Below are 72,089 nucleotides of genomic sequence, written 5' to 3'. Positions count from 1 at the left end.
ACTAATGGGCTAGGGAGGGTTATACTTTTTTGAGTATGAGATCACATTATCAGATTTTTCACGCACGGTGAAGTAAGCGATTATAACTAAACAAAAAATACTTAATTTTAGTTATTTAAAAATTTTCGAGGATGGCGCCGGCATCAACAACCAAAGTTGTAAGAAATATTAAACTTCAATAACTTGACACCTGTATTTGCACGCTTCTATTGTAAAATATAAATTTATTTGTTTTATTTATTCTTCTAATAACCCAATTTACAGGTAAAAAAAACAAGCAAAGTGTATAAAACTAATAGTTTATACCATTAGTCTGAAGTTTGTACCATTTGTCAAAAGTTATGACCATACAAAGTTTACATTCCCGCCCCTCGTTTTTAGGGGTCTGAAAATTGGCATGGTCATAACTTTTGTAATTTTCAATAATTTTTTAGGAAATTTAAAATCTGTCGATAAATTTTAATTTAGTTTACAATAGTAAAGTTGAAAATCCTACTACATTAGTGCCCTCACGTTTGGGCAGGGGTGTTAGCATTTTAGGTTTTTTTTGTGCCCAGGCCTCCGCCATCCCAAATATTTGCAAAGTCTCATTTGGCATAGGTACAAACAATACACTTATTTTTAAAATTATTATTTTTCTTTTCATACAAAAAATAAACTTAATTAAAATTAACTAAATTAATTGACTTGTGGCAAAACTAGTTATTGAATATTGTATTGTCATCAAGCAAGAGTATGTATGCAAAATTTGAAGAAAATCTATAATTAGGATATGGCTCAAAAATCGATTCAAGATTTGATATTAACAGAGACGAGGAGTTAATAAAAGCATTGGGTAAAAAAAAACACTTTTATTAAGGAACAGCGCATAAAAATTTTTATTAGTTCAGAATTTTAATGAGCCAAAAAAGCTAAGAAAAATAACAAAGTTTTATTTTCCTAATTAAACAAATACAAAAATGCAGTTATAAATTAAAAAAATGACGTGTACTTCGTTTTAGAAACATGTATATATTTTTACGTTTCATCCAGAAAATTGTTATTAAAAAAAAATTATAAAGTCTTACTTTCAGTTTAAAATAAATAGTCCTTAGAGTTTTTAAATAGTCCTTAGAGATTTTAATTCTTCAATCATTAATACATAAATTATCTAAAACACATAAAGCTACGTAACTTGTAATAAACAAATGTTTACTTTTTTTTTTTTAGAGGAATATAAGTTTGAAGTTTTTGTTATATTTTTGTTACCATTTTATTGAGTTATGTCGTATTTCATTCAATATTTTTGATATAGTTAAACTTGTAACTGTTTCCAATTGTTATTCGTACAGCACATGGCGCCGGAATTAACAATTAAAATTTTAAGTAAAGTTTCAAAATTGCATGCTTAGTTTGTCCCAATATAAAAGGAATATCTATTCGAGATTGTGAAATAAACAACTTCAGCGTAAATAATGTTAATTAGTAAAACTTAAAAAAGTACAACTAAAATTTCATTAAAATGTTTAAATCCTCCTCAAGCAAAAATCAGCAAAATATTATCCAGACGCTAAAATATTTTTAAATTGTATTAACTTCACCGAGCTGGAAGCAACTCTAGAGTCGCTGCTGTTTTATGATATTTCATTGTATGGAACGCCTGAAGCTATTCAATTCTAAACGGATTAACTGTCGATAAAAATTAAATTCTATGCTTTAAGGTGGTCAACCCCATTTCAAACGAATTTCTTTAATAATTATTATTTTAAAATTAGTCTACTTATGTTGTATTTTACTAGTAAGAAGCATTAAAAAAAAAAAAAAGAGTAAAAACTTGCCTCAGTTATTCAACATTTCTTCTGTTTTAGCATGTTGTTTAGAAAAAGGATTTTTCAAATACCCATTTTTAATGCCCTTTGGTATTTCAGCTATTTATATGTTAACTTAGGTACCCTAGCAGTTTTATCCATTTTACTGGTATATTTCCAAAGTTATACCCATTTCCATAATAGTTTCTAATTTTACCAGGTAGGTCTTGTTGGGTGATGACAAAAATCAAAACTTATAATCAAGCAAAAATATTTATTTTGCTACCAGTCCTCTTCCAATGTAATTTGAACCAATTGAGAAAATTTCAAAGAAAAAGAATATACCTTTACTAACTGGTTCTATTTCTGCTTATTTATCCAAAAATCATATTTTTTAATTCCTCTCAGCTTCTGGCTCCTTATTTGCTTTTGTTGGTAGATATATACTTTGCTTTTGATATATGCAACACTTCTTCAAACATTATTTACTTCTTGAAAACCATAATTGAATGGATTAATAGTAGAAATCAATAAAAATTTAAAGACCTTTTACCAATATATATATATATATATATATATATATATATATATATATATATATATATATATATATATATATATATATATATATATATATATATATATATCCTTAGGACAACTTTTCCAAATAACACCATTTGAGCTTTCATTACCTTTCTGTATTTTACTGCAAAGACACTTTTTCAGTAAATCTTGATTATATATAACTCATTAGCCATTCACAAAATTTTACAACTTTGTGAATGGCTAATGAAAGGCCTAATTTTGTTTTGTATTTAAATAAGTTTGTTAGTTTAAAAATGTCACAAACAGAATTTGATGTTGGACAAAACTTGGTGGCATATTTATAAATGCTGTTAAAGTACAAAGAGATTTATAACATTTTCTATGTTCTCTAAAAGCCACAATAGCATTAGAATTTACAGCAGCAACAGGTTTTCCAAGAGAGGTTAAAAATGGTTTAAGGCTTGAAAGACATGTATCAAACTTTGCCAAGAACTTACACATATGACATGATAATTGTAACTCATACGAGAACACTTTTTTTTTTGTAAATTATCTTTTAGTAATAACTTTCCACCATTTAATGAACAACATTCACTACATTTACAACCATTAAACATTGTCTTTACAACTTTAAAGTTTATAGTTGTTATAGTTTATAGTTTATTGTAATTATCCTCTGTAATTTATCCTTTAAGTTTTTTTTCTACACTACGAAACTCAGCATTATCTTCCAATTTTTTTGACTTGCACTTCCTTTTTTGTTTAAAGCAGAGGTTTGATTAAAACTGTTTATACTTTAATTGGTAACATATTGGTTTTCTCTAAATACTTTTTTTTATATATATATTTGGTAAATCTTAGCGTTTTAATCAAAAATATTTTACTTTTATATTAATTTATCATGGATAAATGAACATATAACTTAAAAAGTTTACACTGCTGTGTTTATTAGACCAATTTATGTACAAATTTGACAAATGTAAGTACTCTAATTTTGTTCTACAATGATTGAAATAAATGAAAATCAATTTTTATAAAATCTCGAAAAAAAAATTTTTTAATACGTTTTGAATTGGGGTTGACCACCTTAGAGACGAAATCCCATTGTAATTAAAAAACTATATTTTTATAATGTTTGAAGTTTGTTATAAATAATAATAACCTTAAATAATGATAACAACAATAATAATAATTATAATAAACTCCAACTCACTGGCTAAAAACTATAAAAAGAATAAAACAATAGTAATTATATAGTAACTGATCAAAACTTATAAAATTTAGAATAAATGAGAATATATATGTATGTATCTTTTTATTCTTTATTAAAAATGTTTAAAAAAAAAAAAGAACGTTATTTACAGTATTAGTTCATATACCAAATACATCTTGCATGGTTATATTGAATTATAAAACTCAAACTGTTCTATAGGGGAAATAAATTTTGGGAGTTTTAATAAATCTCTCCATGACCTCGTCTGGTTTTCCAGTTCGTAAAGTTTCCTCAAGTAACTCAATGCAACAATGAGTGGCTCTTAACAGCTTAAGTTTAGTGGGGTTTTTTTCCTTCATACCAGGTATTCGATTTTTTAAAGATTCCATTGCGCAATTAATTAAATGTACCCGATTTCGCTCTCTTCTCGCATTTGCATCCAATCTTTTATTATGATATTCTGGTTTATCAGGGGAACTTTCAGAGTTACTTTCAATGTTCATAATGTTATGGTAAGAGAAATAATAAAATGTAAAAGCCAGCATAAAAAGTTGTCTAGAGAAACACGATTTACAAGTTTATAATAAAATATTACGCCAAACATACTTTCTTACATCATAAAGACATACAACACTCGTCTTAAACATTTTTAAGCAAAAAATTTAATGATTAACTAACTAAAAGACCATTTTAATTTTATTAAAACAGTCCTTCAATTAGTTGGTTTTACGGTTGAATAAAATAAAGCAATTGCTCTTTCTATTCACGCAATCCATTGAGTTAAACGTGTTAAAGAGATAGCTTAGAGATTGTGGATAGACCGGTTATTTAAGAAACTCAACAATTAAGGAAACTCTATCCTCCATTACGGATTCAAAAGTTTCAGTGTGCGTTTTTTTCCGTAAAAATAATACAGTTTTTCGAAAAACAATTATTTTTTAAATAAATTTTAAACCTTTAAATTTTTTTGCGCGTATGCGCGCGTTAAAGGTGACGTACGAGTACAAAGAATTTTTTTTTTTAAGTTTTAGAGCCTTCAAGACAAACACATTATCTTGATATATTACTCTACTTGATATTTAAAAAAAACTGGTTTTTAAAGGATGTTGATACATAAAGAAAAATAACTGTATTTTATTACATTTATTTTATTAATTACATTACAATTAATTTAATAATTTCATCTGGTAACAGTTTTCCTCGATAGCTCTTATGTTTTCTAAAAGATATGCTTGATACTTTTGGATCTGATCTTACTAGAAGGTAGTGCATCTGATTCATCATTGTGTTTAACCTTGATATTTTTGCAGTGTGCTTAAGTCTAGAATTTCTTATCTGTTTATTTAAACTCTCCGATGCGTCTTCGAATAAACCCCAATTGGCAAAGGTAACTTATATGATATAGAAGAACTATGCAGTAGCAGTTTATGTACAGTAGGAGGCATAACATACCAATTGTACAAAATCACTATACGTTTAGCTGTTTTAGTGCAGTATAAATCTTATTCATTGACATTAATAGGATATCCACAAGATATGGTTATGAGAATATTATGCAATTTTTCAATTATATCGCAATCAACTTTCGTAATTTCAGAAAAAACTTCACTATTTTTAAATGCTCTTCTGGCAGTATTGCCGTCATTGGTATTTCCAGACCCAGCTTTAGGCATGTCATCATATAGGCTTAACCGTATTCTAAGAAGTACCTAAATTTAAAAGTCTACAGATAATTTTTCCTCAATTGTTTTGCCTTATACTGTTTAGTTTCAATTTTAAAACTCAAATGAAGAATAAATTCCAAGCATTTTATCCAGCAATGCTCAGTTTTCACTTTTAATTAATCAATATTGTTCATTTCGTTGGGTTTAGCATTGCACACATTGCAAGATTGACTGGTTTTTGTCTCTGTAAGTGCGTTAACTACTTTATTATCAAACATTGTAAGATCAACTCTATAGCTGATATTAAAGTACACCTTTCTTCCTGCAATATCAATAACTTTGCAAAACGTCTTACAGCTATTTATTTGATTTTTTAGATCTGATTCTTCTTGTCTGGATAAAATTGGGCTCTCTTTTTTATACTGTAGATGAAGAGGTCTACAAAAGTGACAACTTGAAGGATTTCCATTTTTCCAAATTTCGCCATATAAAAAGCAATAGAGCCACAAAAGCTGTACTAAAAAGATTTTCTTCACTTTTAAGTTCTATACTTGTGTTGCTTGTCTCGTATTTCTGTTTATAAATACTTTGGCTTGATGCTCCATCAAAACCAATCTTTCCATATAAATTTCAAATATTTTGTTATCTTGACCACAATTAGGCATATCAATCATTTCAGTTATTCTACTCACAGTGTGATGAAACATGCTTTGAAGACTACACTTTGCAGAAATTTCAGAAAAGTGTATATTCTCAGGATAGCATTTCAATTTTTCCACGAAAATATTGTGGTAGGATAAATATGTACATTGTGTAGGATAAATATGTACATTGTGTACAAGAGCTGAGTTTTTGATCATTTGATACTGTTTATCGCTGAGATCAGTGTTCATTTTTAACGCAAGAGCTTCCTCTATACTCTACTAATGGGAAATGTTTTACCCAAAGCTTCATCAACTTTTTTTATTTCTAAGACATTAGAAATATTGTTTTTTAAAACATAAGCTTTTTTTTTCTCCAGTAGCATTTGCACTTTTTGCAGAAGCTTAAAATGGAGCTTCATGATGTTCAGTGGCTAGTTCTGTTTTTTTTTTCTTTTGCTTTGCTCTCCAAGAACACTCCATTGTTTATGGGGCCTTCCAGAACCAAAATGGCTATTTTTATTGTTCGTAAGATTTTTTTGAGACCAAAGATTTTTTTTTTGTATAAATGTATCATAATTTCGTCCACATTGTTTTAGTTTTTTCTTCCCCTTTGAAATAAATATAACTAAAGCAACCTTCACTTTATTTAAGTTTTCTTTGCGAATTTCTTCAGTATTTTTTACTTCATTAAGTAAATCCTTCCTTAATCCTAATTTATCCACTCCTAATTCACGTATATTTGGAATAAGATCTAATCTTTTCATTGTTATTGTTTTTAAGAACCATCAAGATAATAAAACTAATATATCAGAAACATTTTAAATTACATTATATATTTTTTTACTTTACAATGTTTAAAATTTTATCTTGTTATGGATTTACAAGGCCCTAGACAACTTTTTTTGATGTTTGAGGTAAGCCACTTAAAACCCAAAAACTTATAAAGTTTACACCGCCCTCAAATTGAGGGGGTTGTAAACTTTATAAAGTCATAAAAACCGATCAACACGAGGTTATTGAATCAAATTTAAAATTTGTCAATGAATATAAATTAAGTTTAAGATTGAAAAAAAAAATTCAAATTTGACTTTTTGCCCTCCTATTTGGGGCTAGGGGGCTAACGCTTTGGGGTTTTTGTTGTTCCCAGTCTCCAATCACCGAAATTTTTTGCATAGCATCCTCATTCCTCATATATATGAACATACTCAAATATGGAGTTTTCTTTATGTTTCAAAGTTGCTTAGCTCAAACATCAAAAAAAGTTGTCTACGGCCTTGCTTTAACAATTGTCACATTGTTACATCCTGTCAGTGGCGGATCAAGGAAAGGGGGGGGGGGCTAGGGGCTATAGCCCCGGGCCCCACAATTTTAGGGGCCCCGATTCAAAGTAAATAATTTTTTATTAACTCTGAAAATTAAATCTTTTATTAACTTAAAAGAGCCAAAGTTAAATTTACTAAATTGTCTGAAAACAAAAGCACAAAAATAAAATAACTGTCAACAAAAACGTTGCATTATATATTTTTCCCAGTCTTTGACAACGAAGAAGCGCAACTACTTCTACAAAAAAAAAAATTACTATATTGGTAGCAGCGCCTTATAGCAATAATTGAATGTAACATTTGTACAAATTGCTACTAAAACAATTCCCTTCGGAAAATTATTAATGACTTGAATAATTATATATAATTATTGAAAATTGAATAACTATTGAAAATGCATTAACGATTGCAATTCTACAATTCTTTTGTACTTCCGCACGAAAGAGTTCTTGTGTGAATGCATTTATTAGCTGAAGCGCTAAATTCGTGAAAGAGAAAAAAAGAACAGTTTAACACTTTCCAGGTTATACAGTTATAATTAAAATGCTAAGAAAATATGAAAGTGGAGCTTCTAAAAGAAGATTGAAGAAAGAGAGAGAGAGGAAATGGTAGCTAAACTTCCGAAAATGACAAATTTTTTTTCATCAAACCTAACTAATATGCAATGTCCACAAACTGTAGATAATAATAAAAACAATGAAAGAAAAGATGAAAACAATAACACGGAAAATGAGGTACCCTGCTAAGGTCCTTCAAATGGAATTCAATAAGTTAAAATTGTTGAATCTACAATGCATAATAATGAGCTTGACTCAGGTACTCCAAATTTTACTATCTTTAATGACACCTCGAACATCTGCTAAACAAACAATTTACTTTTTAGGCAGTTAATATTTTTATTCTATAAATTGTCACTTATTATTTTTTTATTAGGCTTATTTATCATGATTTTTTTTCCTAGATACCATTCTACGCGAAGACCCTGCTTTATGGCCATTACAATTAAAGGAAAATGAACATATGAAGTATTTAAACAGGGTGTATGCTTTTTTTCAAAATCAAGACTCTAATTTCGAATCTTCGAAGCGGATGTTCAAAAACCAGCACAGATATTATTCGGTTAAATATTTTCAAAAAGTGATGAATAATGGCGAAAAGTGTGACCGAAAATGGTTAATGTTTTCTGAATTACCTGGATGTGTATTTTGTTATGTTTGCAAGTTGTTTTCAACCGATTACGACAACGTATTTGTCAAAAGTGGCTTTTACAATTGGAAAAAAGCTAAACAAACTATTTTCGGCCACAAAAACAGCAAGGAACATGTTCAATGTATGATTAAGTGGATAGAATTCATAAAACAAAATACTCATGTTGATGAATATATGGTAAGCCAGATTAAAAGTGAATTTAATTATTGGTTTCTCCTAAATAGAATAGTAGCGGTTATTCGTTCTTTAGCCGAAAGAGGTTTAGCATTTCGAGGCCATTTATGAAGTTATAGGATCGTCAAATAGCGAAAATTACTTAGGCATGTTAGAACTGTTGACTCAATTTGATCCAGTTTTAAGCAACACATTGACACTTTTGCAAATAAAGGCAAAGGTAATGTAAATTATTTGTCTAAAACTATTTGTGAAGAGCTAATTGATATTATGTCTCAAAAGGTTTGAACGCACATTATTACCGAAATAAAAAAAGCAAAATACTGGGGAATTATCGTAAATTCGACTCCTGATATTTCTCACGTGGATCAACTTTCTGTGATATTTCGTTATTATCTAAATGGCCACGTGTATGAACGATTTTTTTGTTTTCTACAAATTAAAAGCCACGACGGTAAATCTTTGATTACTGACATTTTAGATCTACTGGAAAGATATGATATTGATATAACCAATTGTCGGGGACAGGCATACGATAATGCAAGCAATATGTCTGGTAAATATTCTGGATTACAAGCACGTTTAAAAGAGCCGAGTGAATTAGCTTTTTATATCCCCTGCGCTGGACATTCTTTAAATTTATTAGGGCAGTGCAGCGTCAGTGAGTGAATCAATTCTAACAACTATTTTGGCGTTCTCCAGAGTTTGTATTCATTTTTTGTAGCTTCAACACATAGATTGGATTTATTGAAAGAAAATCACGCTACACTTAAGTGCCTATCAGATACACGATGGTTATGTAGGTCAGATGCTTCAAAAAGTTTAGTAGAAAATTTTGATGGGATTCATGCAGCGCTATGTCATATAGCTGAGGATACAGAAAAAAAATCTGATACTCGTCATGAAGCTTTGTGTTTATTAAATAAGATCTTTAAGCTAGAGTTTGCATTCATGGCTGTACTTTGGCATCACATACTTAAGAGGTTTAATGCAGTTAGCAAATTTCTTTAAAAAGTTGAATTAGATTTGCATACAGCAAGAAGTATGTTACTTTCACTAATCGACTTTGTAAAAAACTTACAAACGACTTTACGAGATTTGAGAATGAATCGAAAAAACTTAGCTCGTTTATTGAAAAAGACTATTCGGATAAGAACAAAAGAAAGGTAATTAAAAAATTGAGCAACGGAGAAAACCAAGCTGATTCTATAAGCGTATCCGACAAGTTTCGAGTGAATACATTTTTTTTCATTATTGACAAACTTGTGACACAATTAACTATAAGAAGTGATGGTTACAACCACGTAAATAAGTTATTTGAATTTCTATCGAAGCTGTTAACTATTAGTACCATGGAATTGCAAGTTAGCGCGAAAAAAATTGTAGAAGTGTACTCAAATGATTTAGAAGATAGTTTCACATTTGAAATAGAATAATTTGTAACATTATTAAAGCCTCCGGGTTTTTTCGCATAAAAAAGATAAATCTGAGACTGAAAACACATTGGTTCCTCTGCATGTTGTGAATTGGATTGTTGAAACCGATATTATTGATGTATTTCCAAATGTTTATATAGCATATCGCTTGTTTCTAACTATTCCCATAACAAATTGCGAGGCTGAGAGATAATTCTCTACTCTTAAAAGAGTTAAGAACATGCACCGATCAACAATGGTCCATAGTCGTTTAAGTAATATAGCAGGATTAACTATTGAGTCAAAATTATTAGAAACTTTGGATTTCAGCGATGTGATTGCAGAGTTTGCGGGGAAGAAAAAAGCAGAAAAAAATCACTCAACTTAATTCAATAAAATAAATATAAAATTTGTATATAAATAAATATCAGTGATAGCGTTTTCAAGAAAGTCTTTGTGTTACTCATTTTTGTCGTTGTTAGTGGAACGGGGCCTCCTACTTTTAAATAGCCCCGGGCCCCAAAAAATCTCAATCCGCCACTGCATCCTGTTAAAACACTGTATTACTAAGTTAACTTTATATTACAGGAAATAATAAAGTTGTTCAGTTAAGCTTTTTCAAACATGTTGTACTTATCGAATAATAAATCGTTCTTTAAAATTGTCAATAAATATTTTAACAAACTTTTAAATAGTGTATAATGACAAAAGCGCGTTTTTTAAAACTATATTTAATATTTATGATTTAAAAACTATATTAGAGCAAGTAATTCAAGTAAAAAATTAAAATTTAAGTTTCCCGCCATTTTCATTTGTTTTGACTATAACAAAATACTTTCAAAAATGACGGAAAACAAGGTTTTTAAGTGTTTAACAACATTTGTATTTCTTTATAACTTCCAATACCGCAGGAGATCACAGTAATCCCTTTATATTTTAAAAGTAGAAATATTAATTAACTAGAAAAAATATATATTTTTTTGAAACTCGGTGGAACATTTTTTTTGGCTGATATATAAACCAAAAAAATACAATTACTGCTTTTTTTTTCAAAAAGTCTGTAAACTTAAACAAAAAAATCGGACTTTTTTTTTCTTTTGAGTAAATTTGAAATATATAGAGCCAAAAGATTATCTTCAAAATAAATATATACTTTTATTTAAATTAAAATTACTCTTTTTTAGTTAAATAAAAATCTCACATTTTTCAGATTTTTTTGAAAATGATAACAAACTTTTTCACTTCTTTTTACTATAAAATACAAAATAAAAGTTTTATTAAAAAATTATTTATACTTTTGAAATAAAAAATTATTGCAATTTAATATTATTTAAAAAAGGGCACTTAATTTAGAGAAAAGTTGCGAGGGGTTTATTACCATTTTTTTGTTGTTTTGAGAGTGTACGTCGGTGCGATATATATGTGGCTATAATGCTTATACCAATGAAAACCACACTACTTAAGAACGAAAGCCGCACAATATATTTTTTAGAAAGCTTCACGAGGGAAAAACAATTACAAACAAGTTATAATAATTGATTGGATTATAGATATATAATTACAATATCTTAGAAAACTTACAAAAAAATCATGCATCTGAACTTAATAGTAGTTGCATTGTTTCGTTTAAATCAAACTGTGAAACAACGTCTCAAAGTTCAGATAAAAATATCATTTTTTTTTTTTTTTTTTTTTTTAAGTTTACAATATTAGTCGTGTTACATAATACATAAAAAAAGATTTAATGTATTTACATTATGCAAAGACACAACACATTTTAATATATAATAAGCTGAAGATTTAGCAAATACATTTTACATATATTTTTAGTAGAATTTTAGAATGTCGTCCATAGAAAGAATGAATTTTTTTAATTTAATTTTAAAAACAGGAAGAATAATAGAAGGATCAAAGTTTGGTAATACTATTTTATTCCAAAGATGGGGTGCACGATATGAAATACAAAATTGATTGAACTTAGTTCTACAAAAGGTTCATTTAAAAAACTATAATTTCTTAATGCGTATTTATTTATTGGTTTAAAAAAAAAAGTCATTAAAAACAAATAAAGATAAATCGTTTTTCCTTATAAAAGTAAACATAAGACATTAAGTACGTTCAGTTTATAAACATCTAGAACCTTCATATAATCATAAAAATATTTTGAATGTGAAAAGCGATCTGCATAATTAACTATGCGGATTGCATGTTTCTGACGGCGATAAAGATGTTGTAATTTACTTTTATCCGTACTTGCATAACGGCGATGAATGCATAATTTATATAATGTGTATAAATGAATAATAGAGTTGGGTTAGGTTTTTTTGTTTAGATAATTTCGGGCTTTGTATAAAATGCCAATGTTTTTAGAAATTTTAGTGCTTATATGATCAATATGTTTTCTCCAAGTAATATTCTCATCAAGATAAACACCTAAGAATTTTATAACAGCATCTCTTTTTATTATCGTTTCATTAATATGAATTTGAGGCATATTATTTGGTAAAAAACGTTTTTTTGCGCAGGAGTGAAAAGTAATCCATTTTGTTTTGTTAATATTTAAAGCTAATCTATTTGCCGAATATGTTTGAGTGTCTGCCGAATATGTTTGAGTATCTATACGTTTGAATATCTGCCGAATATGTTTGAGTGATGATGATGAGTTGATTGTGCCATGTAGTTGCTCTGGATCAGCACGATATGTTCATGCCCAATGTTTAATCACGTGGCTGAAAAAAACTTTAAAAAATCAATGCGAACTTTGCTTGGGCGATGTGAAGATAAGAAAAATAAATCGTTGATTTGCCTTGTTGAAGAAACCCGAAGATCATCCTGTATCATTAGTATGGTTCTCAGTATTTTTTTTCTGTTTGTTTCTTAATTTTTATTCAATTTACCTTAACTCATCCGAAAATTGCAAATCTACCGTGTGTCTAATTTTGTTTGTTTTAGATGGATTTAACATTCCATTTAACGTTGGATTTTTATATATATATATATTTTTTAATTGTCGTCATTATTGGAAGAAATGTTGTGCTTTAAACCAAGACTATTATAGACGATTTAAAAGATGACGTCGATTATGATGTCTATGACCATCCAGTGTAATAGATGTAAAGAACTTAATTTAGTAAATATTGCCTTAATATAACTTTTGTAATTTAATCTTTAGTTCTTCAACTTTGCGTTTGTATTTTATTAGAGTAATATACCTCTTTGTTGTTTGTTGCGTTTTATTATTTTCTTTTTAAATTATTTTTTTATAAAAAAAAAAAATATATTATTATTTAAATACTGCTTGTCTATATATACATAAGCCTATATTATCAGGTCATTATTCAAAAATTAATAAACAATTGTTAATTGCTCATTTTATAGTCTAATGCAATAAGTAGGACGGGTGGATAAAAAAAAGCAATTCCTTTTACGTTTTTGGAGTAATTGTTCAGCTTTACGTGAATAAAAATTTGAGCAAAAATCGCTCAAAATTTTATTCACGTAAAGTTAAGGTGTAGTACAGTAATTAAAATCGAAAAAATTCATTTTTTTAAAAATTTAATTTTTGGCTAGTATAATTATTCTAAATTCCGTTTTTTTCTTGGTTAACAAAAAAAACCATGATATCCACTTCTAGTATTTGTTTTAAATGATTCGATATCAATTTTTATCCATAGCAACGCTTTGTTTATTCCGCTACTACGCGTTTTTACAATAAAAGTTATTCCACAAAAAGCAATAAACCCATCTCGCCATCAACTGTACAAAAGGAATATTGTTATTCAGTTACTGCTTCTTGTTTATTGACTCGATTTATGCGCAATGTATGCGCATAAATCAGTTTTAATACTATTTTGCTCTTGACAAGCTTGCTTTTTTCTATATACTGCAGTCAATTTTTGTAATATCTTATTCAAATAAAGGTGTTATGGGTGTACCGAAAAAAAAAAAAAAAGAATAAAAATAAAAAATAAAAAATCAAAGTTTCATGGAAACAGATGTAAAAAAAATTGCAATTTTAATGAAACTACTGCTATACCTTCAGTTGATCAACTTCAGTTGTCAATTGACAACATTCCATGTTCATCATCCTTTAAGAAGTTGTTTAACAAAGAGATTATACAGGATCCTCAAAATATAAGTGAAGACTTTAACTTTATTATGAATTTTATTTTACTGAAAAATGCAAAAATGCTTCTCAAATGTCCAGAATGTGAAGAGTTAGTTAACTTGCAGTTAGATTCTTCAAAAAAATATGGCTTAAGTATTAGACTAAAAATTTGTTGCAATGGTTGTGAATGGGAAACTGCTTTTTTTTCGTCTTCTTCTATTGAAAAAAAGAACTGTAATGCAAAACAAAATTATCTAGTTAAAAATAAATGTGTTAGGCGTAAACCGTTTGACATAAACACTCGTGTAATAGTTGCATTTCGTGAAATGGGTAAAGGATTGTCAGCTATAGAAAACTTTTGTGGAATTATGAATATGCAACCGCCAATGAATAAAAACAGTTATAATAATACATTGCATATACTGTTGGATGTGTATCAAAGTTTAGTTGATAAAAGCCTGAAAAATGAAGCCGATGAATTACGACCCATCAGAGAAACATCTAAAGATATTATATGTGGGTTTGATGGATCATGGCAGAAACGTGGATATACATATATACATCGAACAAGGGAGTAGTAACAGCTGTTGCTGTAGAAAATGGTAAATGTATTGACTTTGAAATTGAAACTAAAACTTAAAAGTTGTGTTCGATATGGGAGTTAAAAAAATACACACATCCTGTTGAATACACTGAGTTTCATTATTTACATCATCAAAAGTGTCAAATCAGTCACACTGGTTCAGCTTCTTCTATGGAATCAAGTGGTGTAATAAAAATTTTTTTGCGTTCCGAAAAAAAAACAATTTAAGATTTACAACATTTCTAGGTGATGGAGATAGCAGTTCCTATGTTAGTGTTGTTGCTGTTAAGCCTTATGGAGATACTACAGAAATTAAAAAAGCGGAGTGCATTGGGCATATTCAACAACGTGTTGGTACTCGCTTAAGAAATTTAAAAAAAAATAGTAAAGAAATTTTATGTGATGGCAAAAAGTTAGGAGAAGCTGGTCACTTAACAGATAATGTGATAAATACATTGCAAAACTATTATGGCAAGGCAATAAGGCAGAACATTGGAAATTTATATGGAATGAAAAAGAGTGTTGCAGCTGTACTTTTTCACTATTCTGAAAATTGTGATGGTGAAACACGCCATCAGTATTGTTTGCGCACCAAAGATTCGTGGTGCAAATTTCAGACTAATAAACTGACTGGAAAAGTGACATATAAAGAAAATATTTGTATTCCTGCTTCTGTATGTGATGCTATCAAACCAATAATTATGGACCTTGGTTCCGATAAACTTCTTGAAAAATGTTTACACGGTAAAACGCAGAATCCCAATGAGTCGTTAAATCAATTGATAATGCCTAAGCATGCTATGCCTAATGCATGATATGCATGATAATGCCTAAGCAAGCTATGAGCAATGCCTAAAAGATATATTTATTGAAAGAACTGCTCTAAGTATTGGACTGGCATCAGCTGTGCTAAATTTTAATGATGGTCAATAATTTTTAAACAAGTTGTTTAATGAACTTGGAATGATATTTGGTATAAATGCGCAAAATTATGCAATGCATAAGGACACTAAACGAATATCTAAAGCAGAAAAGCAATGTACCCCTTAAGTAAAATCTAGAAGAAAAAAATTAAGAGCAATGCGAAAAGGCTTTGTGATCAAAATAAAACATTGGAAGGTGTGACGTATAAAAGTGGAGAATTTTGAACTAATGTTTTTTACTTTTTTTTTTTAAATTGCGTTTTTCTCAAAGTCATGTTTTTTGGGCTGGCGACAAAAATATTTTCAAAACTAATAATCAAAATTACTTGAAATTTGGCACACCTATTTACTATATTAGTACCTACAACATACACTAGAATAATCTTGAGTGCTTTTTTGGTTTGGTAATTTTCAAAGTATTTGTGCCGTCATTTACCCCCAAATTTACCTTAATTCACATAAATGCAAATATTTTGTTATTTTTTAGATCTAATTTAAATCTTTTAGTCCACGACACAATGCCACATGAAATATATCACCAGCTAAAATTTCAAATAAAAAAATATATCGGTTACTGAAAAATTTATGTCGCCCTCTACCCCATTTTTGGGCCTTTAGCAATTAATAAGTTAAAAATTATTTTTTATTTATTTTTTTGTATAATTTTTTTTATCTGTCTAATGGTGTATTAAACATTGTAGAAAAAAAAAATGTAAAAGTTGAATATATATATATATTTTTTCTCTCATTACTGTACTACCACCTTAAGCAATTTACTCCAAAAAAGTTGAGTAATTGCTCAGCTTTACGTGAACAAAAATTTGTGCAAATTCCCTGAAGTTATATTCTCGTAAAACTGACCAATTACTTAGTAAAAGCAATTGCTTATTTTTATTCACCAGGCCTATTTAGTCTAATTGCACTTGCAATTTAGTCTAATTGCACTTGCAATTTAGTCTAATTGCACTATTTTGTCTAATTGCACTAATTCATTCAACGCCGCGAGCCGCTGTCACCGGCTCGGCTTTTGCTTTTAATAACCGGCAAGCCGGTGGTAACGGCTTTTAGAAAAACAATCATTAAAACCATTTTTAGATTCAAGCAAGGTGAAAATTTCCACTGATTCATGCTTATGTTTAATAAATAACCTAATTTGATTAGTTTTACCTTTGAAGAAGCTTTGCTTTCAAAATTTATTGAAAAAAATTTTTTTTTTTTTTTTTTTAATGTATTTTTTGTTCCATAGTATACATTTTCGTGATTACATAATAAAGATTCATTAAGATTGAATATACATATAAATACAAAAAAAAAAAAAAATCACAAACATAAATAATAAACAAACTTCTGTAATACGAACTGTAAGAAGAACGCGGGAAACTTGCAGAAGACCAAAAGGTCTTATCATCAAGAACCGCTTTACATTGTCATACATATATATATACGTATAGAAAAATTAAAATATTTACAAAATTTTTACGTTAAATTGTTACATTATAATTGTATTAAAGTGTAAGATAACAATTATACAAACATGTATTGTTACTTTTTCTTAATATTACCACGTTTATCGCTAACGCAATGTTTGAAATATATATTAAAGTATATTAAAAAATAAGAGTTTATGTAAGAAGCTAGCAGTGAACTAATTTAGAAAAAATCAGTAAGTAAATTTTTATACTTTAAAATACTCTTTTTAATAGTTTTTTTAAAGCCATTTAAGTTTTCAAGGTTAATAATATTTTGATTAAGTAATAAATACTTATTCCAGATATGAGGTGCACGATAAGTAATTTTAAATTGCACAAGCTTAGTTTTGCATGAAGGCTCAAAAAGGGTACTATTTGTGCGCAACAGGTATTTATACTCGGGCTTTTGTTTATAAAGACTATAGAATATTGTAGGAGTTTTTTGCATTTAACTATTATACATAAGACTTAGAACATTATATATATTTAGTTCAAACAATGTTAGTAAAGACATCTGTTTAAAAAGAGGCTTTGTGTGTTCGTTTTTATTTTTAAAATTAATTACTCGTATAGCATGCTTCTGTTTACGATAGAGAGGTTCTAGTTTGCTTTTATAGGTACTTCCCCATGCTGTATTACCGTAATTTAAATAACTTTGAACAAAGCTATAGTAGATTTGTTTGAGTAGCGGCTTTTTCAATAAATGGCGTGATCGGTATATTATTCCGATACTTTTAGATATTTTACTACTTAAATAGGCGATATGTTTATTCCAATTTAGATTTTCGTCAATAAAAACACCTAAAAATTTAGTAACATTATCCCTACTTATTTCTCTATTTTCAATAAACAATTTTGGACGAGAAGATTCAACTTCTTTTTTTTTATAAGAAGGATGAAATAAAGAAAACTTCGTTTTACTTAAGTTAATAGAAAGTTTATTTGCCCTAAACCATCCAGAAATTTTTTCTAATTCTTGATTCATTTCTACGCACAGTTCGTTTATAATTTTTCCGGAGATAAAAAAGTTGCTATCATCAGCAAACATTATAGTTGAAATTCTTTTTGATGCCCGATAGAGATCGTTAACGTAGATTAAAAAAAGCAAAGGCCCAAGTATTGAACTCTGAGGAACACCACACTTTAATATGGAAGGATTAGAGAGTTTATTATCTCCATAGTATATAGATTGCACACGTTTATCTAAGTAGCTTTCTATCCATTTGTTCGTTCTACCCCTTATGCCATACATGTTAAGCTTTGATAATAATGTTTTGTGGTCGACTGTATCAAAAGCCTTAGAGAGATCTATGAATACACCTAATGTAACTTCTCCGTTTGTAAAAGAGTTTTTTATTTCATCAACTAGGTGAAGGATTGCGTGTTCAGCTGATGTATTTTTTTGAAAGCCGAATTGTTTGGAGTAAATAAAATTATTTTCTTTAAAAAAAGTATATACTCTATTGTGCATAATTCTCTCAAGTATCTTAGAGAATGTAGAAAGTATTTGATATTGGTCTGTAATTGCCTAGTTCACTTGTATCTCCTGATTTAAAAATAGGTTTTACTTTCGGAGTTTTCAGTTTTTCAGGAAAGATACCTTCCTTTAAGGAGTGTTTAAATATTTTAAATAAAGGAACTTTAAGCTCGTTTTGGCAATTAATTATAATGTCGCTATTGATGTCGTCGATTCCGGTTGCTTTGTTTTTTTTTAGGCTTTTAAAAGCATTGTTAAATTCTAACATGGTTAGTTTTTCGTTATTCAATTCATTTTTATTACGATCTAAATTTTTATCAAAAGATTTATTTGCACTAGGAACTTGGGAAGCAAGTTTAGATTCTATATTAACAAAGAAGTTGTTTAACTCATTTGCAATGACGTTTTCATCATGAATTGCTTTGTGGTTGATTTTTATAGTTTTAGGAAAGCACGGTTTGTTAATATTTGGTTTACCAAAAATTTCCTTTAATAATTGCCATGTTTTCCTAGAATCTGTTTGACACTTATCAAGTAGTTTATTATAATAATTAGCTTTAGCGGTTTTTTTAATTTTCTCAAAGAGACTTGCATAACTCTTGTATTCCGATTTTGTTTTATCGCATTTTTTTTTAAGGTACTTTATATATAATCGTTGTTTCCGCTTAGATGATTTTTTAAGACCTTTACTCAACCAAGATGAATTTATGTCTTTAAATTTAATTGTTTTTACTACTTTGGGGAAGTGTTTATCATAAAGAAATACAAAAATATCTATAAACGTGTTATACATTAAATTGGTATCATTTGAGGATTCTAAATTTGACCAATCAATATTGCCTAACTCACTTTTAAAGTTAACCTGGCTATCCAAAGAAAAATGTCGCCTTGTGATTGTTTTTTTTTTCATTTATTTTAATTTTATTTGAGGTACTTATTGAAATAAATATCGGAAAGTGATCCGATATAGATGTTTTAATTACTCCTTTTTTTAAGAAGATTTCAAATAAAGAATTCGTTAGTATATTATCTATTAGTGTTGCCGAATTTTTTGTAATTCGGGTTGGTTTATTTATAAGAGGAATTACACCAAATTGAAATAAATTATTGTAAAAACATTGTGTTTCCATATTATTTTCATAATTTAGAGCATTAAGATTAAAATCTCCTACGATAAATAATTTTTTTTTTCTTGTAAGCTTTTCAAAATAATATTTTGAAGATGATTTGAGAATATTTCTGTTGATGTTTGTGGCGGTTTATAACAGCATGATATTAAGGTATTTTTAGAGTCATTGTTAATGATTTCAATAGAAACAAATTCCCTGTCGCAAACTATTTTTGATGTAAATTACAACACCCCCGCCTCTTTTTTGCGATTTCCTCTGCGAATGCACTCCTTCATATTTATTTAATTGAAAAAGCGTGCTTTCGTTATCCAATTCGAAACCGAATGTCAAATGACCCAGTGGGCACAGGACGTAAAAAAGACGTCTTTTGAACGTCTTTTAAACGTTGTGGACGTCTTTTGAACGTTCAAAAGACGTCTATTTTTAGTCCCGTGTCCAATGGGGAGGTTGCTGTCAAAAATATTATAAATTGGCTTGAGAAAGATAATACAGTTTTTGATTCTGATGAAGAATTTAGTGAAAGTGAGGACATCGAGGATTATGAATCTGATGATCAATCTAGTGATACAGTAATAGTAACAACATTAACTTATTTCAGTTTAAGATTTCTTAATATCTTTTAATAAGATAATATTTTGAAAATCTGATTATTAATCTTTATAGAAACTATTTTTATCTTTCTAACGATATATTACATGGGTATACAAATGTAATATACGATAAGTAATTGTAGCTTATTTAAACAGACTGATATATAATTTTTCTTTATTTTTTGTTCTGCCGGTTATTCTAGAATTTACCGTGTCGCTGAAAGAGTTAACATCTAGTGCAGTGTAGTGTCACGGAAAAAAAAACATACTGAAAGTCTTTAGTCCCTGTGTTAGTTCGCGTGCATTAATTAGGTGACCGAATTAACAGCATGTATTGCACCTTCTAACATCCAAGGGCGGATTCATAGGAGGGAGGGGCAATAGGGGCAATTGTCCCCCCTTAAAAAGTTTTGAATTTTTTTTATTTTTGTTAGTTTATATATTAAACACAACAAGTTGTTTGAAAACGGAAATATTATACTTAGGCTATCTTATTAAAATCACATATTTAATAAAGTTATGTAGTGCAAATTCAAAATTGTGTGATTGCTTGCTAACAAATCATTAAATCTAAAAATCACTTCCCCCCCCCCCTCCTCTACTAGATCGTCTGCATTCCGCAAATCGAAAAACATTTAAAATCTCCCCCCTTACGACATGGTCTGGATCCGCTCTTGCTAACATCGTGTGCAACTTCGGTCCGCTTTCTCTATATGCTATCTTTTTAACACGACTAATTCTGTTTTTCACTCTAATATATCTTCGTTCTTCCCATACTTGGTTCTTAGAGCGGGTTATGACGCTCCTTAAGAAGCTGAACTTGTCTTCGCGGGCCTTGGTGATGTGGCCTCCGTATGGCAATTAGCTGGAGGAGGATAAACCAGAATACCAAAAAATTTTAAAAAGTCCAACTTAAAATTTTATTAAAATGTTTAAACCTCCTTAAAAATAACATCTAAAACTCAGGTGTTAAATAAAACGAAATTTATGAAAGTTTAATTTTGTACATATAAAATTTAAAACACAAGTAATTAAAGTGTTGTAAAATAATTTGGTTGTTAATTTTTTTTTTTTAGATTTTTTAATTTTTCTTGAAGACTTTTTTAATAAGTTTTTTACAAACATTTTGTTCAAATGCTTGTTTAAGTCTTTTTATTTATTACTTATTATTAGTTTGTTATTTTTAACTGTATTAACTTGGAGGGGAGGGGGGGGGGGAGGAGAAGAGGGTGTAAAATTCAATCTTTTTTTTAACCAGTTATACTTAATTTTTTTAAGAAAAGTTTAAAAAACAATTCAGTTTTTGCTATTTTTTTAGTGTCGACCTTCTATTTTTGACATTTTAAAAATATTAAAAAACTAGAAATCTTTACTCTCTGTGTGAAAGTCAAAGTTATCCCATATAGATGATAACATTGACAGTTGCATGCTAACAAAAAAATCAATTATCTATCAATAATGTTACATGGCTAATTTAATTTTCAATCAGTTGGCAGCAATATCATCGGTAATCGCCTGAAAATATTTCACATTAAAATAATTTCTTCACATCGAGAGAAAAAATATTGTAACAATTAGTTTTAATAATTACTTTTTTTACGAGACTAAGTGAGAAGCTCGGGTTAATACTTTCTTAAGAACCTCGTATTAACTATATAATATATCCGTAACAAAACCCTTTTTGAATTCTACGAATCAAAAGTTCTAGATAAACCGGTAATATAATAACAAAAAGCCGTAATAAATCATAACACTTTTTACATACACCCCTAGGTTGACTTGGTCAACTAATAATATAAATCTTTTAAACGCCGCAAATTTTCACCTGCGCTTGCTGCCTGTCTGGTCGGCCGCTTACTATTTGACCTGCACGTTTCATTGGTGGCAATCACACCTGGTTCATCTTCCATTACTTTATTATTTTTATTTTCGATCATTTCGTTTGGCTTGTTGTTGCTAATTTCGAAAGGTATTAAATTTTGAATAGGTCGAAAACAGGTTGTTCGAATTCCTTCTTTGGATAAAATTTGTAGATGCGCGCCTCGTACTTTTCCATCAGTTACTCTAATAAGTTTTAAAACTTTTCCCATACGCCATTGACTTCTAGGGATCTTGGTATCGTCTCGTATAAGAACTACATCATTCGCTACTAGTTGTTCGGTATATGAATTTTTATCTTTAACATATAAATGGTGTTGTTTAAGTTCATTAAGATACAAAGATGCAAATCTTTTCCAAAAATTAAATATTGCTGTTTTTAAAAATACTGTTCTTTTTGAAACATCCTCAGGTAGTTTATAAATTTCATTCAATTTATTATGAATATTTCGACCAAACATTAAATGGTATGGTGTTAAAGCTTCTGGAGTATCATCCTCGCTTATGTAATATAAAGGGCAACTGTTTATCACAGATTCAATTTCGCATAGTATTGTTTCTAATTCTTCGTAAGATAGAAGAGCCTTTCCAATCGTTTTCTTCAATGTAATTTTAACAGATCTAACTAAACGCTCGTAAAACCCATCAGGGAGAAGCTGGTAGAATAAACTTCTGTTTTACATCGTTCTTTGTCATAAATAATTTAACTTCTTTAGATTTAAAGGTTTTAAAATTATCAGAAATAATAAGTTTAGGATGACCTCTTCGTGCTGTAAAACGCTTAAAAGCTCTAATGAAGGTTGGAATTTTTATGTCAGGTGTGATTTCGAGATGGATCGCTCGACTAGACGCGCAAGTCAATAGCAAAACATAGACCTTACAGACAACGTCCTTAATAATTGTTTTAATAAATAAAGGTTCTGCGTAATCCAAACCAGATGATTGAAACGAATATAAATTATTAGCTCGAAAATCAGGTAAATTTGGGCTGCTAGGTGGTAACAATGTTCTTCCTTGGAATTTCTTGCATATTACACATTGTCTAATAATACTTTTTATCATTGATCGTTCTTTTATTATCCAGAACTGGGAACGTACTTTATTCAGCGTTGATTCGATTCCATGATGCAAAACTTTTTCATGACAGTTACGAATGAGTAATATCGTGAACCAACTTTCTTTGCCTCGTAATATTAAAGGGTGCTTTGCTGTAAAGTTTGAGTTAGCTTTTTCAAATCTTCCTCGTAATCGTAGAAGTTTATCTTCATTATCGAATAACTTAAGTGAACTTCTTAACTTATCAAATCTTCTGTCGTTTCGTAAAATTCTTTGTTCGTCTTTAATCCATTCATTGAGTGCATATTTGTACTCGTCTGAAGTCAAAAGTACTTGTTTGTTTAACGGTAGCTTTTTCATTGTTTTTACCAAATTGTTAATAAATCGAAAAACATATGCAGTAGTTATAATTAATTTTTCAAATGAACTAAATCTACCTGCATCAATAACACTACTCAAACCTGGCGATGATTCCAAAACAACATTACAAACAACTACATTTCCCCCTCGTTTACATTCAGACATAATATCAACATTTAACTCGTTATCAACTGTAAATTCTTTAATCTTTTCATTCATATTTAACAAAAAATCTGGCCCTATTAACCAACATCCTAAATCAACAAAATTACTTATGCAAGTAGGAAAATCAGCTGGGTTCAATTCTCCATTAATGTGATTCCATTTTTGTCTATCAACAATTTTTCTAATGGCATTCACTCTATTCTCTACCCATGGTTTCCACGTTTTCTCTTTTCCCTTAATCCAATACAATGCTACCTCTGAGTCACACCAACAAATTACGTTATCAAATTTCAATCTTTTACTCAAAACTCTTAACACTTCCTCTATAAGTCTGCTCAGCAACACACAACCTAATAGCTCTAGTCTAGGTATACTTATTTCTTTTAAGGGCGGAACACGTGACTTTGAAACTAAAAACTTTCTATTCACTCCAAAACATGTTTCTATAACTAGATAAATAACAGCACAATAAATAAACTTAGAGCTGTCACAGAATCCATGTAATTGAACACTCTTACTATCTTCATTAACTCTCTCAAACACAAATCTTGGAATTCTAACTGAACTTAACAACTCAAGGTCTTTTAAAAATTCTATCCATGCTAATTCTATTCTTCCTGCTACTATTTCATCCCATTCACTCTTATCTTTACAAATCAATTGAAAAATAGTTTTTACTCTTGAAGTTATCGGTGTTATAAAACCAAAGGGATCAAAGAAAGACGCAGCCATTTTTAAAATATTTCTTTAAGTAGTTTTGATTGCTTTAGCCTTTTTAACAAAATATTTAAATTCAAAAACAAATTCATCTTTCACTACGTTCCACTCAATTCCTAAAATCTTTATCAATTATTGTTATTATATTTATTTTTCATAATTTCACTTTCAAAATGTTTTAATTCATCAACTATTAGATTGCATTCTGGGTTTTCATTTTTCATAGTTTCCTTTTTATTAAAATAATTTTGTAATTCCTGATCATTTGTTACCCACTTTCTTAATTCAAACCCTGCATCTAAAAATATACTTTTGGATTTTTTATAAAACATTTTTCCATCTAAAACTGTTTCACAGCCAGAGGCTATGTCATCTACATAGAGATTTATTAACCTTTCAATAAATATTTTATCATCTTTTAAATACTTATTCAGATGGTATTTTAAAGTGGCATTTAAAAGAAAAGGACTGCTAGTTAAACCATAAACAATTCTAAGAAATCTATATACAATTAATTTATCCTCCTTATCAGATATTCTCTCGTACCACAAGAATCTCAAGTAGTCTCTGTCTTCATAAGAGATTTCAATGTTCAAGAATGCTTGTTTTATGTCAGCAATTATTCCTATAGCATTGAACCTAAATTTTAGTAAAATATCAAATATTTTAGATAATAAATTTGGACCTGAATACAAGCAATCATTTAAAGACAGTCCCGTCGTAGAGCATGATGCATCGAAAACAGCTCTAATTTTAGTTGTATCTTTATCTCTTCGAATGACAGGCCTGTGAGGCAAATAATGTACACACCCTGGTTCTTTAAATATATCATACTCACTAACTCTTTCTATTATATTATTATTTTCATATTCTACGAAAATTTGATTATATTCAGCGACATATTCAGTTTTTTATCGTTTAACCTATTTCTTAAATTAGCCAGACGATTTTACAAATATTGTAGTTATCAAGTAGAAGGTCATGTTCAGTTTTGAAAGGTAACTTGGTTATATATCGTTCTCCATTATGTGTGATATCCCTTTCAAACTGATGCATAACACAACTCTCAGGAGATTCTACAGTCTCAACAGACCAAAATCTATTTAGGTCTTGCCTAAGCTCATCTATTTCACTCTCTACCTCACAGTGCATAGAATGACTCATAAAATATGACTCTGTGGCCTTTTGAGTATTATTTTTCTGTGGGATAGGACCACTCCCTAAAACTGTATCACTAGCTACTAAACTACCCCTTGAACTTCTAATGATTCTTCCAGACATAAAACTATGATAAAAATCTATACCTACTAAAATATCCACATGAAAATTTAGAGACCCGTCATCATGATCAGCTAATGAGAGTTTAGCTATTTATTTAAATTGACTACCAGCTAATGACACATTTTGCCTTTGAAAAGGGCTACAAATAATGGGCACACATAATGCTTCCATATAAACACAATGATCTGAATATTTATGTTTGACCTTAAGCTGAACGACATTTAACAATTGTAATGTTTGTTCATTATCTTTCCCAAATGTTTTAATTGTAATCTTTTCTTTTCTAATAATCTTTAAGTTTAATCTTTTTTGAATATTCTCGCTTATATAAGACCGTTGGCTACCACTATTAAATAGGATTCTTGCCTTTAAGGATTTATTTCCAGATACTGCACTTATGTTTGCTCTAGCTGTTTGCAACAAAATAGTTGAAAAATGTTGTGTCGCATGCCCAACAAAACTGTTTTCTTGTTCACACAAGGAAATGTGATGCTTTCCTTTGCACTTACTACAAATATAATTTGCCTGACCATTCTTGAATATTTGATTCGTTTTAAGACAATTAAAACATCTACCTTGCTTTTCTAAAATTTCTCTTCTAGTTGAAAAATTTGTTATATTTTTGCATTCCCAAGGACTATGATTTTCTGAACAGTATACACAAGGTTAATTAAACTTTTTTTTTATTTGATTATCTTTTTCAAATGAATTTGCATAAGCTTTTTTTTTATTATTTTTAAAGTTATGATTAATATTCTGTGAATATAATCCTGCAGTTGTGAAAGGCTGACTATTTACTTTTCTGTATTCAATACTTTTATTATTAGTTAAACAACGCTCTTTTGCATTTAACTCCTCTCGAATATATTTTAGTAATAAATCTATAGTCCAAACCTCCCCATTAAATTTCCTTGAAATTAACAGAACTAAATCGTCTGGTAATTTATCCTTTAAAATAGGAATCAAAAGACTTCCATAGGTGTTAGTTTCAACTTTTAACGATTTCAAATTTCGAACTATTGCCTCTATATCATTATAAAGTTTCCTTAATCCATCAACATTATCACTACTTTTTACTTTTACTAGTTTTAATAATGAATCCATATGTGCAGAGATTAGAACTTGTGGGTTACCATATCGTTCGGTCAATAAAAAAACTGCTTCTCTATAATTTTCAGACGATAAGGTTAAGCCACAAATACTAGTCAATGCTTGACCTCCTAAATATTTTTTTAAATAATTGAAGCAATCAATATTATTTAGATCATCATTGCTATGTATAGCAACATTAAACTGATGCCAGAATGTTTGCCATTCTAAAAAGTTACCCTTAAAAACTGGGAGTTCAATTTTTGGCAATCTGCAACTAATTTTATTTTTAGAGCTCTGTTCAGAATAATTTTCAAAACCTAATTTTACAGATTCTAACCTTAGATTCAATTCAGAAAGTATATTGTGAAATGGAGCAGTTATTTCAACACTTGCTAAAACATCCTCCTCAACCTCATTTGGATCAAGTATATTAACTATTTCTTCATCAATGTTATTTAAATTGGTATAAGAGTCACTTAAGCTATTTTTCAAAGCTATAAACTTGGACTGTGAAGTTTCAGGGTCTTCTAAAGCTTGACTAATTTCTACAACATTTTTTTGAAAGATACTTCTTAATGCCTTTCTTCTAGCTACCTTCCTACCTAATATTGCAGCCATAACTTATCCTCTCTATACAAATTTCTCGCTCACTCTTATTCACAATACTCACAATGAAATATGTATCAACAACAATAACAAATCTACTACTACTAATCAATCAACAAAGCAACAATGTTTTTTTTTACCAACACTTGTTGAAACTATTCAAATCCTAAACCAAATCAAATATAAACAAAACTTTTGTAAGTCGAATCGATTCTTTTTCTGAGTTCAATAAATAATAATGTTTTTTCTTCACAATATTCTTCACTCAAGTTTCTTCTTTTGCATCGGGCGCCATGTAATAATTAGTTTTAATAATTATTTTTTTACGACAATAATTGAGAAGCTCGGGTTGATACTTTCTTAAGAACCTCGTGTTAATAATATAATATATCCGCAACAAAACCCTTTTTGAATTCTAAAAATCAAGAATTCTAGATAAACCGGTAATATAATAACAAAAACCGTACTAAATCATAACACATTTTACAAATATATTTTCTAAAGATGTGTCAATGTTACACAACTTTATTTTAACTTTTTTTATTCTGTTAAAAGTAGAGTTCTTTTTTTTTAATACATAGTATTAGTAGTAGAGGTTTTAATTAATACATAAGAGCAACAGAATATAGCTATTTTGAGAAACTGAAAAGTGTTTTTACTCAAACCATACATCTTACAATAGACAAAATATATTAATTTCTATTTTTAATTTTGAGCAAAAGATATTTAAAAACTTTCACTCATTGTTAAACATAGCGCATACTCCAACCAAGAATTATAATTATTCTGAAAAAATTATTTAATTAACACAATTTAGTAATAAAGAAAGTGGTAACTTTATTGTGTTTAAATCGAAATTTTATTGAGAGGCTGAATAAGTTCGAATTTCATAAATGCAAACTAGTATTAAGTCAACAGAGTTTAACTACGTTAAAATTGTCTACTTTCTAATATCTATTCAGTATCAAGAAATATGCGTATAATTGTGTTTTCGTTTTAAGTAAATAGTTAACCATCGTTTTTACAGCAATGCATTGAAAGCATTCACTGAAAATATTTTAGCTTTTATAAAATACCGTAGGTCGCCCACGGGCTTTTAAAACATTAAGTTAATGAAAGACAGTTAAAACGAAATTAAGAATAATTTACTTGTTAAAATCCTTTGAGGAGAATTTACTATCGAACGTATACAATTTTTTGGCAGGTTTCTTTTTAAAAATTTTGAAAAAAGAACTGGCGATAACGCGTAACCGTAAGTATTAAATTTTGTTACAAACAAATGGATAAAACTAACTTTTTAATTTAACCGACCGGCTTTTCTGAAATTAGTATTAACTACGTAACCTTTTTTTATTCACGAAAAAGTTGTTAGATCATCATGTTTTTTTTTTCCATGCTTTATATAAGGTTACTTTCAATATATATATGTTTGTGTGCCACAAAATTTGAAATCAATTTTTGAAAGCGTTTTTCTCAACCAATTTTGCTCAAATTTTGCACACTTAATCATTTTCGATGACAATACAAGGAAATGGAAAAATTTGACCAAAAAAAGTTAATTAAGTTAACAAAAATTTAATTTGTATTTCCCCATAAGAACACTGAATTAAAAAAAAAAAATTTAAAAACGTAACAGTAATTTTTCCTTTTACAAAAGATAACAAAAAAAGAATTTCTAGGCCCAATAGAATTCTGCTTGCATAAAGCATGGATTTGAAAAAAGAATTTTTTTTTGATTTACTAGTTTTTTAATTAAAAAAATATTGGAAACCTTGAAATATAAGCAAAAAAAAAAGTCGGTTTTCATTTAAATAAAAACGATATTTGATTTTTTTAAGGCATCTTTTTTAAAATTAAAGGAAAAAAAATATTATTTATGATATTCTTTTCAAAATGTGATTTATTATTTAATTTAAAATTTTTTAAATACAAACTATAATTAAACAAATATAGATAAGCTTTGGAAAGGGAAGACCTAAGTAAAACTACCAAAAAAAAACGACAAAAAAAATCCTTTTGCTAAAAAGTACAAACGAGGGTTTGGCCGCATTTAATTCCGATATATAATAATTGAAATAAGTGCACTAGTAATTGAAATTTTTAAATATTGTTTAAATATTGTTTAACTTAGTCGATTTATTCTGTTAGTTTTGTTTCAGTCGTTTATATTTGTTTTTGTTTTTATTGAAATAAAAAGTAGGAAAAAAAAAAGATTTAGACCAGAGCCCAGGTTTTGTCATTCGTTAGATAAGGGTAGTTTGTAATTGGAATCAGATGCGGTATTTTAGCGCCAGAAATATTTTCTAATAACGTAAAGCTTTTTTCTTTCATTTCGTTTTCATAAGTGTAGTTTGGCCAACAAACTATTATTTCTCGATTATGACTTTTTCTCACGGAATTCTTTTTTCTCGTTCTTAAAGCGTTCTAATGGTTAATTATTGGACGTTTTCGTGCAACTCAAGTATTTCGTTAATAATAATAGCTTTTCGAACAAAAAGCTTCCTTTTCGAAAACTTTCAAATGTAAAGGCGACTTTCCACGGAGCGAATTAATTCGCGCAGAGCGAAATAATTCGTGTGTAATTTTTCGCTGAACCAGAACTTTAATTTCCACTTAAATTTAGCGTAACTTTTAGCGCGCTTTTTGGAAAACATGTTGATGAAAAGAAGATTGTTGTTAGTTCGAAGAAAATTAATTATTTTAAATATGATGCAAATGAAAAGAGAAAAAGAAAAGAATAAAAAACGATTTTGGGTAAGAAAAGTTTATGCCGAACGCCTACAGAAAGGAGAGTTTCATTTGTTAGTAAAGGATTTACGTTTACACGACCAGTAATATTTTTTTAAGTATTTTCGTATGTCTCCAACAACTTACGAAGAGTTTCTTTCGTTCGTAGCACCTGTCATTGTAAAACAGAGAGACCCTGTTAGTCCTAGTTAGTCCTAAAACATGAGAGACCCTGTTAGTCCTAGTGAAAGGTTGGCCGTAACACTTAGATTCCTTGTAACAACGTGATGCTCAGTGTACTATTGCTGCAAGTTACAGAATCAGCGCTTCTACTATCAGTAGGATTATTAGCGAAACGCGTGCTGCTATTTGGACTTCATTGAAAGAGAGAAACTATATACACGTTCCATCAGAAAAACAAGAATGGAAAACAATTGCAAAAGAATTTGAAAATATGTGGAATTTTCCGCATGCTATAGGTGCAATAGATGGCAAGCACATTGTTATGTAAGCTCCTCATAATAGCGGATCAGAGTATTTTAACTATAAGAAAACGCATAGCATAGTTCTTCTAGCTGTTTGTAATGCTAAATACGAATTTACTATGGTAGACATTGGTGACTCTGAAAGACAGAGTGATGGTAGTGTTTTTAATAACTGCAGTCTTGGTTATGCAATTGAAAATAATAAATTGAATACTCCTGATCTAGAAAAAATTGGTAACTCAGATAAAATACTACCGTACGTTTTAGTTGCTGACGATGCTTTTGGTTTAAAAAGACACATGATGAAACCATATCCCAATCAAAACATTCTTTTAAAACAAAAAATATTTAATTACAGACTTTCAAGAGCCAGAAGGGTTATAGAAAATACATTTGGTATTGCTACATCACGTTTTCAAATATTTCGCAGACCAATTATTGCTAATCTCGAAAAAGTAATTTTAACTACACAAGTGATTGTAGCCTTACACAACTTTCTAATGAAAAAAAGGTCAGCAAACAATTATCTCTACTGCCCCACAAATTACACTGATATCGACGGTCCTGCTGGGTTTAGACCAGGTGATTGGAGGCAAGATAATTCATGTTTTGCTGCACTGCAACAACTGTCATCAGGTTCTAACAACTACTCAAAGATGCAAAGCAAGTTAGAGATGACTTTAAAGAATACTTCAATTCACCAGAAGGTGAACTCGAACGGCAATTAGACTTAGTAAATAGAAAATCATAAAGAAATCGCTTTAAAAAACTGTTAACACGCCAATTCTTATTTTTTTTAAAAAGTTCTATAATTTCTGTAAATTTCTATAATTTCCATAAAGTTTCTGGATTTAAATATATATGTTAATACTCTTGATAAACATTTAGAAATTCATTTGAATGTTACTACGTATAATTTATTTTATTTGTATCTGTAACACAGATAAAAATAAGGCATTAGCAAATATAAAATATATAAAAGTAGATTTGAAAAAAATCTTTTTTAAAATCTACTTTCACATTTAGGTGAAAGCAAATATAAAATACATAAGTAGATTTAAAAAAATAAATTTAAGGTAAAAAGTCTCCATAGTAAACCATGTATTTTAAGGGTAGTTGCTATTAACTATTTGTCAAGACATTACAACACTTTATATTCTGATATTTTATTAAGACAAAGTTAGTAATGTTAACAACTGATATGATAAAAAGACTTTTAGAGTAAATTATAATATAATATATATATATATATATATATATATATATATATATATATATATATATATATATATATATATATTTATATATACATATATATATAATATATATTTATATCTATATATTTATGTATATATTTATTTTATATATATATATATATATATATATAATAATAATAATAATAATAATAATATATACCTAATATAAACCTATATATATATAATAATATATACCTAAACACTTTATCGTAAGTGTGTATATATATACATATATATACATATATATATATATATATATATATATATATATATATATATATATATATATATATATATATATATATATATATACATATATATATATATATATATATATATATATATATATATATATATATATATATATATATATATATATATATATATATATATATATATATATAATATATATATATGTCTATATTTATGTATATATTTATCATATATATATATATAATAATAATAATATTTACCTAATATAAACCTATATATATATAATAATAATATATACCTAAGCACTCCATTGTAAGTAAATATATATATATACATACATGTATATATATATAAATATATATATATATATGTATATATATATATAACTTATATTATAATTTACTCTAAATTTCTTCATGCTCGCCATACTTCATGTTGAAAAGAAGTGTTCTTATCTTTATCATGGCCCGTCTGTTTTCTTTTATTGGAAGTTCTTTTATAATTGGAATAAGGCTTCGACAAAATAGGGTTGTTTCATCTTCCTCGACATCTTTCATTGACTTTTTTATCATCTTGTCACACTACTAATGATTGTGACAATTGTGACAATGACTCATCATTTTGATTTTTGATCCGCGCCTTTTTTTGGAATGGATGGTCTTGTACAGCTTAATCTTTTTCGATTTTCAGTTATAATTGATTCACTGCTACAACTACAGACACTTGGACTTAATGGTAAAATACTACACTAAGAGTGAAATGACGGTGAAGCAAAATCTGGAACAACACTATATTAGAATCCGTTGGTTTGTTCGCACTTTTTTCATGTAAAAATGCCATTTGATCAAAAAACTTACATTTTGGTAAGTTTGAGGCTGCTGCTCCTGATCTAGTCATACGGTTACGTTTATCTAAACATTTTTTAGTGTGTCTTTCAGATTTTTTAACTTTTTCTGAAGGAAGTCCTCTTCTTTACAAAGTTTCAATGCAAGTTTTTTCCACGCATTTAATTTTACTAATCTGTCTTTGTATGTGCGATGATTAACATCCCATAAGCTTGGAAGCTCACGAACAGCTTCTAGAAAATTATCTATATCGAATTCAACAGGCATACAATTATCGCTTTCATTCTCTTCATTTTCGTCTGCTTCACCAAATACATTTCATTCGTGATTGCAACTTCATTTTGAGAAGCATTTAATAAAGTTTCCAATAAATCAACGTTAACATTTCTTTCTTTAAACCACTGAATAAACGTGTTACTATTGTCGGCCATTATAACTTTGTTGTGTTTGTTTTTTTACATGCCGAATGTGAATATTTGCTTATTTCAAAGGTTCTGATTGGCCCTTTCTTCAAGCGAAAAAATTCGCTACAAAAAAAGTAGAAGTCGATCCAACTATATTGCGAAGAGAAATTTTTCGTCTAGCGATAAAAAAAATCTTTGTGCGCATGCTCAGAAATATTCTTGGCGAAAGATTTTCGCCGAAAATATTCGCTTCGCGCGAAATAATTCGCTCCGTGGAAAGCCGCCTTAAAAATCTAGAAAACCTGTCAACTAGTTATTCTGGCTTTTACTATTTTATTGTAATAAAAATAAATACTTAAATTGGATAGTTTTCTTAATGCGCAACTCTATGCAAAACCACATAAATCTAATTGCCTTGGAAAATTTCCGAGCGATATATATCTATAAATATTGTGTATATATATACACAATATATATAGATATATATCGCTCCGATATATATCTATATATATATTATATGTATATATTATATGTATATATATATGTGTATATATTTGTGTATATATATTTATATATATATATATATATATATACATATATATATATATATATATATATATATATATATATATATATATATATATATATATATATATATATACATATATATATATATATATATATATATATATATATATATATATATATATATATATATATATATATATATATATATATATATATATATATATATATATATATATATATATATATTGTATTATTTATTTTATAGGCAATAATGCAAAACAGAACTAGGCTGCCGCGTATATTACGACATCGTAAGTAGTTTTGTATTTTTTTTCAATAGTATTGTGGTTTATTCTTCTAACTTATTCTTCTCCAAATTAACTCACTTTATATGGCTCTATTGAATTTGTTTTTTAATTGCACGACATATTTCTTTTGCGCTCGTAATATATCGCTCACGACGTCCCATTGGTCATAATATGTAGTTTCCTTTTGGCAACGATTATGTTCTTATGCATTATTTGGGTATATAAAGTTGTTTTTAGATATTGACCGTTTTCAATATTTATATATATATATATATATATATATATATATATATTTATATATAAATATATATATATATAAATATATATATATATATAAATATTTATATATATATATTTATATAAATAAATATATATATATATATATATATATATTATTTTTTTATTTTATAAATCTTTATTTAAAATTGATTAGCATTACAAGTAATGAATTGTACAATTTTATCTGTCCTTTAATATCAATAGTTTGCTAAGAATACAGGGGAGGAATATTTTTTATGCATCGAAAAGGCAGTAGAGCTTCCAATATTGCTTGGGAGGTAGAGGTCACTGACGCTATCACGAAGGATTCGGAGGTATTTTTGAATAAAAGTTTTTTGGTAAGTAGTTGTTTTTGCGGTGTTAAGAGCATACGGGAATCTATTAGGGTTTCTGCTGTTGGTTTGAGTTAGTTTAGTAGTTACAGGATGGCATGGGTCTGCAAGGATCTTTTTGAGTGTATTAATACAGATCCTGTCAAGTAACTCTTCAATGTCAAAAATAATATTGAAGCTGCTTGAATTGGTTACATTAATTCCAATAATTTGTAGGGCATTTTTATGAAAATGTTGGATCTCTCTTTTTGCAGCAGCACTGCACGAAGTGAGAATAGGAGCACTATATATCAAGTGGCTAATAGCGTAAGATCGGTAGACCTGTAAAAGGTTTGGCTGAGTGTGACCAATTTGCTTAAGACGTCTGAGCAGATATGGTACTGATTTTATATTGTTTTGAACTTTTGTCCATTGTTAATCCCAATCAATATTCTCATTGAGCATGATTCTAAGATATTTGTGGCTGCTGACTATTTCAAGTTCAGTATTATTGAGTACAATGGATGGTAAAGCTTGAATTTCGGAGCATCTGGGAATAATTCTTATGATTTTACATTTCGGGCCATTAAGTTTCATTCCATTTACCTTTGACCAAAGAGCGACGCCATCAACAATGGGTTGAGGCAGGTTGGTAGGAAATTTATCATTAATTATATGGGTCAGTATGTCATCAGCATATTTTTCGAGGATGGTTTCAGGTGAAAGATAGACGTTAATGTCGGAAATAAATAGAATGAACAGAATCGGACCTAGAACACTACCCTGAAGTACACCTGCTTCGATACATTTCCAGTCAGTGGTGTGATCATTTGTTTTAATTCTTTGTTGACGATTAGATAAGTAAGCTGCGATCCAAGAGGTGAGCCAGCTAAGTAGAATGTTCACTAACTTTAACAGTAACTTGTCATGACTGACAAGATCAAAAGCTTTTTCGAAATCAAAGAATATTGCATAAATTGATTTGTTGTTATCTTTCGCATGACTCCAGTCCTCTATAATTTGAATAATAGCGTCCATCGTACTTCGGCCTGGAAGGAAACCGAACTGTTTGTTAGAGACCCATATGTGCTTGGTGTGATGGACAATGAATATGGTAATAATACGTTCAAAAACTTTACATAATGCGGATTTAATGGCAATTGGTCGATAGTAATTAGACGATTGTGGGTTAGAAATTTTTGGAATCGGTGTTATGTTTGCTGATTTCCATTGGTCAGGAAGGTAACTGTTTTCTATGAGGCGGTTGAATAGGATGCAGAGTGATGAGGCGATTTCAAAGCGAGCAGATTTGAGTAAAAACGGAGAGAGATCATCTGGTCCTGAGGAACCTGGTTTAAGTATGCTGAGTTGGTTGACAATGTTATTAAGGGTAAAAATGGGGGTAGTAGGCGGGTTTTCCTCTCGGTTAATGAAGCATGAGAGGCTGGGTTGTTTCTTACCAGTCCAAACACTTTGAAAATGATCATTTAATTGGTTTGCTAGTGTCTCAGAGATAGGGGTTGTGATTTTACCTTTATCAGCAAGACTGATTTCACGCCAAAAATCTGTTTTTCCAGTAGAGAAACGCCTGTTATAGATTCTCTTTCTTTTGGTAATTATTTTACTAATTCGATTTGCAAGTGCTTTCCACTCTTTGTAGTATCCGGAGAAAAAGAGTTGTTAACGCTCTTTTATAAGGCCTTGAATAAGTTGTGTCATCCAAGGCTTAGGGTTAACGAGCGTCGTTGATTTTAGAGGTTGGCAGATGTCTTGGGCAGAGAGTATAGAATGATAAAAGTTGTTGCAAGCAACTTGTATTTCATACGGTGAATCAACTAAGATTTCAATATTGGTAGATCGTATCAGTGCAACAGTGTCAGCAATTCTACCTGACCGGTAAGCAACCTTGTGGGGAACCAGGCGAGTAGATTTATAGAGATTTAGAGGAGCTTGACTTACTACAACAAGGTGATCTGAATTACCAAAACTAGGAAGAGTATTCGACACATAGCATTTAGGGGCGTTACTCAAGATGATGTCAAGAATAGATATTTTTCTGGTGGAGTGTGTGTTGAGATGAATGAGTTGGTGAAAACGACAAATAAAGTCAGTAGGGCAGCCATTTAGATCCCCTGCAAGAAATGTTAGTGGTTTATTTCCGATTGTGCAACGAGTTATGGCTGGTTCAATGAGTTGTGCAAGTTGATAAGATGCATTGCGCTGCTCACTTTTAGACCAAACCGGGATATAGGCACATATAACTAGGCAAGAAGAGTATCCCCGGGGGAGTAATTTTGGGTACACACGAGCGATTGTTAGTTCGATTTCTTGTTTTGGAACCAAGTTAAACGAGTAGTCTGTAGTTAATTTTATTTTTTCTATTTTATCTGAGTATTTTTTGTTTATAAATATAGCAGTACCACCACCCATGCGATCTTGACGTTCAGTGCTTATGCAAGTGTAATTATTATTGATTTGAGAAAGAATAATTTGCTTACCGCTGGGATTAAGCCAGGTTTCAGTTAAACAGGCAATGTCAATGTTGGTATCTATGAGAAATTGATTAAAAATCTTAATTTTGTTACAGAGTGAGCGCATATTAGTGGTAGAGATGGTTGGTAAGCAATTGGTGTTGAGATTAATGCTAGTTAGTTGGGGTGGAGCGAGAAGTAAGGGCACCGCGGATCTTGATGATTGCTCCATCGCGAATGCCCCAGTGAAATGGTGCATTAGGGTAATCATTACGTAGTTTATCATTACGAATGTTGCGGTCTTTGCGTAGTTGGTACTCAAGTTCTCTTTCAGCAGGAGACAAGTCAGGACTGACTCTGTATGTCTTGAAATTCTCATGTGTAGCGAGTTTGCGAGAGTTTATCAGAGCTAATTTTTTGTTAGTAATGTTCTTGAGTTCTACAACAATAGGCCGACAATTTGATGCTTTTTTTGTGTTAAGACGCTTGGAGAAACTAACATCATCATTGGTAAGGCCTATAACGTTTAGGATCTCTGTGATGCAGGATAACGCTGATGGTGGTGTTTGGGTGACGTTTGCTACGGCCACTGGTTCTGGGACACCATATATAATTATATTCTTTTCACGTTTAGCTGCTTGCTTTAGTTCGACAAGGACTTGACCGATTTGTGGCGATGAGTTTGGCTTGTTTCTGACAATATTACTCCAGGATGGCTGGTGTGGGCTTGATTGGGTGGCTGGTTGAGAGTTGATTTTGGTTTCAATAACTGCTAATTTCTGTTCAAGTTTTTTTATTTGGTTGGCTTGCAGGTTGATAGTAGCTTTCTGTTCTGAAATGATGTTAAGGAGCTCCATTATCCAGATATCGAGGTGTGCGATAGACGGTGCTAAGTTTTTAATGGCTGAGTAACCATTTGCATCAATTTTATTAACCATAATACCTTGCACAAGATGAATATATATATATATATATATATATATATATATATATATATATATATATATATATATATATATATAATCTCAAAACACCCCCGTCAAAATTTTTTTTTTTTTTGCTGTTATTATTTTCAGCTGCTTATAATCTTACTAGGCAAAAAATATCCAACTGGAAAAACAACTGAAACATATGAAACTTTAATTTCAAAGATGTGTTACTTTTTCAAGAAATCCCCAAACAATATTTGTAAATAAAATAAAAATAAGTTAATCGTAATTTAAAAAGTTACTTAAATATAAAAGATTTTTAACGGTATCAAAGGTGTAAGTTACTTTGAATGTCTTTGTAATAGTTCACAATATTGTTCCCATTTTACTTGTACTTCTTCTATTTCAGCATTTTAAAATACACAGTTTCTACCAGAACTAGAGCAAGCTTGTGGAACAGATAGGTTTTTCAATATGTTGGTTTTGGGAATAAAACAGTAGTCGTCTCTTTTAGGTCAGTTAAAACAGATTGATGGACCTTTTGGGTGAAGCAACTTAACTTTAGCACCAACTTCTATGTTGGTTTCAGTTACAGCTACATAACCTCCTAAAATGACAGTATCAATTTGAAGTATATCTTGTTTCTTTTTAAGGTTGTGGATTATTGTATAATTAGTGTCCGTACTACACCTCTTTGCCCCAACCCTGTTATCTCCAAGATGTATAAATTGATGAAAGCTACGAGTACCAGGTAGAGTTATTACACCAGTGTACCTTTCTTTTTGCTCTTCACATTGCAATTGTAAGTCCAATCTTTTTATGTAAATGAAGTTAACAACCTTGATTTTCTTAATACAAAATTCATACATAGCTTCTGATGTGAGAATTTGGTTTCCGTATTAAACTTTCTTGCGCTGTTAATCTTTTTACAGTACTACCAATCCCATCACATGGTGACTTTCCATGGGATGTGATAAAAAAGTCCCAGTAGTTTGCCATTGCTTGTAGTGTATCTCAAAATTATATTCGTATTCTCCAAAAATCTCATACAAATATTTGGTAAGGAGTTCTTTACCAGGACAATTATCTGTGAAAGCATGCACTCTTTGTTTTCTGCTGAGCGGTGTTTGAAAGTAAATCCTTATACTTTAGTCCAATATTTAAGGCATCTACTAACAATATAGCATTTTGGTGATAAGAACTAACACAAAGTGGTGCATTTTGCCAGATTCAAGTTTTCCACTTGCATCTGGCAAAATGCACCACTTTGGTCTAAGTGAAGCAAATTTTGAGTAACTTATTTGTATTTCTGGATTGTTTTCTTTGTATAATACATATAGTTCCTTTAAACTACACAAAATCAGTTTTTTTTGTTTATGGATGTTTTTTTGAAGGCTAACATAATCTTTTTTTCCAGGCATAATTCTACGTAAATCACTCAAATCATAAAAAAATTTAACAGAATCTTCTATTTCTTTGTGTAAGACTTTACCTTTATACAATGGAGAGATAGCTAACAATCCTTTTTTATTAAAAATTTGTCTAGCCATTTTTTCTTGGTATTCTGTAACTGCAAAGTTATTTTGTACTTTTAATATTGAGCAACTTCGGGGTGCCAGTGTTAGAAGTTGAACAATAGTCCTTTTGTCAGAACATAGAATTTTTTCTTTTATCAAGCTCATAATTTCATCAAAGTTTTCAGCCTTCTTTTTCATGTTACTTGTTTCATAACACAGTTTTGAGGGAACATTGAACAACGAACGTTACTTATCATTTTGTTGATGCGTGCAACTTTTCGCTTTCCTTCTGAGAGTATATGTTTTGATGACTTTGAATGAGATTTTAGAGGAGATATATTAAAATTTTCGAGTTCTTCATTGATCTCCTGTCTTTTTGATTTGAATGATGATATTAAAAAATCCACATCTTGTTCACCCTGACTTTGCTTCTCCACTTTAAGATCTGCTTTTCTGGCAATCTTTTGCTTACAAGGTTTGCAAAGTGTCTTCCCAGGAACAATATTTAAACTACTTCTCATAATGACTTGTGATTCATTTATCGTAACTACTTTGAGATTTTCTAAAAGTAATTGAATTGTATAAAACTTATCTGCACAATTGTTTAAAACATTGTTTATGTTTTGGAAAACACAAATTAAAAAAGTATATATATTAAAATATTTAAATTCTACTTCTACTTACTTTGTATTTTCTTCGTATGTTTATGGAATGAATCACAGCATGCTTTCTGCCATATAGGATACATTTTCAAATATTTTGTAGTATGTCTTTCACATAATATTATTAAGTTTGATAGTTCAATGTTACAGCGTAATAATATAGTTATTTTTTCTTCATTGCTAAAAGTTTCAATAACATCTTGTTGGCCTTTGCATGCATCTGATGTCATTAAGCCAATAGAACTCACCTTAAGATAAATTACTTAGTATGAATGTATTTCCTGAAAAAAAGAGAATTGTTCTTTCCTACTTAATTTTCAGTTCAAAAGAAAAAAATTTTTAATATAGAAATAGTTCAAACCTTTTCAGAATCCCTCTGTTGTATAACTTTTTACACTGATAGATATTGTTAATTTTCTTTATAGATATATTTATATATATATATACAATCTATATATATATCAAGTTGTTAATTTGTTAAAATTTAAATAAAATTTTACCAATGCTGTTCTATAACTGAACTTTTTATAAACTAGTTATTATAAACTTATACAAAATATAGTTGTCAAAATTTTTTTTAAACAAATGCACATCAATATCACACTTAATCAGTTTTTATATAAAAACAAAACAGGATGTTTTTTTCAGTTGTTAAAATCAAATTACTAAGTTATCATATAATTAAGACTTCCTTAAATATAACAAAATTTTTTTTTTTTTTTTTTTTAAAGGAGTCTATAAACCAAATTTAATATTTTACAGAACTCTATTTACAAGTTTTTAAAAATAATTTATTGAAAATTTTATATATCTTTGAAATTAAAGTTCTATATGTTTCAGTTGCTTTTCCAGTTAGATTTTTTTTGCCTAGTAAGATTATACGCAGCTGAAAATAGTAACAGCAAAAAAAAAAACACTTTTGACGGGGGTGTTTTGAGATATTGGGCCCCAAAGTTGGTTTATAGAAACTAGTTGTTTTATTAAATTTTAAGCATGTTCCTTTTATATTTCAGCGTTTTAAGTACATTTATTGAATTCAGCATCAAAAAAACATTATATATGCTTATTTTCATAATTTTCCCAGTTTTATTTCCTATTTTTTTAAGAAAAATGCTTTTTCAGAATGTTATGAAAACCGGGTCATTTTTGGAAACCAGGTCAATATTAAAATTGCAGTATCTTGTCAACCGCTCAACATTTTTAGCTGAAATTTTATGTGTTAACTTTTCTTTTTAATATGCAACAGCCAAAGAAGTTTTTAAAAAATTTGAAGACCCATGGTTCAAAATTTCCTAAATTTTGGGTGATTTGATGCGGAATTACCCTTTAGAAATTTCTCAATAGTTGACGAATTTTATCGCACAAAGTTAACTTGACCCTGTGTTGTTTTTGTACTTGTCTTTAATAAAGTCAACATTAGATTTGCTTTTGATTTACTTCGCTAGAAAATACTTTGCTATTATTATCTTTTGAAAATTTTCATTAAATAAGACTGGCTGCTCAGTTGTCGTTAAAGCAGTTCGTATATACGCATCAAAAAACTTGGATGGTATCATTCCTGCAAATATAGTTTTGCAAAACTGGCTATATTTTTTCAACAGAAAATAAGAAAGTATGATAGGATTGAAAAATGATACAATAATTGAATAAATGATGTATTACGTTTTTAATCAGTTTTTTGCAATTTATAAAACAATTACAAATAAGGTTGAACTTTAGCATCGGTGTGGAAATATTGTCGATTACAAAAATTCCTCGAGACCTAAATATCCAAACCATTGTGAATTCAAGATTTAGGTAATTTAGAAAGATTTAGAGAAATTTGGCTCATTGATAAAGATTTTAAAAATATAAAATAGAGTCGGAACCAGTGATAGAAACAACTGAGACAGCGGGTTAGCAAAGCTTTACATTTGGCCTCCAAAAAAAATTATATCTCAGCCTGTTTAAAATTAGAAGTATAATAAATATATTGAAAAAGAGAAAGATCTGTTATATGTCAAAAAAATATTGATGAACCGAATGTTCATTTTAGTAATACAGTATAACATTGCAGCAAAGATCCACGTTATTTTAAAATCATAAATGTTAATATAATTATTAAAAAAAGCCGTCTTACGTCTACATAAAAAAGCCGTCTTACGTCTACATTAAAATAAGCTAATATTTTTAAAGTTTCTTCTTGGAAAGTCCTTTCATCAATTTACAATCACCTGCGATGACTTTTTTTTTAGTTGTTTAGGCACTCCAAGAAGAACTATGGGTCTTATCACAAAGCACCGTGGAAGAGCAATTTAACGAATCTGAGCCGACATTGAACTTCAGATCTCTTGATTCTGAGGAAGAACTCAAATCACTTTATAAAGTGATTTGTCATCACTTTATTAAGTTTTTTTGTATTTTTTTAATAATAATTATTATAAATTGTTCCTTATATGGACTAATTTCATGTATAATGCATAATATCTATTTAGCTGCATATAATGATTACATGTTTTATTGACAAAATGAAAAGGAAAAAAAGTTCACCACGGATTCTACTTTAATAATAATAATTTTTTTTAATAATTATAACAATAATAAAAATTTCATGTATAATGTATAATAATTATTTAGCTGCACATAATGATTACATGTTTTATTGACAAAATAAAAAGGAAAAAAAAATTTACCACGGATTCTACTTTAATAATAATGATTTCATTTAATTTAAAAATTGATTGTTTTGTCAAATATTTATAATGAAATAAAAGTATCAAGTAATTCAAAGTCAGCATAAAAATCAATTTTCAATTAAATTTAATTATGGAACCTCCCCTATATTAACATATGTTAAAACCTAACAAAAGGTTTTTATTATTATACGGTTTAAGTCAGCTAAGAATCCAAAAAAATTTGTAAGCTGGACAGCCGCAAATATATCGGCTAGCCAGCTATGAAACCATTTTACCCAGCCATGAAAGTAATATTTCATGGCTTGGAGGTCTAGTGGCTTGCCTCTTGCGACATTAAGTAAAACAATTAGGTAATTTTAAAGCAGCGCTGGCCAGAATTTTAGACGCGAGAGCCGCATGTAAATAATGACGTGTGACTAAGAGCCGCAATAAATATGTTGCTATGCCAACTTCATCTTTGAAACAAATAATTGGTTAAAATAAATTTATATTTTTTATACATCAATATTTTGATTTTTTAAATGGAAATTGTACTTTAATAAATAAACTTAGTATGTATACAATCAGTATTTAGTTTTTTTTACAATAAAGAAAGTAAAATCTACTCTTTAAAAGTAAACTTGGCTACATAAAATCTAATTCCTTTTTATTCACACTAAAAAACCATTTTTAGAAAAAATTGGGAAAGCATCTCTAAATCATAATTTTTTTTTGAATTAACACAATTACAACAACCATAAATTTCCTTATAAAAATATTTGTAAGCAAGATATAAAAATCGAAATATAAAAAGGTTTCTTTGTGAAAAAAAAACTATTTTAATGTATTTGAATTAAACTTTCCTTTATTAGAATTGAACTTGCTTATATCCACTTAATAGCATAAGTTTCTAAAAACTTCGAAATATCAAATAAATAAAGGACTACACAATAAAAAAAAATTTCAATGATCTTCAATTAATTGTGTCTTGTCTTTTATGACTAGGCTTGTGTCTCTGTTTTTTATGACAAGGCAACTCATTCTATTATCTCCTAATGAGGGTACAGCTCTAAAACTCAGTTTTATGGTTCTGAGGCCGGCTGGTAGTCAGGTTTCCCGAACTCTGTGGTAGCTCTCAGAGAGGCTGATTCCATCATCAGCTGAAAAATATCAAAGTATTAACGGTGCCATGTTGCGCATGGATATGTGTCCCTGTTTGTACTTTTGGTGTGCATTGCGAAGGCCACATTTGGAGCCCTTTGTTACGGCTTAGTGTTTATTGGTAGTAGTGAGGCTATAACTTGGGTTATTAAACAGTGTTCTGAGTACTATCTATGCTTTGAGTCAAGTTCTTCAATCTAATTTAAAAATGAATAAAGTCACAAAAACTATAAAACACAAAAAACCATCGTCATCACCAAGTGCTCTTAACCTATCATTCACTAATATTCATGGTCTTTGAAGTAACTTTTCTTCTGTTGAGTCTTATCTTTTGCAAAGTTCACGAAACGTACTTGGTCTTTGTGAGACTAATTTGAGTTCATCTATCTCATCGTGTGATCTTAGTGTTGATGGTTACTTTCCTTTAATTCGCAAAGACTCCAATAGTCAAATACTTGGCCTGGGCATTTACATTCGTAAGAATTCACCCATTTGTCGTGAAAGTATATTTGAATCCACAGACTATTCTTTCATGTGCTTTCGTTGAGCACCACTTCACTCTATTGCCTTTCTATTTGTTCTATATCGCTCTCCTTCATCTCAAGACTGCACTCTTTTTGATGTTATTTCTGATCATATTGACCAAGCCCTCTCTCTTTATCCATCAGCTAACATAGTTGTTGTTGGTGACTTTAATGCTCACCACTCTGAATTGCTTGGCTCTAGTGTCAGTAATTCTGCAGGCATTAAAGCCCACAACTTTTGCCTTTCTCAATCCTTAACTCAAATAGTCAACTCTCCAACTCGCATAATTATTTACCTAATCTACTCGACTTATGTCTTGTTTCTGATCCTAGTCAGTGCTCAGTTTCTCCACATTCACCCTTAGGTGCTTCTGATCACAGTTTGATCTCTTTAAAACTAATATCTCATTCTTCTTCATCACCTGAATCCCCCTATTATCGAACCTCTTACAACTACAGTAAAGCTGACTGGGATTCTTTCCGTAATTTTCTTTGTGATGGCCCTTGGGTAGAAATCTTTTGCCTTCCTGTCGACAAATGTGCTTCTTACATAACTTCGTGGATTCAGGCTGGCATTGAATCTTTCGTTCTCTCTCGACGATTCCAGATGAAGCCTCGCTCTCCTTCATGGTTTTCCACACATTGTGCTGCTTCGATTGCCAATCGAAACCGTTACTTCCATATTTATCAGCAAAACAATTCTCCAGAAAACAGACGTCTGTTTATTACTGCTAGAAACAATTGTAAAAAGGTTTTGTCTAACGCCAAAATCCGCTATTCTCAGGTCATGAAATCTCGTATCTCATCTCAAAAATTAGGCTCTCGTGACTTCTGGAGAATCTTTAATAATATCAATAATAAGGGCAAATCTTTAAATCCACTTCTCTTGTTCGGTTAAGACTTAGTCACCTCACCTAAAGACAAAGCTGATTTGTTTGCTAAAAACTTTTCATCAATATCATCTCTTGATTCTACTAGTTGCGTTCTACCTGATATTGCCAACAAACAGGTTGATCCATTGCTTGACATTCATACCACTCCAGCTTCTGTATCTAAAGTGATTTCCTGCCTAGACTCTTCTACAACTTGTGGCCTGGACAACATACCTGCTGTTGTCTTGCAGAAGTGTTCTCCGGAGCTGTCGTCTATACTCTCAAAACTATTCAACAAGTGCTTATCAGAGTATTGTTTTCCGGCCTGCTGGAAAGCAGCATCTGTTATCCCTATCTTCAAAAATTCTGGAGAGCGATCTGATTTGTCTAACTACCTTCCCATTAGTCTTCTTCCTATCATAAGCAAGGTTTTTGAGTCTTTAATTAACAAACACTTAATTTCTCATCTTGTATCTAATAACTTGCTTTCTGACCATCAATATAATTTTCGATCTTCTCGTTCTACAGGTGATTTGCTAACAATAATAACAGATACATTTTACCGTGCATTAGATAAAGGTGAAGAGGTTAAGGCCATCGCTTTTGACATTTCAAAAGCTTTTGATAAAGTTTGGCATGCTGGTCTTCTCCATAAGCTTTCTTCTTATGGTGTATCTGGCAACATCTTTAAGATTATTGAATCCTATCTTTCCAAATGTAGTATAAAAGTTGTCCTCAATGGACAGCACTCTTCTTCTTATTCTGTAAATTTAGGGGTTCCTCAAGGTTCTATCCTTGGCCCTATACTCTTTTTAATTTACATTAACGATCTTCCAGATATTCTCACACACAAGGTGGCATTTTTTGCTGATGATACTACCATTTATTCCTGTCGTGATAAGAAACCAACACCCTCTGATTGCTTGGAGGGGGCATATGAGCTTGAAAAGGATCTCACTTCTGCTACAACATGGGGCTTACAGTAGCTGGTGAACTTTAATTCAGATAAAACTCAATTTTTTTCAGCCAATCGTTATTGCAATAATTTAGATCTTCCTATATTTATGAACGGTGATTTACTCGATGAGTCATCTACTCTTCATCTTCTAGAATTAACTCTTACTTCCAATCTTTCTTGGAAACCATACATCAAATCAGTTGCAAAATTAGCATCTGCTAAGGTTGCATCTCTTTGTCGAGCTCGTCACTTTCTTACTTCGGATTCTATTCTCTATCTCTATGAATCTCAAATCCGGCCTTGAATGGAACACTGTTGCCATATCTGGGCCGGTTCTTCCAATGATTTTCTTTTAGAAAGAGCCCTTTCTCTTTTAGAAAAGGTGCAAAAACGCATTGTAAACATAGTTGGACCTGCTCTTGCAGCCAACCTCCAACCATTGACACATCGTCGTAATGTTGCTTCTCTTTCTCTTTTCTACAAATTCTATAATGGGCACTGCTCTAAAGAGCTTGTGTCTCTTGTGCCATCTACTAAAATTCATTTTCGTGTTACTCGTCATTCAATTGAGTGTCATCTTTTTAGAGCTTTCTATTCACTCACTGACGAGTCCGCATTTTTTTTTTGTGGAGGCCAAAACTTCACAGCGCTTTTTGAAGCAATTCTTTTGATCGTACAGCCCTGAAATTTTACAAATAATCTTTTGCCGACTAACAATAGCTATATTTGTTCCATTTGATTCAATAAGTATTTTAGATTTATGATGCCCCACCTCCCTGTTGGTTAGATCTGGAACTCCGAAAAAAATATCGGAAACCGAGAGGGCATCAAAAAGTGTTAAGTATCAATATAAATTTAATTAAAAATTTTACAAATATTCCACATGTTAATTTCAGACAAATAAAAATGCGTCCAAAAAAGAACAAATACATCAACCGAGAAGAAGACCCAACCAACATTTAAATTAATAATAAATAAAAAATATGCTCCAAATATTTTTGTTAATTATTATATACAGAATTCGAAATAAATTTTTATTGAATATTAATCATAATCAATATGTGTAATAATTCAATTTTATCAAGACTAAAAAGTAGAAAATAAAATAAATTAAAAAAACTTTTTAAAAATAGCTTTCTATTCAATCGACTAAAGAGTAGAAAATAACTTTTTTCTGTTTCTGGTACTCGTGGAAATCATGTACTTAGTCATAATCACTTTTGTAACGCCAATACTGGAAGACATTGAAGGCAATTCATGTACGTATGTAAACAAACAAACTCATCGAAGTAAAGGAATGGAAAGTTTGGCGCCTTTTAAGTCAGATGCTTTCAAAATCAAATTCGTTTTAAATGTACATAAAGCTAAAGGCGCCAAACTTTCTATTCCTTTACTTCGATGAGTTTGTTTGTTTACATACGTACATGAATTGCCTTCAATGTCTTCCAGTATTGGCTTTACAAAAGTGATTATTACTAAGTACATGATTTCCACGAGTACCCGAAACAGAAAAAAGTTATTTTCTACTTTTTAGTGGATTATGCCTGCCGGATTGTAGCAATATTCAAATTGAAAAATATATGCAATATTTTCTAAATAAATATTCAATCTTTTTCAAATATATATTCAATCTTTTTCAAATATGTTCAATCTTTTTCAAATATATTCAATCTTTTTCAAATATATTCAATCTTTTTCAAATATATATTCAATCTTTTTCAAGTATATTCAATCTTTTTCAAATATATACAATCTTTTTCAAATATATTCAATATTCCTGGGATAAAACAATTTACGCGCGTAAATAGAAGGACAATAACTACAATTAATGGCAAACAAAAAAATTAAACACAAACAAAAACAATGGCGACCGAAATCATTGAAAAAGACATGGGTGCAGATCTATATAAAAATTTAATATTTTTTCTAGATGAAGTTGAATCTTTTATTGGAAAAACCACTTGTGGTGATTATTTGCCATTATTATTACAGCATATTGATTTAATCGATCAACTTATTCCAGTATTGAACAGTTTTAATGAAGAGTTTATTGGTGATTTAAACAACAAAGAAAGAATAGAAAGAATATTATATATATTTTTGGAGATTCGGAAAATGCTTTCCCTTTATTATCATGAAAAATCTTCAAAATACTGCAGTATCAATATTAATGTGTTATATAGTAAAACCCCTGGAAGGCCAAAGTACGAAATTCCAAAAAATGTTCTAAAAGAATTTAAGTGTTTGGGTTTTTCTTGGAATGTTGCATCGAAGGTTTTAGGTGTTTCACGTTGGGCAGTTCATCGCAGAGTAAATGAACTTAATTTAAACTAAACAGGTCGTTTTAGCAACATCAATGACCACGAAATAGACAGAATTATAGCTGAATACATATCTCGTCACGGTGTAGCAACAGGGGAACCATTATTATCTGGTTATTTTAGATCAAAAGGTTACCATATACAAAGAAGAAGAATCCGCTCTAGTTTAAACAGAGTGGATCATAGGAATACTGCATTGCGATGGAGAGCATTGGTTAGAAGGCGATCTTATTATGTACCATGGCCAAATTCTTTATGGCATATAGATGGACATCACTCTCTAATTCGTTGGAAATTCGTAATACATTGATGGTAAATCAAGGAAAGTAATGTTTTTGGAAGCCAATACAAATAATTTAGCAGAAACGGTGTTAAATCTTTTTTTAAATGCGACAAGCGAGTTTTCAACGCCTTCAAGAATAAGAGTAGACTTTGGGGTAGAAAATGTTCTTATATGTGATGAAATGATTGCAAGAAGAGGTCATGGCAGAGAGAGTTTTTTAGCTGGATCTTCCACAAGAAATCAAGAATAGAGAGGTTATGGAGAGATGTGTTTCGATGCGTCGTGTTACCTTTTTATTACACTTTTTATGCTATGGAACAGAGCGGCATTTTAGATATTGAAAATCCAATTCACATGTTCACACTGCATATAGTTTATTTAGAAAGAATAAATCTTTCCTTGAAAGAGTTTAAACTTATGTACAATGACCATCGTTTATCTACAGAAGAAAATTGGACTCCCAATCAAATATGGACTATGGGAATGATAAATATTGACAATCCTATGTCAAGAGATGAAACTGAAAATGATATAAATGATTTTAATATCTATGGAGTAGATGTTGACGGCCCTTTATCTCACGATTTAAACAATGTTGTTGTTAACTCAGTTAGTATTCTGAATAGAATTGATATTGAAGCATTCGTCAGAAATTCAATAGATATGTCTAAAGAATCCACTGAAATGGCAATCGACATTTACATAGAAACCTTAGCACTTGTGGTGGAAAAATTTGAATCTTATTTATAATTTCAGATGAATTTAACTTCTTGTTCTATTTTATTTTGTATTAGCTGCTTGTTAATGTGTACAGAATAGTTTCTACTGAATAGAATCCTTTGTATCTATACTCTTGAGTCCAGAATACAAGTGGGGTGGGAATAAACGGCAGAGTGGAAATGGGGGGGGGGTTGTTTATTAAGGACTCGAGAGTACTATATTTTTTTACTTCCATGTAATTCGTTTTGAGCCTATATTCAAATCAAGCAATATATTCATTTGCTACTAAATGGAAATTATCCATAATAGGGTTACTGTTTAAATTTTTGCATTCGTTCTAGACGGTCTCCTAATATTTTTAGAGGGTAAACCAGAGACTTGGAAAAAAAAAGATTAGCGTTTCTCTCAAATATTATATATTACTTGGTAAGACTTCATATATGAACATGTAAAAATATCATCAAACATATTGCAAAATCATATTGTTCCAAAAAAGTTATTAGTAAATGCCATGTCATAAACATCAAAAAGGTCGTTATTAGCTGGAAGCTTGCATAACAGCGAGCCACGCGGCAAAACTAAACAATTAGAGCAAGTATGTGCAGTTGGTATATACATATATGCTTCATGTGTTTTCTGATCCTATAAATGAACAAAAATAAAAATATTATTATAACTTGCAACACTTAAGAATGTCTAGTTTTATTATTTTTATTTAAAAAAACAATTTTTTATGAAAATAACCTTCAAATATTTTTTGAAAAATTACATCATAAATCCAAGCATGGAGTTTTTTTACACACATTTTTGCATATTTATTTAAAAAATTTCAAGATCTTGCAAATTATTCTTGTTTATGTTTTTAGCTTATTATAGAAATCACACTAATTAAAGTAAACTGGGGTGGTTTTGTCCCACTTTGCACCTAAATTATCCTAGGTACAATAGCTGGTGGCCAATTAAAAATTGGCCACAATTGGTCTACAATTAAATTGGATACAATTAAAAAAAAGCTCACTGTACCTATGGCCAATTTTTTTCAAACCCCTCTATATGGCGGAACTTTTTAATTTAAGTCAATATACTTATATCAATAGAAAGTAATTGGTATATACATTTGATCATATCAGTTTTACAATTTTTAGACAAGTGCGGAGCATTAAACTTTGACGTTGAAAATACGTGGCCCTAGGTACATGAACTTCCCCTACACTTTAAAAATTCTAGGGCTTTTCCAGGATTTTTGAGGAAAAAAAAAGAAAAATCCCAGGACTTTCTAGGATACTAGTCCCGGACATTGCAGGACTGTGGGAACACTGTTATGGTAGAGAATATAAACATTTTAAAACAAAATATATATTGTGAAACAAAGTCATGCAGAAACATGCAGGGCCAAAGTTGCCCTTTTTTACGTTTTTTTAATTTTGCAAGTTTTGTATTATGAAGAAATCTAAAAACTATAAACTATGAAGAACCATCCAAACCACTTCATAGTGACACTTAAAAACCATTATAGAAAAGTTAAAGCAACATTTTTACAATTAAATGCCCTTCCTGATGTTAACATGAATCAGGTTGTACTAGATTACATATTACTAGTAGCTGGATAACATGACTTGACAGACTATAAAAATAATATTTTAATAATATACATCTTTCAAATTATAATTTAGTTTCCGATAACAAACTAAATTTGAATGAAATAAATTATTCCGATATTTATTTTGAGTATGAGCAAAATCTTTCAGTTAAATAATACTATTTTATTAAATATAATAGATCTTTTACTTTTTCATCAGCTTCAATAGTAGGAATAAATTCAACAGACGGTTGCAATGCAAACCCAAGTAGAGGCTCTTCTGAAGCTCCAGTGACGAAAGAAAGAATATTTGCCAATGAAACACAAATCTTCTACCACTGGCAACCTAAATAATATATTATATGTAACATCTAAAACATCACAGTGATCACTGTTTTACATTTAAAAAAAACTTACCTCTCTGACATATTTCACAAACATAGAATAAATCTCTTTTTCTTTAACTGAAGCTGTCGACCCTTCTGATGAAAATTTTGGCTTCAATAATTTTAAAAGCATTTTTGCTGTGAATTGTACTTTTGAAGGTCTTAATAATTCAAGTAATTGTGGAAACTCTTTGAAAAACCTTATCAAATTAAACTTGTTTAAACCTTTTTGTATATTAGATATACAAATATCTGCTGTATTTTCGTTGATCTTAATAATGATGCTGTCTGGTAAATATGTTGGTAGCTGCCCTCCTTGAAAGAGTGCAATACCAATTAACAAACCTACAAAGTAATATTCCTCAGCAAAGAGTTCTCTCAAACCACTATCAAATAATCTCTCTTTAATCATTCTATTGCATTCTCGTATCCACTCTCTCCTTGGACCACCATAATCCTTAGCTAGTTCTCCCATAAAGTCAACTTCAAATGTAATTAAAAAAATTTCAACGGATTCTAATTCAGCAAATGTTGACATTAAAATATTTTGTCGATCGAAACAAATAAAGTTTGTCTCAGAATCTTTATTCGTGTTTTCATCAATGTTTTCTATATCTTGATCTCTGCCCTTGATCATTGTTTTTTGAAGAAACCTTAAAATTTCTATTGGATCCTGAAGATTATTTTCTTTAATTTCCTTAATTTTTTGGTTTTCAAAATCAATTTCAATATATATATTTTTATCAACTGAACCTTTTGCTACAAATGAAGCTGATGTAGGTTCTTTTATTTCCTGTATATCAACTTCATTAACATCTTCTTGATCTATTAGTTGTGAACTTTTTGATACAAATGAAGCTGATGGAATTTCAATAACTTCCGTTGGAATGATCATTTGATGATCATTGCATTGTTCTTTTAGCTGTAAATATAAAAGCCCTTGTCCAGCTAGTTTTTTTACAACATCATATGAGTAATCAATATTTGAGCATTTATTTAATTTTGATATTTTTTTTCGTGATACTTTAACAAAATCGAATTCATCTGAACCCAGCAAAGGAAATTTTTCATGCAACGACTCCTTTATTTTCTCTCTTATTATTTGTTCACTATCGAATTCATTGATAATCAAAATTCTATTTGCAATTACAGAATCCCATTTTAGGAATTGTTCTTCATCATTTTCTGTAGATGAAATTAGTGCAAATTCTAATGTTTTTGTCATTTTCTTTGATTTATTTTGATTGTCTATGTGGTTGCCTATATTGCTACTGTATGGTGCTGACGACCTTAATCTATCGTTTCTATTAAGGCGCCTAAAAATACCCGATGAACCACTTTCATTGAGCATTCCTCTAGCTCTTTGTAATGTGGAGGTTATTGTGAGTTCCGATTGTGGCCTGCTGATATTTGTGCTTTGATTTGTGTGAAGAAGAATAGAAGCTTCCTCTAACAAAGATGCAACTTTGCTAAAACTATCCATATCGGTATAAGTATAACCGCTTTTTATAACTACACGCTTTTTCTATAAATAATATTATTAAAGATTTTTAAATGTTGACAATGTTTTGTTCAACCAAAAGCCGATTGGCCGCGTTCTCCCCAGGAATATTGAATATATATTTGAAAAAGATTGAATATATTTGAAAAAGATTGAATATATTTGAAAAAGATTGAATATATTTGAAAAAGATTGAATATATATTTGAAAATGATTGAATATATATTTAGAAAAGATTACATATATTTTTCAATTTGAATATTGCTACAATCCGGCAGGCATAGTCGATTGAATAGAAAGCTACTTTTAAAAAGTTTTTTTTATTTATTTTATTTCTGTGACTGTTCCTAAGTGCTCCAAAAACGTTTATTTGTCTAGTTTTTTTCCTCGAACATCAGCTCTTTGGACTTCACTTCCTTCATCTTGCTTTCCTGATTCATATAACTTGCAACCCTTTAAGTCGTCCGCCAATCGTTATCTTTCTCCACAATCTTCATCTTTTTTTTTCAGTAAATTCCAACTTTAATTCGTGGCTGCCTGCAGCCTTGTTGGAAGCGAAAAAAAAAAAAAAAAATTTCAAATTCCTTTTATTTTTACAATTGAAAAATATTTTTTGATCATTCAGCAAAAAGTTAGACATAACAGAGAGAACTCTTTTTATAACATCAATTATTTTTTGTAAAAGACCATTAGAAAATTCTTTTTGTATAATCCCAGTGGGCACGGTACGTTTTTAAAACGTTTTTTAGACGTTCTTTTAAGGTTTAAACCTAATAAAAACGTCCAGAGAACGTTTTAAAAACGTACTGTGCCCACTGGGATAACTTGCATAATTTACTATAAATTTATTAGGGACTAAGATTTTCAACACTACTAGTAAGTTTTTTAAAATCTGGTTTCAAGCTTGTAGTTGATATTCTAAGCAACTGTAACAAATGTTCACTAGTTAGACTGGCACGATACTTTGATTTAACAAATTTCATAGTCAAAAATAAAGATTCACATGTGTATGTTAAACCAAAAATTGAAATAGGTTTTATACTAATCCTTTTTAGTTGAGGATATTTAACTTCAGGAACCATTTTACAAAAATCTAATAAAGCCAGTATTTTATGCAGCATTTGAAGATTTTGATCTTCTTGGAGATCTAGTAATTCTAATTTAAATTGAGATGTTTCTTCAAGTATATTTTCAGGTATTAGACAACCATCAGTAATAATATCAATTAAAAAAGGGTTTACTAAAAATGCTAATGATGATTTAAGAGCATACAAATCTTAAACCTGTTGTAAAAGTTTTCGAATAAATTCTATAGTTTTTCCCGGTATGAATCAATCTTATGATCATCATAGTGAATTGTAGGATTAGGATTATGAATCATCTTCTTCATTTGAAGAAAATAATTAAATGTTTTTTTCAAATAAATTTTTTTCTTTACCCTGAAGCGATAAATTTAGATTCTGTAAATGTTGCATTACATCAGTTAAAAATCAAAGATCTTGCAAAAAATTCACATTGTCAAAGATTTCAAATGTCTTCTGCTTTTCAAGCAAAAAACATTTATATGGTCCTAATAGTTCTGCAAACCTATAAAGAAGTCACTACTTGAAAGACGCCTTACAGCACAGTAAAACGACAAGTCACTTGGTTTGTCAGCAAGATCCAATTCATTAATGAAATTTTTAAACTGTCTGTGATTTTTTGTATTAGATCGATATAATTTACAATCTCCAGCACTGATTGAAAAACAATTGGAAAATTAAAGTGTTTTGCTGCTAATTGTTCTCGATGAATCACACAACTAACTGGGATAAACTCTGGATACGTAGGATCACTATTTAGTAAACCCATAAGACCAATGTGTTTTCCAACCATTGCTGTTGCACCATCTGCAGCAACACTAACAAGGTTGTTCTTAGGAGCATTAGCTTTCACTAGAACAGTGCCAAGGGATTCCTTTAAATAAATTCCACGAATTGTGTCTTTTAGCTCTACTGAATCTAGCAACTCTTCTTTCACAAGTACATCTGATGTTACATATCTAACAAATACTTCCATTTGAGGTTTATCTTGAATATCTGTTGATTCATCGAATGCTAAACTGAATGCTTCACAATTTTTAAAGTCATTTAACGAATGCTGTTCAACTTCGACACTAATCTCAGATATTCTTATTTCAGTTGTTTGTCGAGAAACAAAAATTAGCCTTTGAATTTTGCTATTATTAGGATCTAAAACTGAGATCACATCAAAATGATTTTGTTTTACAAACTCTCCATCGGTGTAAGGATGTTTACTTTTTGCAATGTTCCAAGCTGTAATAAAACTTGCTTCTGTTGTAATATTTGATTCTTTGCTGGAATATGGAATATTAATTTGTTGATTTTTAAATATTGTTTTAATCAACTCGATTTTATTTTTTCTATGACATAAATTTGTTGGGTATTCTTCAGAAAAACACATATGTTTTGTTTCATAGTGACGTTTAACATTACATGTCTTATTATGAGCTAGTTCAGTATTGCAAATTAAACACATAGGTTTATTTTCTTTTTCAATAAATGCTTGTTTCTCTGTCCGATCACCATGAATTGATCTGTTCTTATCTTCAATTTTTCTTTTCTTACTTTTATGGGGAAATGCTTTATTGTCATCTTTTGCTATATCCATTTTTCAAACGATATGTCTTCCGCCTATGTATAATTCAAGTTCTTATTATCAGTAAATCAATAAAACTTTTGAAAAGAGACGCACGCGGCTCGCGAGCCACAATGACGTTTCAAGAGTCGCATGCGGCTCGCGAGCCGCTATTTGGTCATCCCTGTTTTAAAGCGTTTAAACGTAAAAAATTTAAAAGTAATTTTCGTTTACTTAATGATGAATATAAAGGTTTAAGCGCATTTTAAAAAAGGAACGACTTCAATATTATAAACACAAAATAATTCTTTGAAAGTACGAGGAATTCATTTTTAACGTTCCAGTAGAAAATAACATTGTAAAGTAAAAAATAATAATTGTTTTTACGATAAAAACTTTGCTAAATAGTCCAAAGCTATAAACGAACAAAGAAATCCTTTTCGCAGATAAATTTTTTTTCGTTTGACAATTGACCATTGTTATGACAACGCTAGCGTCCTAAAGTAATTATTTAAGCCAGTGGCGTAGAAAGGTCATAAAGGAAGGGGGAGGGGTAGAAGCAACCAGGGTTTTGGATTTAAAGAGAAAGGGGCAGTGATCCATTTAACATGTAGGATGAAGGTAGTGTTGTAAGCTCAAGTAGTGGGGTTTGTAGAGCTCACCACCTACGAGTTTTATGCATTTGGAAGGTAAGAATGGCCAATTCTGGCGTATAAAATGTTAAAAAATTCATTTTCACTTCATAAATAATGTTTATTTATTTGGTGAACACCTCTGCTGATTTATTTCCTAGTTTTATAAATAAAATACTAATTATATAACACCAAGTACTAGAATTTAAAAAAATGTATAGAGTTGCCAGAACATTAATTTAAAAAAGTAGTCGTTTAAACGACGTATCATTTCCTAATGTTTTATAGCAATTGTCAAAAATAATCTGCGTAAAAAACTTCGCATTTACGCATTTTTACGTGAAAATTATTTACTTACAAAATTACGTTTTTGCAAAGATTTTTTTTTCCTGATAAAATTATTGAATTGTTTATAGCATTGGTCCCGGGAAAGTTTTTAAGATAATTTAAAAAAATTCAATTATCTTTAGTTCAATACCTGGAGTTCAAAAAAAGAGCGGAATTCAACTTTAACTGTGATTTTGTTCGGAATTAGAAAAAACTACATTACATCATATTATTTTCCGATTTTGTTACAATAGTTTTAGGTTTCCAGAAAATAAGTTTGTTTGCAGAATTGCATAGGTAAACACATTCCAGGGAATAAAATTTGCAACCAAGTAATCTTAATAAATAAAGGAATTTTATATTATGGAAAAACAAGCTAACGTCAAAAACAGCTTTTGAGCCAGCCAAGCAAAGTCAGAAAAAAAATTATAAATATATATTTGTTAATGACAAATGTAACAATATCAAGTAAAATACAAATTAAATTTAAATGTCAAGAAAATTATTTAAAAGAAAGAACGTTTTTAAAAACATGATTTTGGATAAATAGAGCTTCCATTGCGTCTAATTCAAAACTAATTATTAAAAAACCTTTTCATAAGTAGTAAGTAGGATACTTACTACTTATGAAAAGGTTTATTTTATATCATCTTCCGGTATCTCGAGAATAGGAAAATTTCCTATTCTCGAGATACCGGAAGATGATATAAAATAAGTCTACAAACATAAAAAGTCTCAATACAAAAAAAAACAATATGAACGGCGAAAGTATTTTTGTGATGCCCTAAATATTAGAAGAATGTATTCCTTGTATGTGGAAAACTGTAAAGAAAAGCAGAGAGCATCGGTTAAGGCGCATTTCTATAGATAATTTTCAAAACAAAATTTAATCTCCATTTCTACATACCTAAAAAGGATACCTGCAAGAAATGTGAATTGAGTAAGGATGAATTATCTTAGCAAGACTTTGCTCGCGAACTTCATTTAAGAAAAGTTGAGTTTGCACGGGAGTGTATGAACACTGATGTAAAAAAAATGAAAGAAAGCATAGAAGTTTATGTGTGCAGTATTAACCTAAAAAAAGCCTTGCCATTTCCAATCTTTTCTGCTTCATATGCTTGTTATAAACGCAGTATTTACTGTTACAACTTTGGCGTTCACAACCTTGAGACGGAAGCTGGAGTGTTTTATTTATGGAACAAAACTATTGCCTCCAGAGGGGCTCAAGAAGTTTTCTCCTGTGTCATAAAGCATCTAAAACTAAATGCGCAAAATAAAAAACATGTTATAGTTAACAGCAAAACGTGTACCGGCCAGTATACGAATATTAAAATGGCTTTAGCCTTAATAAGATTTTTACTAAGCAAAGATACTGAAATTGAAACCATCGATCAAGTTTTTAGTTTTTAGGCATTCTCTTTTACCCAACGATGCAGATTTTAGTTCAGTTGAACTAGCAGCTAAAGGAAAAGTTGTTTACTTTCATAAAGACTGGAAAGCCATCATAACTACTTGTCAAAGGAAAAATAAATTTATCGTTTGTGAGATGTATAACGATAATTTTTTTAGTACCCATACCTCAGAAAAAAACTTATCAAATCGGAAAAAAAATGTAAGCAAAAATCCAGTAAATTGGCTGCATATGCAGTGGACACGGTATAAAAAACCTAAGCCTCGTAGCATTCAGTACAAACATAGTATTCAAGTAAATGGTTCAATTTGACACCATAGACATTAAACCAACCAGAAGAAAGGGGAGAACGGTGCAGTTGAAAAATATTCCAACTGAAAAACTCTACTCAAGAGCGAGAAGTTACTGGATAAAAGAAGCAGGATATGATGGATTTCCTTCATTCCTCTAGTATAGCGTAGATTTTTTTTTAAACTTTCTTATTTAGAGGAAGAAGAGGAGGATATTGGCCTACTACCATACCTTGCGTCACAAAGTGGTAAAGAATATAACAATATAAACTAAAAATGGCCTCTGCACCATACAGGACCGTATTTTTTATGTTGTGCGGCCGTGGTGCAGTGGTTCGAGCGCTTGCTATATAAGCAGAATATCCAGGTTCGAAACGACCTCTGGACATATTTTTGCGTCACGGTAAGGAAGGAGGTGTGAACTTCCCGGTTAAATGCACTTCCGCGGTGCTCTGTGACAAGACCGTTAGGACTTCTTGGGGCACCTAAAAAAACGTAATGTAACGGTTTTATTTGATTTGATGTAACGGTTTTATTTGATAATGTAACGGTTTTATTTGATGTAACGTAATCTAATCTGGTATTTCTTTTTTTAATATAACATGGCTTTTGGGTACACAGGAAAGATACGTGTTCAACATGTGATAGATTTAAAATAGAATTTTCAAAAAGTAACTCTCAACTAAAATACAAAAACTTTCAGTTGAAAGAGAGCTTCACCAACGAAAATGACAAGTATTTTATGAAACAAAGACTGTTTCTATACATAGAGTACATTCTTTAACCTGGTTGGCTGCAGTTGTCTTTGACTTTTGAAAGAATCTTCTTTGTCCTAATATAACAGCTATTACATATAGACACATATTACAGAAGGAATACTATGTGTCATTAAAACTTTCACTTTTAACATTCATAAGTTGGAACTAATGAAGTTTTCCTTTTTTCCTATAATGAGGCAGTTAGGAAAAAAGGTTATAATAATGTAGCATCGACGTTGCTAGTTTACTAAAAAATTGCGTTGCAAAGTCATTCATCTTTAACTCATCTGTGATTCGTGTCCTGGACAGAACAAAATTGAGACTATGCTAAGGTTTTTGCACTACATGGCCCACCAGAAAAATGGATTTGAAAATATTAAACTATCTTTTCCCATCAGAGAACATTCTTATATGGAGTGTGATCGAGATATGATTCTGATAAATGAAAAGCATCACATAGACTCACGAGCCAGTTGGCTAAGGAACTTTAAGAATGCCAGAAAAATCCATTCTCCTTTTCACGTAATTTCAGTACAAAACACCATTTTGCTAAATATAGAAAACAAATTAAAAAGTTCTTTGTCACCACTTTCCTAATTAAAATCCAGACACTTCTAGAAGTTGTAATCTTTAAAAACTATCCAGATAAAACGGGAAAATTTCTGATACTGTTGTAATAAAACCAGTTTAAAAAAATGAAAATGTTGTTGGAGCCCCTTCAGCCTTCAACAAGGGGATCTATACCTCTTTCCTCATCAAAGTTTATAGACCTACAGCATCACAAACATTTTTGCAAGCAAGACCCACAAGAATTTTAAGACTATCTTCCATATCAAAGAGAGGATCAATCGCCTTTTGTGAATGACTACTCGACTTAGATGAAGAAGAGAAAGTTGAATTTTGAAATTTAAACTTGTTTATCCATTTTTAATATTTTGACAATTTTTTGCTTATTATTCATATTATTTGCTTTCTATTATATTTGTTGATGTTGACTTTTTAATTACAAAAATAATGCAAGCCGGAGTTGACAAGGATAATGTTCAATTATTTGAGAGTAACAAAGCAAGCCTGTAGAAACTTCCGTGGACGTCCAATCACTAAGTTATCACCACATTCTCAGCGAGCACTCCAAACAATGAAGCTTAGGAAGTCATTTTGGAAACGTTCAGATACAAAATATCAAAAGTACTTAACCAAAAAGAAGCAAAGTTTTGTCTCCATAAATCGTACATAAACCAGCCTGTTGTAGTCAAATCTGATGGCCACTCTTCAAGATTTGACAGTGATGTATTGAAATTTCTAAAAAGCAAAATAATTAGACTTTTTATCACTCCACCTTGCACAACTGGCGTTACCCAGCTTCTTGATCAAATCATTCAGAAATTTCACTCTGAATACAGAAGTGTTCAACTTGTACATTATTTTTAGTTTATGACAAAGAAGATTTCATGAATATAAATGCAGAACGCTAAACACTGAAGTGTACACACGTATTTTTATCAACTGCTTAAAGAAATAAAGATTCTAAACTTCTTATTATAAAATTACAGATAATATATAACATGGCCTACTTAAATGACTCGGCCTGATTTGTTGCATTTTTCGTAAAAAATTGGCCGTTTTATTACGGCTCAAGTATAAAAACTCAAATTTTGTTAGGGTTAAATTGTAAGAGTCATTTTTTTACGGCTCAAATATAAAAACTCAATTTTTGTTAGGGTTAAGAGTCGTTTTTGCTCTACAAATGTTTTATTCTTATTTTATTAAAATGGTTTTATAATGTGTTTATTTCAATAATAAAGAATACTGAAATAGGCTTTTAGATAGCTATATCAACACATACCAATATGCTACTAAAAATAACCTTACATGTTGCTGAAACTACCTACAACTCTCCATTGGAAAAAATTTTAAAAGTTTATAACTTTGTATTTATAATAATTACAATGATTAGATATAAAACATGAACTTTTTTCGAAATATTTACACTGCAAAACAATGTTATGCAATATAAATACTGTATTATGCTTCATATTTCAAACATGCATCAACTAATATGCAACAAATCAGGCTATCCACTTACGATAGGCAAATAAACATCAGGCATACTGAATGTTTTGGAGTAAATAGCTGTTAATAAAATTCCTAATTTTTTATTGCCTAATAAACACTAAGGTATTTCTTTACCTAAATGGTTTGACAGTGGTGAAAATTATAAATAAAAAAACTAAACTAGAAAAATAAAAATAAATAAAAATATTAGAAAAATCATTGACAAAAATTATGGTAAGTGATTATTTGCTTTTAATTATTTATTTTTTTATTTTTTTATTTTTATTAAGTAATTATTTGCTTTTCATGGATAAGATGCATTTGCAAAAAGCAGAACAATAACAATGGTAAAGAATTTGCTGAAGATTGAGAAAATAATCTTTATAAAGAAGTTTTTTTGTTTTTATTATTGTAGGGCTCCAAAAATTTATTCTTTTGTATTGAAATCCTCACCTAAAGTTTATGTTCGAAAAAAGAAAATGACGAGCGGATTACCTTAATGCACCAATCTAAATATATGATAAGGGCTGTTGTTACCGATAACCATTCCACTAATGTTAACACATTTTTTTAGTTTCATATAGCATATACTGGAAATGGAAAATTGTTATTTTATCATCCAGTTTAGAAAAGGAGTGTTTAAAACATACTTATTATTTGATATACTCCGTTTTATAAAAAATGTAAGAAACAACTTGTTAAACGCAAAAAATTGTTTTTTCTTTTTTTTTTTATTAGAATTTTCGAGAAACTATGTTAAAGTTACTGCTAGTTAGATTGCAGGGAATATATTTCTTAAAGTTTATTAAAAGATCAATTATTAAACAGATAAGAAAAAGCAAGAAAAATTATCTATTAAGTCACATATCTAGGAAACAAAAAACAAGTTGTATTAATGTGTTAACAAATAACTGCAGCTGTAATGTGGAATTACTTTCCTGAAGAAGCAGCACAATTTTTATTATTAAATTAAAAGTTATTTATCATACTTAATTTAAGCAGAAACTCAATTCATCTAATCAAACTTAGCAATGCTGCTTTGAAAGGTGATAATAAACCTACATTTTATAGAGAAAATGCTAATTGTACTAAAGTTTGATCAAAATAAAATCTGATGAATATTTTACATTAACCAAACAAACTTCTTATGCTCAAATTACAACACTGCAAGCAAATGTATCTCGTATGAATGATTTTCTTAAAGAAGGCTTTAGATTTGTTCTTAGTTCCAATTTACAAAGTGATCCTTTGGAGCTAGGTTTTAGTAAGTATAGTTATATATTCTTAGTCTTTTAGAAATATGCATTAGTAAAAAGATTTCGACAGATTTTCCCAGAAAATAATTATCAGAATTTTGACAATCTTTAAAAAATAATATGCCATATGTTGCTCAGTTGTCGGCAAAAATACTAGTGTCAGCTTTCTCAAGATAGCACAGATGTGTATCTAAAGCAAGTAATATTGGCAAAAATTAACAAAAAGATGTTGATGGTAAACTTATGATCGATAAATTTTATTTTATACAGAGAAAAACCTACATATCAACTTCAACCTTTACCTAATTTTATTTGTCATCTTTTTATTACTTTATACGTCATTTCTCTTATTCTAATAAAAAAGTTGCAGTCATTCTTTTTCAATTAAAATTTTGCAGAACAAATTTTAAAGATTTGTTTCAGTAGTGTCAATTTTACTTATGAAAAATAAAAATGGGGAATCAAATATAGATCTCGTGTTGTTAATAATATTTTTTATAATAATTTTCAAAAAGAAATTGAAGGTGCAAATAAATTACCTGGTAAAACCTTGAATGACTGTTAAAAAATAGTGATAGACATTTTTGGAAAAAATCTAAAAGTCCTCAATGTAATAATAGTTGAACGAGCTCATCGATCAGATCCAAAAAAAGTAGACAAACACCAAACAATCCTCGTTAAACTGTTAAATTATAATGATAAAAAAAATACTTTGCTTAACAGAAACATTGATAACTATAATTGACCTAAAAAAAGTTAAAACCTTCTTAAATTAAATTAGTATCTCAAGAAAGGCCAACAAATAAACGCGGTAGTAGAATTTTTATTTTACGTGAAAAAGAGTATAATTCATTTCGTTAGGAATGAGTTGAGTATTTCTGACGAGGATAATTAAGTTTTAACGATAGAAATTGTTAACAATCAAACAAAAAACATTGTAATAAGCTGCTGTTATTGACAGCCTGATAGCTTGAGCAAAAACTTGAGCATTTTTTTTGAACAAAATATGTTCAAAAAAAGCACAAAAAAAAAAATTTTTTAATGAAGACTTCAAAATGTATACTTTCTCTTAATATGAGGATTTTAAAGTTAAAAAGTCTTATGTCGCTATAAGTTAAAAAGTTTTATGACTTGAATTAGGAGCAGTTCTTTTTGATTTATCGACCGACAAGAATAACAATAAACACAACTACTCTTATCGATATTATTATTACACCAGATATCCTTAATTAAGACATACGGAAAGGTATTTTTAAAAACTGATGTTTCCGATTACTTTCATGTATTCTTAACATTTAACTGTAACCCCGAAACTATGATTAAATCAAGCAAAAAAGTTTGTCAACGTCATATAAACAAGGACAATATTAATCTGTTTAAAGAGCAACTACCATTGCTCCATTGGAATCATATAAACTTTAACGATGATGCAAACTCTATATATGATAACTTTTTCAACACATACTCTATCAAGAATGGAAAATTTGCAACGATAGATGCAAATTTTTTATTCTTGCAAAAGACAATTTATCAAAAAAAAAATTTAATCCCTGGATTATAAAAGATTTTAAAAATCATCATAGGTCAAGCAGAAACTGTATATAAAGAATTTAAAAACACAATCTCCATAAAATAAAAAAATATACAAAGATTTTAAATACCAGTTTGAAAAAAATCTTTACTTTGAAAAAAATTGTTACTTTAGCTTTGATAGCTAAATTGACAAATATGAAAATAACTCTAAAAGAACATAGGAAATAAAAAAGAAATAAAATAATTAGGCGGAAAACAAAAAGACTGTTCAGGTTCCCTTCCCCAGGTCATCAAGGTTGATAACATAATTATCTATGAACAAATAGAAATGGCTTTTATATATATGAGATTTAAAATTTACCAACTATACTATTAAATATATAAATATATATATAATTATATATATATAAATATATATATATATATATATATATATATATATATATATATATATATATATATATATATATATATATATATATATATATATATATATATATATATATGTATATATATATATATATATATATATATATATATGTATATATATATATATATATATATATATATATATATATATATATATATATATATATATATGTGCGTGTGTATAAATATATATATATATGTATAAATTTGTTTGTTTGTGGTCAGGAAAATTAGTTCAAAATTGCAAACTTAAATAATGTGTTTTAAGGACAGCTCACTTAACTTTACTTTTTAACAGGTCCCTTTTTGAAAAAAGAATTTTTTTCAAAAGTATGTCATGCTGGGTCTTAAAAGTAGCGAAATTATATAAAGTTTTCAAAAAAATGATAATTTTAGACTATAATTATTACTTCAGATTTAATTTCACAAAAACTCTAGTTTTTTAACTTTAAATAAAAAAAGTACATTATTACAATTTTTTAATAAAAATAAAAATTTTTTAATTTTGTTTTTTATAAAGCAATTATTATTTTTGATATTTTTATATTATTTTGCTTTTTTTGAGTACCAAATTGACCTACTTTTAAGAATTTTTTTTTTCAGTTTTAGGACCCCATTGAAAAGTAAACTTAATTAAGCTGTTACTAAATATTGGAATAATGCTTTGAAACTTTAATGATTTACTTTTTTTCATCAATTACCAAAATATATATATATTTTTTTTCTTTCTGATGATTCTTTGTTGATGAAACACAGTGTAAAATGAAAAAAATTTTTGTTAAGTGATTTTCTACTAATATATATATGCTCTGTTCTTTTAAGAACATTGTGCACTCTATTGTGTAGAATACATTTTAAAGTTGTTTAAATATATATATATATATATATATATACGTTTTTGTAAATATATTTATATATATTTATATATATATATACATATATATACATATATATGTTTATATATATATATATATATATATATATATATATATATATATATATATATATATATATATATATATATATATATATATATGTATATATATATATATATATATAAATATTACATATATTTTAGTTTGTCAATATTGTTATCATTTTAATAGTATAGTTGGTAAATTTTAAATCTCACACACAATCTCTTAGAGTTCAACAATTATGATCTTATAAAATTTGCAACCTTCTCAAAATGAGGGGATTTCAAACATTTTATGGTCGTATTTTGGAATGCTTAAAGATTTTTGTGTGAATTTTATTAATTATTGATAAATATAGATTTAGTTAAAAATAGAATAAAAATTATTTCATCTACTTGTTGCTCTCGCGTTTGGGGCTGGCGTAGCTTAAAGTTAGTAACTTTTTTTTTCACAGGCTCCAACCATTGAAATTTTTCAAAGCATCCTTATTTGATATAAATATAAACATTTAAACTTTTGGAGTTTGCTCAATTTCTTGAAGTTAGGTATCTCAAACATCAAAAATTGCTGCATCCGTGCCTGATAGGTAAAGTGCGTTCTAAACATTATCCCAGATGCACCATGTAAAGAGAGCGCTTGGGAATAAAAGACATGCTAGGCTTTATTAAAAGACTTTTTGTCAAAATTAATACAGTGATCAGCTTGAAATTTGTTTTCCTTTTAAAAAAATAGGTTGTTAGTTAGTTAAAAAAGTTTCACTTTTTGAAAAGTTTGAAGATTATTGGTAAGACTTCTTCAATTCATTTTTTCAAAAATGTTTTTATAATATTGTTGAAAACGTTGGGCGTGTTGCAGTATCAATGAGCTTCCTATTTTATGGATACATGGAAGATCATCTTTGAGGGTTTGTTTATTGTCTCTTGTTAAAGGTAGCTGACCAAGTAGAACAAGAAACACAATCTTTAAACAAGAAATGGGTTTTGAAATCTCAAAATCTTTTGAACAATCAAAATATACTTTAGGTATTTTTATTGATCTATCGAAAGCCTTCGACACGGTCAACAATCACATTTTACTTGAAAAGCTGAAATACTATGGAATAAATAAATAAGTGTTAAGGTGGTTCAAAAGTTACTTATCGAATAGAAAACAATTTGTTGTTGGTCATGACAGTTATCAAAACAATTGTCTAAATATAACATGCGGGGTTCCACAAGGGTCAATCCTTGGACCACTCCTTTTTTTAATCTATATAAACGATCTAAATAAAGCAACTAATCTGATGAGCATCATGTTCGCAGATGATACTAATTTATTTGTCTCTAAGAGTGACATTAACTAACTATTTGCTACAGCAAATAAAGAACTTGAACATTTATCCCACTGGTTCAAATCAAATAAACTAACACTAAACACCGAAAAAACTGAATGGACATTTTTTCATTTGCTTAAGAAAAAAAATTTCTTACCCTCAAACTAGCCTCAAATCTTTATTGACAATATTGAAATTAAAAGAGATCCCATCACCAAATTTCTAGGTGTTTATCTCGATGAGGACATTACTTGGAATCAACACATTAATTATATATGCTCTTATGTCTCTAAAAACATTGGAGTTGTATACAAAGCTCGAAATTATCTCAATAAGATAAATTTAAGACAACTCTATTTCTCAGTTATTCATTGTTACTTAAACTATGCAAATATTGCCTGGGAAAGTACTGAAAAAGTAAACTACAATGTCTTTATCGCTGTCAGAAACGGGCAATTCGCATAATTATTTTTGCTAATCTATTTTCTCATTGTAAACCTTACTTTATTGAAATGAAAATTTTAAATATATTTGAACTCAACGTCTTGAAAATTTTATGTTTTGTTTATATGTGGAAAAACAATCTATCTCATCCAGTCTTTAAAGATCTCTTCAATTTAAAACCAACCAACAAATACGAACTTAGAAATATAAATTTTTTAGAAAAACCTTTTTGTCACACAAATTTTAATCAATTCTGTCTTGCCTATCGTTTATATTGTTTACAGTTTAACTCGTGTAAAAGATTAATATATATGTATTCTTCATAATACCTTGCACTTCACTATTATTGTAAATAAAAAAAAATATTAAAAAAGATGTAAAAAACTATATATTTTATTATATTTTATAAGGTCCCGATGACAAGATCCTTGTGATCTTTTTTCGGAAATCTAGTTTATATTGTTAGTCTGCTATACTTATATATTTGTAAAAGTATTTTATTAGTTTATTTTTATTGTATAACGACTGACTTTGTAAACTAAAATAATAATAATAAAAAAAAAAAAAAAGATCAGATCAATGGTATAAGCTGTGAAACAGCTACAAGGAATGCATTTAGATTTATTGGAGCTGTCCAATTTTGAACGCTACAATGGTGTGGTTGTTGTGTAGGAAACAATTTTTATATACACATGTATTTCTCTACATGTTTGACTGTTGTGACTTGGAATAAAACTGACGAATTTTCTGGTTTTAACTTCCATCAGTTTGGTGCCTGCCATATTTCAAGGTTTTTAGCAAATGCTATTTTTATTTACGTGTTCCGCACTATTTACAATGATTGTAAAAGTGCAGAAAGCTTAGGTTTTGCTGCAACTACTAGAAATAAAAATTACCTTCAAATTGATATGCTAAACTTGAGTTTTTTTTTCTCTCCGGATCATTCTCTTCTCTCACTCTATCCCAATATTGGGGCTAGTTCTCTGAGAGACTAATTTCATTAACAGCTGTAAAATAAAAGATAACTAACAGTGTAATGTTTTGCACGGATGGTGACCTTGTTTTAGGTAGTGTGCATTATCATAAAAGCATAAAGAGCTCTTTGGTGTAACTTTGACAGGATATACAAAATTGAGACATTTGTTTATAATACCGTGCACTGAAAGTATATGTGCCAAATAGTTTCAATCTATTTTTCACAAATATACGTGGTTTTTGGAGTAACATTTTGCCTGGCAAATATTACCTTTTTCAAAATTCACCGGACCTATTCTCTTTTAAAGAGACTTATTTATGTCCATTGATCCAGTTTACAACATTTTATTTTTTATGTCAGAAATTACGTTTTAGAGACTTATAGGCATATTTAAACATTTCTATAAGTCTCTAAAAAGTGTTATAAGTTTGTATAATATCATTTGTACAGGCAAGTCTAACATTCCATATTTTAAACAAGTCTCTCCCAAGGATAATGCAGAAATCATTGCAAATTACTTCTCCTCTAATTTATCTCTTGAACCTAACCGCCTAACTCTTAAAACTTATATAATAATCTCATCTAGAGTCTAACAATGTAGCCTTTGACAACCAATACAAGTTTCGACTCCTTTGTTTTACCGGTAACTTTTTAACTGTTATAAGTAAAATATCGGGTTTTGGGTGGAGGCTGTAAGGCAAGAACTTGCTATTGAAGATGTAAGGCAAAGAACTTGCAGGAGTATAAAAAAACAAGAACCTCTCTTTGTTTTTTTATACTCCTGATTTCATTCACTATAAATGTTCTCGTTTATCTTTAGTCTATATATATCTTATTTATCTTTTTATGAAAAACTGTTTTCATATTTCGAGTATTTTTCTAGATGTTCTTTCTTTAAACAAGTTTATAAAAAATTGGAAATCTCTGTTCTATTGCTGCAAGGTTGCATTTGCTTGTTTTGGCTTAAAATACAATTATGGTTTCTGCTAAAGCGAGGAATCATTTTTTATTTTATTAACCAAAGCTTAATCATGCATCATTTAGCAATGTTGTAAACCTAGTTATTTTTCTTTCACAACAGTGCTTTAGATTACTTACTGTCTTTATGATTTCCTTACTTTTACAATTTTAGGCTTTTCAAATCTTCTGTCAACCGCTTTCTCCTTAAACTTTATTCTTTTTTGTTATTTTTGTTGACTGCCAACTAAACGTTTAATACCTCAAGCAAATTGTGGTTGTTGCATATGAATTTGTTAAAAGAAAAAGTTTGTATTTATCTATGATACTGTAGATAATATTGTATTTAATGTTTTAGTTAAGCCCAGAATTAGTTTTAGTAAAGAATTGCATACTTTTTCTAACATCAATTTTTTTTTACACTTTTAAGGATAGAAACAGATCATAATATATGAGAAAAAATAATATAAAAAAAAATTTTCTTTTATAACAGATTTTTAAATTTTTATCAATTTTTATAAAAATCAAATTGTAATAATAAATATAAAAACGTTATAAAAGTTGAGATCAAAAAAAATATTGAAAAAAATATATTTTACAAACTATTTCTTATCATCTATTGTGATCTACTACTATCCTTAAAAGATGTATTACTATCCTTAAAAATAAGAAATTAAGCAGTTAATCAAATATCAGTCTAAATCAAATTAAACAGTTAATAAATAAACAGTCTAAATGATGTTCTCTTTACTATGTTGAAGCTCATCCTAAGTTCCTTAGGAATTAAAGGTGAATCAATTAGCACTTTGAACTTAGTAAAGGGAACATCAATCAGACTGTTTTATGATATTTGATTAACTGTTTAGTTTTGTTTATTTTGTTGTTCGGAATCCGCGACAACACCTAGTTAGTGTTGTTTTTTTTATAAAGATACCTTTTTTTACAAATAATAAAAAAAAACATGTAGTTAAAAGAACTATTTGTACAAATTTAATAAATTGCCTTATTGATTTCGGAACTTTTAAACAAAAAGTTAAATTTTATTTTTTATTCTGCAACAGTAAAATGAAACCCTTGAAATACTGCAAAAGAGGAGGAAAAGTTGGAAAAATTTTAAAAAGATATAAAGATTATTTGTATAAACAAAGAAAAAAAGTTGTCCTAACATACACATTAATTTTAGCAAAAATTTGGTATAATTAATTGAGATACATTACGATCTATTATGAAGATATGATGAACAAAGTACTTAGCAAGTTTGATTTATATTAGTGCGGTCAATTATAGAACCTTAAAGGGTTTTCTAATATATCTCACAAGCAGGAATGACTATAGTTATCCTAAACAGAAATGACTATAGCTATCCTAAAATCACCTGAAAAAAGGTCCTTAGTAAAAAAGAGGCTTGGAATCGTAAGTAAAATTGTGTAGTCGTAAATAAGTAAAAGTAATTTATATAGATTTATTTTTTTTAAATATTAAGAACACATCATCCAAAACTGTTTTGCTTTAAAATAATCAGCAGTATTGCTGATATAGTCTGCTTTAAGATGCACAAAATGCATTATAATTTGGACTCGTAGACGTGTTGTTGTTCTTTTCTGAAACAGTACAGATTTCAGACTTCAGGATGAATTGAAAATGAATAAACATCATTCGTTTAAAATACAGGAGATTCAAACCAACTAGATGCAGGCAACCTGTAAACTGGTTATTAGTCACAGCATTAAGGGAATATAAGATAATATGCAGGGGATGATATAAATAATTAGACAATACAGAAAATACTAAACTGACTGCATAAACATATATCATCAAAGATTAAAAATTCGTTACAAACAAGTGTTTTCAGAAAATTTAAAACCAACTATTATTACAAAGTATATAAACTATATAGAAATATATACATGTTTTACAATAATATGTTTTAATAACTATATCTTATTCTTCTATATTGCATATATAAATCATATGATAAATCTGAAACAAAAAATGTAGCGAATAAATACAAAGAAAACATAACTTACATGATAGAGATGAACAGTGTATACGATAGAGATAAAACAAAAACATCACAACGGCAACACATGACTATAGTACATGCCATAAAGTAATATAACATGTATAAAACATTACTTAAGTAACATAACATTCATGTATAATAGAATTTAAATGACACACCTTTGCTATAAGTGCACGGCTTGGCTGGCAAGGTTGACAAATGTTTCTCTCAACATTTCCATGTCACACCACTTTTAAAACATTGAAACATCATAGTATAAACATGTATATTAACTATAAATACAATATGTATATTTATCTTTATATAACATATACAAATGCCTTATATAACAATTATATTTGCATAAGATAAAATATATTTTCGCAAAAACACATTTATAATACAATTATATAACACAAATTAACACTTTGTTGAAAGAGGTTTTCTTTGCCATGAAAGTCTCTTTTCTAAATAAAAGAGTGTAAAATGAGAAAAAGTTTGATATATAAATAGAAATAACTTTAAATGTATTCTACAAATAACATTACTCAATTTCTTAAAATGTCGAGCAATGTTAGAGCATTAATAAATAAGTCAAAGATCGCTTATGACTTTTTATTTCATTTTACTTATATATATATATATATATATATATAAGTAAAATGAAATAAAATTTCATATACATATATATATATATATATATATATATATATATATATATATATATATATATATATATATAATTTTTTATTTATCTAATTTTTAATGTTATGTTTTACAGGGGATCTCAACTTTGTAATATTGAACTCAAATACTTTTATTTGTTTAAATTTAAAGGGCGTCGGCTTTT

At 29.2% G+C, this 72,089-nt stretch overlaps 4 protein-coding genes and 1 long non-coding RNA gene across 5 annotated transcripts; 2 read left to right on the top strand and 3 right to left on the bottom strand.

Annotated features, from left to right (window-relative positions):
* The first annotated feature begins 7,967 nt into the window (after positions 1–7,967).
* On the top strand, positions 7,968–8,670 carry LOC136086371 (zinc finger MYM-type protein 5-like). The gene is made up of 2 exons (XM_065808667.1): positions 7,968–7,992; positions 8,138–8,670. The coding sequence occupies exons 1-2, from the start codon at positions 7,968–7,970 to the stop codon at positions 8,668–8,670; spliced, it is 558 nt and encodes a 185-aa protein (XP_065664739.1).
* Positions 8,671–12,082: 3,412 nt separating this feature from the next.
* Positions 12,083–13,198, top strand: LOC136086611 (uncharacterized). Its single transcript, XR_010641467.1, has 2 exons — positions 12,083–12,817; positions 12,927–13,198. It is a non-coding gene; the product is annotated as an uncharacterized LOC136086611 (long non-coding RNA).
* Positions 13,199–22,041: 8,843 nt separating this feature from the next.
* LOC136086370 (uncharacterized) lies at positions 22,042–24,445 on the bottom strand. The gene is made up of 2 exons (XM_065808666.1): positions 22,814–24,445; positions 22,042–22,731 (listed from the first exon to the last, which is right to left on the bottom strand). Exons 1-2 carry the CDS (start codon positions 24,443–24,445, stop codon positions 22,042–22,044), a joined length of 2,322 nt encoding a protein of 773 aa, XP_065664738.1.
* A 113-nt stretch (positions 24,446–24,558) lies between these two features.
* On the bottom strand, positions 24,559–25,711 carry LOC136086369 (uncharacterized). The gene is made up of 2 exons (XM_065808665.1): positions 25,495–25,711; positions 24,559–25,301 (listed from the first exon to the last, which is right to left on the bottom strand). The coding sequence occupies exons 1-2, from the start codon at positions 25,709–25,711 to the stop codon at positions 24,559–24,561; spliced, it is 960 nt and encodes a 319-aa protein (XP_065664737.1).
* A 666-nt stretch (positions 25,712–26,377) lies between these two features.
* On the bottom strand, positions 26,378–27,421 carry LOC136086368 (uncharacterized). Its single transcript, XM_065808664.1, has one exon. It carries the CDS (start codon positions 27,419–27,421, stop codon positions 26,378–26,380), a length of 1,044 nt encoding a protein of 347 aa, XP_065664736.1.
* Positions 27,422–72,089: the final 44,668 nt, after the last annotated feature.

The sequence above is a fragment of the Hydra vulgaris genome, chromosome 10 (assembly GCF_038396675.1).
Source record: "Hydra vulgaris chromosome 10, alternate assembly HydraT2T_AEP".
Taxonomy (NCBI): domain Eukaryota; kingdom Metazoa; phylum Cnidaria; class Hydrozoa; order Anthoathecata; family Hydridae; genus Hydra; species Hydra vulgaris.
Note: the sequence above shows the minus strand (reverse complement) of the source record. Positions and strands in the feature narration are given on the sequence as shown.

Coding starts and splice junctions, on each gene's coding strand:
- LOC136086369 (XM_065808665.1), bottom strand. CDS start 25,711: ATGTCTGGAAGAATCATTAGAAGTTCAAGGGGTAGTTTAGTAGCTAGT. Junction 25,302..25,494: donor GACTGTAGAATCTCCTGAGA/GTTGTGTTATGC, acceptor AAATTTTCGTAG/AATATGAAAATAATAATATA.
- LOC136086368 (XM_065808664.1), bottom strand. CDS start 27,421: ATGGCTGCAATATTAGGTAGGAAGGTAGCTAGAAGAAAGGCATTAAGA.
- LOC136086371 (XM_065808667.1), top strand. CDS start 7,968: ATGCATAATAATGAGCTTGACTCAG. Junction 7,993..8,137: donor TAATAATGAGCTTGACTCAG/GTACTCCAAATT, acceptor TTTTTTTCCTAG/ATACCATTCTACGCGAAGAC.
- LOC136086370 (XM_065808666.1), bottom strand. CDS start 24,445: ATGGCTGCGTCTTTCTTTGATCCCTTTGGTTTTATAACACCGATAACT. Junction 22,732..22,813: donor TATTTATGACAAAGAACGAT/GTAAAACAGAAG, acceptor ATTACATTGAAG/AAAACGATTGGAAAGGCTCT.